The following is a 72089-nucleotide window of genomic DNA, read 5'->3' as shown; positions in this document are numbered from 1 at the left end:
AAAACAATGTCATCGTTCTAGTTACTTAGACCTAGGACCCTGGAATGATTTTTTTTTAAGAGGAAAATATTTAGAATGTTTATTACAGAAGATTCATGTTCAGAATATGTACAGATATCTTACAAATTAATAAAAATAAACAAAGCTTCTTAGGAAAAAAAAGTGGCAAAGGAAGTAAACAAAAAATCAAGGCAGAACACAACAGCGTTAATAAACACATGAGATGATTGTCAGTTGCATTAACAGAGAAAACAATTCAACAATACAGCTAAATTTTAGATAGGAAGTAGATCAATAAGAAATAAGAATTATCACTTACTATTAGTGATTAGATAAATAAGTACAAACACTTTGGAGAATTATTTAGTATAGGCATGTTAATTGCAGCCTTATTTGAAATATTTTTTATTTTTTATTTATTTATTTTTAGATTGTATTAGTGATATTTTATTTATTTTTTTTTTATTTCTTTTCAGTGTAACAGAATTCATTGTTTTTGTACCACACCCAGAGATTATGCTGAGTGAAATAAATCAAGCAGAGAGAGTCAATTATCATATGGTTTCACTTATTTGCGGAGCATAACAAATAACACGGAGGACATGAGGAGATGGAGAGGAGAAGGGAGTTGAGGAAAATTAGAGGGGGAGATGAACCATGAGAGACTATGGACTCTGAAAAACAACCTGAGGGTTTTGAAGGGGCAGGGATTGGGAGGTTGGGGGAGCCAAGTGGCTGGAATGATTTTTGAGTTTGCTCTTCTTTCCCTTCTAGGTAGAAGGAGTTGTCAAATCCTCTTGGTTCACCTTTAGCAATGAAAGCAAGCATGAATAATGCCTGATATTGGAATATAGCTTGGAAGTTTACATTGCCTCCTCCCACACATTTCTCAACAAATGGAGAGGAAATGGAATATGTAAGGAAATAACAGTATTACTTTACATAATCCTGTGGGCTTGACATAATTGTCCCATTTCCCGTATGGTAAGTTGAGGCTGGGTTAAGTGACCCATAATTTAAGATTTACACTAACCCTAATATGCCATACTACACTCCTTCAGAATATACAAATTTGTTTTTTCCTTCCCATATTTACTAATTGTATATAGTTTTGGTCTTTTTATCACCAGCTGAAACTAGTAGATGAGTTTATTTTGTGTCACTACACTTTTACTATGGATACAATTAATTCTGCTCATTGTTATCATTCTTTGTTGTATTCACATTCCATTTAAAATAGTTTTTTTCTGATTACAAAATGAATGAAGAGATTTCAAAAACCCTTAAAGATGTTTTATTTGTTGTCTTTTGGCATTTATTATTGTGGAGTAAAATTTTGAGTTCCTTTTAAATTCTGTTTCTTTGAAGCATCTTTCATTGGTTTATTTTTTCCTAATTATTATGCTTGTATAGATTCATCTACATTTGCACACACCTATGTCTAATCATTGGACTGTTTTTGTCTATGTTTTCAGTTACACGTTGTGTTTGTTTATATTATATTTATCTTCTCTCCTTCCCAAACTCATGTAACAAATATATTTGAACTCCTGCATTTGTTTCAATTTTGCTATTTTTTTATTTTAATTTGTGAAAAGGGGGAAAAAAAAGAAACAAGGCAAAATAATTTGAAAATTAATCGATAAAAATTTCACCTTAAAAAGTCAGAAAAAAATCACAAAAACCATAAAGTGAAAGAAATGACATAGTATGATTTTGAACAGAACTTAATGAAATAGAAAGAAAAAATGGAACAAAGAGCTTCAACAAAGCCAAAAGTTGGTTCACTGAAAATATGAATAAGATCAACAAACCTCTGGCAAGACTAATAAAGGCAAAGTCACCCTAAATTTTAGGAAACCGATAAATCTCTTGGGAGTGACTTAAATACTCCACTGTTTTTACTAGCTAATGCTTATATTATTTCAATTCTCAAGATGGTATCATTTAACACCTGTTTCTGTTTAATAAAATGTAAATTATTGTGGGATCTAAATTTTTTTTGTGGGATCTAAATTTTTTTTAATTTAAAGATAAATTTGAGACTAACAATATGGAAGCTAAATATTATAGAATAAAATTTGCCAAATAAAGAAAGAAAAGTTATCTTTCAGTTTCTGCTTCTAAGACCTTTTAAGTTTAAAGTTGTCTGGAGGAAAATACAGTAATTTGATTTATCTAGGAGATACAAAATTACAGCTCAACAAACCTTTGTTGAGTGTATCAGAATACAAAGAAACACTTGAAAGCCTTCTCTCTCAAGTTCCTGAAGAGAGAGGTTCCTGGTCTAGCTTCACGAAAGATGTGAAAACATAAGATCTGTATGCAAAGGAAGATCCATATGAGAATTCTATGAGTCAAAAAATCTAAGAACTATATCAAGAAAAAACTTTATAGTTGAAGACTTTATAGTATGTATGCATGTGTGTGTATCTGTGTAGATTAGCAGGACAGTAAAAAGACTAATCTGTGCCATGTATTGGTTCATACAAAGGATGCAGGTATTTGTAAATTCTCAATTCTTAGATTAAAAATGTATATATTTTGGGCGCCTGGGTGGCTCAGTGGGTTAAGCCGCTGCCTTCGGCTCAGGTCATGATCTCAGGGTCCTGGGATCGAGTCCCACATCGGGCTCTCTGCTCAGCAGGGAGCCTGCTTCCCTTCGTCTCTCTCTGCCTGCCTCTGCCTACTTGTGATCTCTGTCAAATAAATAAATAAAATCTTTAAAATATATATATATATTTTTATATAAATTATACATTTTATATAAAATATAAATATGTAAATATAAATTTTATATTATAAGTTATATATTTTATATAATATATATATATTCCAGTATGTGTATATGTGTGTGTGAGTATATATATATATAAATATATATATATATATATATATAATATTAGTGGTTATTTCTTCATCTCATCAACTACATATATAATGCTATCAACCATATATATATGTCATTAGTTGTTCCTTTCTTCTGTGATGTCTTTGGAACACTCCCTAATGGATTTCATTTAATTAAACTTGGACTTTTTATGGGGAAAACTTTCTAGTAAATCTCTTATTTTCACCATCGACAGTGGCAAACATAGTTGTTGGTATGCTTACTATACATCACAACACAAGAAGCAGTATTCATGTGCATCATTAAAGAAGGGAGATGAAAAATGTCTCACATTTATGAGCACCAAGGTCACAGTTTTCAGTTGTCCTAGCACTAATGAAATTAGTGGCTTTTGAGCAGTACCACCTTCTGTACTGGAGGAAAATCCTGCCCATATATACGTAGACTCCAACTCTACAAAAACAACACTGCACATTTATTTTACTGAGAGTTTATTACAATTTGTGTGTACTAACAAAAGATAAGAGCATATTAGATACTATGCAAGTAGACCAACTTTTGCTAAAGCCGAGATCCTTATTGCGTGACTGTGCATGTGTGAATGTGTGCGTAACAGAGAAACAGGCAGAGAAAGGTTGAAAGAGACATGGTTGTAAAATGTGTTACCCCTAGCTTATTAACATTCCAGAGTGTGGGTGGTAAATTTAAATGATATTTCAATGCTATTGAAGCATTATCTTGTTTACTGCTAATTTTCTTTAAAGATTATACTTCTGCCATATCAAGTCAGAAATAGCTAACTCCATGAAGGAGGGGAAAGGAAAATAACAGATGTTTGGGGATGGCATATTCAAGGAGTCCTAGAAATATGATGGTCCACCATTCCCTTTATTTCATGAACCATATGTTCTGCTTCCTATTTAGGGTTAGCTATAACACAGATGACATCTGGAAGGCTTTTACTGACCTTATTTTGTTTGTTTGTTTGTTTTTTTAAATCTCTGTCCTAAATAAAGCTGAGGTATTAGAAGTGGTATAGAAATGTATAAGCTACAGGCATGCTTTGTGACTGGCAGCAGTACTAAAATTTCAATGTAAAAGACATTGGTTTTATATTTCATATCCAATTTACTCAACATAGATGAGTTTTGGAAACTGAGTGTTTTGCTGAGCTCAATTAAATAAGCTAGCAAATATAGACATTCATTTCTTAAACCAAGACATTTCTTATTTGTAAAAAACAAAATAAAGGTAATGCTCATTTTAACTCCCCAAACCAGAAGTGAGGATATAACATAGGAATTCTGAAACAGGAAAATGTGTTTGATAGCTAAATTTGTCATAAATCTGGCTTATATGTTTAATGAACAGTTATTTCAATCAGAAAACACCCTGGATATCATGACATAATCATGACCCAGATATGTAAGATTGACTTTTAAATGTCTCCAGCTGTCTCTAATTAATACACATCCCTCACCTTGGAATTGAAAATAAGTACAGCATCAAGGGGTTTCATTAGTGTGAAGAAGTTTAAACATAGCATCATTAAATGGTATCTGAGGAAAACCGAGCCTGAAAGGCATTTACTTCAAAAAGTTAAGAAAACCAGAGGACTTGGGTGGCTCAGTTGGTTGAGTGTCTGCCTTTGGTTCAGGTCAAGATCCAAGAGTCCTTGGATCAAGCCCCGTGTGGACTCCCTGCTCAGCAGGGGCGAGTCCGCTTGTGTTCTCTCTCTCTCTCTCTCAAATAAATAAATAAATAAATAAACTCTTTTTTAAAAGTTTAGGAAAACCAAATAGTTTTATATATTTCATTTCCTCAAGAAGATATCACCATATATGAAGAACATCATAGAAGTTTTTATAATACATAAATAAAAATTCTTTTTTTTTTTAAAGATTTTATTTATTTATGAGAGAGAGAGAGAGAGAGCGAGCACAGGCAGACAGAATGGCAGGCAGAGGCAGAGGGAGAAGCAGGCTCCCTGCAGAGCAAGGAGCCCGATGTGAGACTTGATCCCAGGACGCTGGGATCATGACCTGAGCCGAAGGCAGCTGCTTATCCAACTGAGCCACCCAGGCGTCCCCATAAATAAAAATTCTTAATTTAGAATCATCATAGAAGTTTTTATAATACATAAATATATAAATACATAAATAAAATACATAAACACATAAATAAAATAGAATCCATAAATACATAAATATACATAAATACAAAAATTCATAAATAAAAATTCTTAATGTCAACTTCCTCCATAAAAGATTTTTATATACCTAATTAATGTTCTAGTATCAATTTTATAATTAAAGTCAAGTTTAAGACAATCTAAATTCAAAATTTGCTTTAAATAATGTGTTGGAACATGTTTCCTCCCAAAACTTAAAAATAGTATCTTATTTCATATTTAATAGGGGTCAATAACTAATAAGTAAAATGTGTTTCTGCCCTCAGAGTATATAGAATATTCCACAATTTCCAAAAGAACTGTCTTAATTCAGTGACCACTAACTACATGTAGATATTTAAATTTCAATTAATTAAAATTAAATAAAATTTTAAAATTCAGCCACTGCTTCTTGTTACACACGTATGACTAGGGGTTGCTGTATTGGACAGCACAGATATAGAACATTTTCTTAAGGTAAAATGTTCAATCGGCTAAGGCTGCAAATAGAGTACAGAAAAATTTCAAGGGTAGGCATACAGAACTTTATGAAGTGTTAAAAATGGCAGGATTTTTTTTTTTAAATGGCAGAATTATTTAGTTTGGAAAGAAGGAAGAGGTTTAACTTTATGATGGTTTTTGAATGACAAAAGCAGGCAGCAGTTCCTCATATACTGGCTTGAGATAGGAGAAACTGATTTAAAATATAGTGAAAGGATTTAAGTGAAACTGAAAAAGTGAGGGTTATTTCAAAGGGGAATGACTTACAGGAATCTTCCCATTCATGCCTTTCTATGAGAAAGCCATATATCTAGTGAAATCTGTGGATATATATCAAATCAAATGCCTGGGTCTCTTGTCTAAACTCAGAGAGGTGGACTTATTTAATCTATCAGTATTTAGTGCGTAGATACCGTGTATCAAGTACTGCACAAGAGAGAAGGTATACAACAGGAGCACTGAACACAATTTATCTCCTCCCCTGATAATATTACATTCCAGAAATAAGGAAGATAAGGAACGCATAAACAACTAAATAAAATAGTTTCAGGGAATAAAAGGGTCATGAAAAAGAGGAAGTGATGGTGGGTAGTATTTGAATTGGAGAAGTCAAGGAAGGTCCCTCTGAAGAGTTGATATTTGTGTTGAGATTTCCATAAAGAGAAAGAAGAAATCAGATAATCTAGAGGAAGACTACTACTCCAAGTAGAAGAAATGGGAAGTGCCAAATCCTCAAACCCCAATACGTGCAGGTGGGAGTGGGGGAAGCTACCATGTCTGAAGAATAATGAAGGAGGGGAAGAGTAACGAGATGAATTGGAGAAATATGCAGAGGCCGGCTCATGTAGGGCCCGTAGAGCTTATGATAAGGAGTTTATGTAATTCTGGTTGGAATAGGAAGCCAAAAGAGGATTTAAGGAGATCATCCTGCTCTTTTTGACAACTGGGATGGGAAGCCATGAGCAGAGGGACAGTGCAGTGAGAGCAGTCAGTGAAAGATACCATGGTTGGACTGCAGATTTATCAGCAGCGATATCTATAAAATGTCAGATTTCATGTTTGGGGTAGAATGGAATCCATTAATGGATTGAAAGTAGTGTGTAAGATTTAAAAAAAGAGAGGGAGAGAGACAAAAAGAAATAAAAGATTATTCTTAGTGTTTGACCTGAGCAAAGGACAAAGGGATGAATGGTGGGGGAACTTATTGAATTAGTGGAGACTTGGTGGGGGGACATATTTGGGCAAAAGTTTCCTTTGTGAAGTCTGAAATACCTTTTAGACATTAAAGCTGGCATGTGTAACAGACATTTAGATATAGGAACCTGTTAATCCAGGGAGGGTCTACAAGAAAAAAAATAAGAAAGGATTAAGAAAATTTGAACACCTTTGTTAAACAACTTGATCTAATTGACATTATTTGAATATGACTGCAACAAGTACAAAATGTGTAAACTTTGCACATGTTCCCCAAGGTAAACTTCTGCTTGGCTATAAAATGAACCTAACTCAAGATTAAAATCTTATAAATTCTGGGGTGCCTGGGTGGCTCAGTTGGTTGAGCGACCGGCTCTTGGTTTTGGCTCATGTCATGATCTCAGGGTCATGAGATCCAGCCCCAGGTAGGGCTCTGCACTCAGCACAGAAGTCGGCTCAGGATTCTGTCTCTCCTCCTCCTCCTCTCCTTCTGCCCCTCCCCCAGTTTGTGCATGCACACAAACTCTTTCTCTCTCAAATAAATAATAAAATCTTTAAAAGAAAAATATTACAAATTCTGAACTAAAACTATCATAGAATTAAATTAGTAACCAATGACAGTAAAATATCTAGAATTAAACTAGTAACCAATGACAGTAAAATATCTAGAATTAAACTAGTAACCAATGACAGTAAAATATCTAGAAAATATGAAAATATTTGGAAATTAAGTACACTTTTCTAACTAAACTATGAATATTCTAAAAAACCACCAAGAAGTAGGAAAATACTTTCACTGAATAATGATGAAAACATAGCACATTACATTTAGTGGATATAGTAAAAGCATTTCTTAGAAACTTATACTTTTAAATCCCTATGTGAAGAAAAAAATAACTAAAGCAATAATTCTACGTTTTTAAGAAGAAAGGAAAGGAAAAACAAATTAATCCCAGAGTAAAAGTTATTTAAAAATAGTATAAGAGCAGAGAAGCAATGAAATTAAAAAAAAGAAAAAGAAAAACAGTAGATAAAAATTTTAAAAGACAAAACTTAGTTCTCTCTAAAAGTTAAAAAACTTGCCAGATTTACCTACAAAAGAAAAAAAAAAGGAAGACACAAATTACCAAATTGAAGTAGAGATTGAATTAAATAAATTTAAACTGTCTTTATTCATAGTTAATATAATTATTTCCAAAGAAACTCCTAGGAAATCTATAAAAAATATTACTAGAAACTAATAAGAAATTTTAGAAATTTCATTTAATACAAGGTAATATATAGAAATTAATTGCATTTCTATACGTTAATCAAAAACAATTAATAAAATTAAAATATAAATATTTATTTGCAATAACATCAAGAATAAGATAATCAGGAAGAAATTTAACAAATTTAACAGATAAAATGCAAGACCTCTATACTGAACACTGTAACATATTGCAAAGATAAACTGATAATAGAATTTCACTTATCCTCAAACTGATGTATAAACTCCAGGCACCCTTGATCCAAATTTCATCTGTCTTTGTTGTAAATATTAACAAACTGATCCTAAAACTTATATGGGCATGCAAAGGATCTCCAACAAACAAAACAATAATATAAGGTAACAAATTTGGAGGAATTGCACTTCCTGATTTTAAGCCTTACTTTAATATATGGTTATTAAAATAGAATAGCTAAAGCTAGAAATATAGATAAGTGGACCAGAATGGAGAGTTCAAAGATATACCGATACTTATACAGTCAACTGATTTTCAACCAAAGCAGCAAACAAGAAAATAAATCCTTTGAACAAATGGTGCACAAACTGTCTTTTGAGATAAAACAAAATATACTTAAACTCATACCTCATAGCATACCCTACCATTAACTGAAGATGGCTCAAAGATCTCAACATAACTTTTAAATCTACAAAAATTCTAGAAGAAATCATAGGAGAAAACTTTCACAAACTTCACAAGCTTAAGATAGACAAATATTCTTTGGAAAGAATCATAAAGCACTAGCCAAAAAAAAAAAAAAGAAAGAAAATTTGAACTAGACTTAAATTTAAAACATCTTATGAAAAGATTACATTAAAGACATAAGCGGACAAATTACATACAGGGAGGGGAAAAATATATATATATTTATATTTATATATATTTATATATGTTCTCTCTTTATATAAATATATATAAAGATTGACAAAAGATTTCTCATAGAAGATGTAAAATAACTGCTATATAAAATAATTGAAAAGATTAATTAAATATGTGCCACCTTGAACAGGCATTTATTAGAGAAATGAAAAACATATGTCCACAAAGACTTATTAGAGAATATTAATAGTATCTTTACTCACAATAGCCAAACACTAGAAACAATCCAAATGTCTAACAATAGGAAAATGTATATACAAATTGTAGTGTATTCAGAACATGTACTACCTCTCAATATAAAAGGAATAAACTATTGATACAACATAGTATTAGATTTCAAACTTCTTTTGTCTGGCAAAAGGAAAGAAACCAGACATGAGAATATACACTCTTTGAGTCCATTTACATGTAGTTCATTAACAAGTACTGCTAATTTACTTATTATAGCAACAGAGGGAATGCTGCTGACCAAGTTTTGGGATTGACTAGAAAGGGGCACAGGTATAAGTTTCTGTTGGTGACTGAGGCTAATAGAGCTATAAGGCATGATAGGACTCATTGTAGACATCATGTCACTTGGTGATTACATACACGGGGACAGCTGCTATGGCCTATAATGGAGAGACTGACACTTGAGCAAGCAGCAGTTGAAGAGTGCAGTGGGCCGGTCCTAAAGATTCAGGCATTGGAATAGCTACGGTAGCCAGGAGCGAGTAGGGATGAAAGACTGATGCTGGAGATCCTGAGAATGAATGGACGAATTTTAATATTTCATTACTTATTCACATAGAAAATGCATTTCTTTATCAAGCACATGGTGTTGAATTCCACGTTCTTACATAAGGCATTCTAATTCTCACTTTACAAAAGATTCGTTGATAATTTTTTTTAAAGATTTTATTTATTTATTGACCAAGAGATCACAAGTAGGCAGAGAGGCAGACAGAGAGAGAGGGAAGCAGACTCCCTGCTGAGCAGAGAACCCGATGCAGGGCTCCATCCCAGGACCCTGAGATCATGACCCTAGCTAAAGGCAGAGGCTTAACCCACTGAGCCACCGAGGTGCCCCATTGATAATTTTTGAGCAACTGGTTTCCTTTTTAATATTGTTGTTAGCACATACTTCCATTATCAGGATCTGTATGCAATTAATCACCTAGAACCATACAAAAGGGGGTTACTATAAATTTAAGCTGATGTGGTTTAGATTCAAATGATGGCTTGTTCAATGACATTCTTCTGAAACTTTTCTATAAAACTGTACAACATGTCTTAATAATTATGTCTTACTTGTTCTTATAGCTGCATAAAAGAAATACATTGAATCACTTAACTATTTTTTCCCAAATATCACTAGAGAAGTATTTTATTCATTCATTTATTCATCCCACGAATGTTTCTGGGTAATATGTGTCAAGCACTGTGCTAAATATTGGTCCAATCTGGTCCAGTTTGGTTTCACAATGAAAGCTGTGTTATGTTAAAAACAATTCAGGATAATAAAAATTCAAATTAATATAATGTATTACTGTGTAGCTATAAAACAGGAAATGCTTTCTGGGTTACTTATAGTCTGTGGATTTCATCTTTAGAGCTTCAGGGATCCTGTTAGTCCTTAAATAGTCAATGCAATACCTTATCTCCAAATAACTGTAGAACCTGGAGCTTAATAATGGACAGGACATGTTCTCTCAAGGAATGTGGGAGTCACTTGTCAAAGGATAATTTAATTTCTGTCTTTTGTAGGGAATGAGGGGAATGAAACATTATATGCAAGTTTCTTATATATGCTAACAATTGTCCTAGACAATTTAACAGAATTACGTAACAAAAAAATCTTCACAATTCCTGATTCTTTATCTCTGTTTTCATAGGAAATGGAGATTCAGACATACTGAGAGTTGTCTAATTCCATCTAGCTACTGCAAAGTCTAATCTCTTTAGTAAAAGGCCATATACTTTCATCTCATCTCATTCAGAAGCATTCTGAAGACTTTGTTAGAGTGATTCAAACAGAAATGATCACAGCATCTTTATGGGTACTTTTTGCTTTAGAGTTTGTAAAATGATTATATATATATCTATATAATCTCATGTGTACCATAAAATGACCCTTGTTCTTGGCATACACATTGATAAAAGCATTTGGAAAGAATGATGCGTGAGAAAGATCTTTTTGATGCCTTCTTGGTGGGAGCTAGTTTAATGCAATTAGGTTTATTTCAGAGGCAGAAAAATGAAACATGAATTTCAGAGGTTCCTTAAGGAAACACCATTGTGCTACACTACCCAAAGTATTTTAGTAAGATATTCTGGACCTGATTATTTTTGAGAGCTAAACACAATAAGGGAATACTCTAGTTTTCTAGGTATGTCATTTCTCTCCTACATCCAACACGGTTAATTACAGTATTGACAGGGAGGATTGGTAACAGAGAGCCATGTGCTGGAAATGATGAATATGACAGTTGCTGCATGACTTCATTTCCTAACATGTGGACTAAATGATGCTAGGAGTAAAATATTCTAGTATCAAAATTTTCTACCATATTTGGATTGAAAACAAAACCTTTTTATTCCAAAATAATGTTAAAGTCTACCTGGAAGTTGTAAAAATAATACAGAGGTCCATGTGCCCTTTGCCTATCTTCCCTCAATGATAACATCTTACAAGACTATAATGCAATCATCAAAATCAGGTGGTTGGTACAATACTATTAACTAAATTACAGTCTATATTTATATTTCAACTGTTTAATTTTTAATTTTATTTATCTTAGTGTATTATTTATCTACTGATACTTTCTTAGGAAAAGTTTTGACTTATGTTTCTGTTGAGTTATCAAAAGGTGTCAATTTTTATATTTACAGTCACAAGTTAGAAATGGAACAGAAAACTTCTTTCTAGGGGATAGAAGAAAATTCTATAAGTTATCTCAGAGGAAAAAAAAAGACATCTTGTCTACCTTTTTATGAGAATAGCTAATACAGAAAATTCTTCCTTTAGGGTTTGACTCACCATATTGAAAAGAATAGAAAGAAGGATAAAAATACAATCTATGCTGAATATAATCTAGTTTACAAAATAATACAATATGTTAAAGTATAAACTATGTATCTTATATTGTTATTAACAAATCAATTAAAGCCTAGCAAGAATTTTTTTATGGAAATTAGGTTACCTATAAGTTGCTGATAAAGGCTCAGCTTAGGCATTGAGACCCAGGTTATTCCTTTATTTTATGGGAACTTCATGAAAGGGCTTTTGGGAAGGTAAATATCTCTTGGTGATTTTCTTGTTGGAACATTTGGAGCAGAAAGCTCTTGATTGGCGCCAGAAGCTTGTGTCACTGCAATTTAAATGTCCAGAATTAACTGTAAAGTCACTGTTTTATCATGATTTCCTGCTAAAATTCCCTTTCCTGTATTTTAAACTTTTGTTTGATTTTAGTTTTGATTATTTTACTTTTGTATTTTTCAATAACGTAAATTATTTCACTTGCAATATTTAAAGTACTCTATTATAAAACAACCATTCTAATCATTTCTATTGAAGCTTTTCCGTTCACAACAATATAACCAATAAAAAATAAAACTTTTTGTATATTAAGACATTTCCTTAGTTCTGGTACATAGCAAAGCAATGGTTCATTTCTGGAAAGATAAGATCCATAAAATCCATATTTGGCCTCATAGGCCTTGGGCCAAATTGTAGTAATTTTCATTAGAAAATCACTTAAATGGGGGTGCCTGGGTGGCTCAGTCGTTAAGTGTCTACCTTCCACTCAGGTCATGATCCCAGGGTCCTGGGATCAAGGCCCACATCGGGTTCCCTGCTCAGCAGGAAGTCTGCTTCTCTCTCTCCCTCTTCTGCTCCCCTGCTTGTGTTCCCTCTCTCGCTGTGTCTCTCTCTATCAAATAAATAAATAAAATCTTTAAAAAAAAAAAAAAAAGAAAGAAAAAGAAAATCACTTAAAAGCATTGAGAGTGGTAAACTTAGATCTTTACAACTTGTTTGGTCATCAAAGAAATTACTTTTTAATCAATCAATTAATTAATTAACTTATTTTAGAGAGGGACAGAGAGGGGAAAAAGGGGCAGAGGAAGATGGAGAGAATCCTAAACAGGCTCCATGCTTAGAGCCTGATGTGGGGCTCGAACTCACAATCCTGAGATCAAGACCTGAGCTAAAATCAAGAGATGGATGCTTAACCGAGTCACCCAGACATCCCCCAAATATTACTTTTAAATTTTATTTAGTCTGCATTATTTTAAATTTTATCCCAACTCAGAGAAAGCTGTTTATATTTCTAAATTAGAGAAAAATAACCATTATAAAGAGTAGACTACATAATAAGAATTACTCTACGCATTTTACATAAATAATCATTCTAAAATTAAGTATTATTATATCCTTATTTTTTCAAATGACTGAACTAAGACAAAAAGAGAATGAAGAGAGGATTTGCACATTGTTTGAAAGAACTACCCAAAATCATCTATAGATTTAATACAATTCTTATCAAAATTCCAGTGGACACTTTTCACATAAATAGAAAACAGAGTTCTAAAATTCATATGGAGTCACAAAGACATTGGCTAGAAAAGCAATCCTGAGAAAGAACAAAGCTGGAAGCATCGCAATTCTTCATTTCAAACTATACTACAAAGATATAGTAAGCAAAGCAATATGGTACTGACATAAAAACAGGCAAAAGAAATAAACAAAAGAATCAAAAGCTCAGAAAGAGATCTCCATGTATATAGTCAACTGATATTTCACAAGAGAGCCAAGAATCCGCAGAGTGAAAGAGACAGTCTCTTTGATAGATGGTGTGGGGAGGACTGGGAAGCATATGCAGAAAAATGAAAGTGGACCCCTATTTTACACTCCCAAAAATTAACTCAAAATGATTAAAGACTTAAACATAAGACCTGAAACTATAAAACTCTTACAAGAAAACATAGAAAGCTCCTGGACATTGGTCTTGACAACAACTTTTTAGATGTGAAAACAAAAGGACAAGCAACAAAAGCAAAAAGCAATAAGGGGACTACATCAAGTTAAAAACATTCTGCATAGCAAAGGAAACAATCAATAATATGAAAAAGCAATATTTGCAAACAATAGTTCTGTTAAGGGGTTAATGTCCAAATGTACAAAGAACTCTACTGTTCAAAGAATTTAAAGATGGACAGATGGGGCACCTGGCTGGCTCAGTCAGTGGAGCATGCAACTCTTATTCTCTGGGTTATAGGTTCATGCACTACATCGGGTGTAGAGATTACTTAAATAAACAAAGAAACTAACTAACTAACTAACTTTAAAAAATGGGCAGATGAATTAAATAAACAATTTTTTCCCAAAAGATACACAAATGGTCAACAGCTACATGAAAAACTGTTCAACATAATTAATCACCAGGTAAATGAATATCAAAACCATGATGCTCATACCTGTGACAATGCCTATCATCAAGAAGATAAGAGATTGGGGCACCTGGGTGGCTCAGGGGGTTAAGCCTCTGTCTTCTGCTCAGGTCATGATCTCAGGGTCCTGGGATCGAGCCCTGCATCGGGCTCTCTGCTAAGTGGGGAGCCTGGCCTCCCCCTCTCTCCCTGCATGCTGCTCTGCTTACTTGTGATCTCTCTCTGTCAAGTAAATAAATAAAATCTTAAAAAAAAAAAAAAAAGAAGATAAGAGATAAGTGTTTGCCAGGATGTAGAGAAAAGGGAACACTTGTGCATGGCTGGTGGGAATGTAAACTGGTGCAGCCACTTTGGAAAACAGTAGGAAGATTCCTCAAAAACTTAAAGCAAGAACAAAAACAAAAACACAACGCTAGCATACGACCCAGTAATCCCACTTCTGGGCATATTTTCAAATGAAACAAAGAAAAGATCTTGAAGAGATATCTGCATTCTCATGTTCTTTGCAGCATTATTCACTATAGTCAAGATTTGGAGACAAGCTAACAGTTCACCAATGGATGAATGGATAAAGGCATGTTGTTACATACACAATAGAACATTATTCAGACATGAAAAGGAAGGTGAGATGGATGGACTTTGAGGTCACTACGCTAAGTGAAATAAGAAGGAAAAAGACAAATACCATATGACCTCAGTTATATGTGGAATCTAAAAAAACTGAACTCACGGAAACAGAAACTAGAATGGTGGTTACCAGGAACGAGGGATGGGGGAAATGCAAGATACTGAACAAATTGTACAAACTTCCAGTGAGAGGATGGATAAGTTCTGGGGATCTAGTAATACAGAACTGTGAATATAAGTAACAGGACTATGTTACATACTTGAAAGTCACTAATGGAGTAGATCTTAAATGTCTTCACCTCAAAAAAGAAATGGAATTATGTGACATTATGTCACTGTTAGCCAAAGCTATGATGGTAACCAATAGTATAAGACATAAATGTATCATATCAACACAAACTTATACAATGTTTTATGCCAATTATATCTCAGTAAAAATGGGGAAAAACACATATATAAATACTAGATAATTTGCTTTGCAACTTTACTGAAAATAGTTAAAATACTTAAATGAAAATTTGTTAGTTTAATATGTGATATGAATTAAATTATATAATTTAATAATTTAACACATACACAAAAAAACCAAAATGACAGACCTAGGTGTCATCCCAACTCTGTTATATCTGCAAGTAATTCACTTACCACTAAGATTTGACTTCCTCCTTTACATAATATAAATAATGATACAAACCTCAAGGGACTTGCTTTGAGGATGAAAATTAGATGAATGTAAAAAACATGCCAGACAATTAGTAGAGGGTCATCTTATAATCATTACTTTCTTAAAATAATTTTACTACAGTGGAAACACATTAATGTTGGATTAAACAGACATTTCCAAAATCACGTGTGGAGAGGAAACACTTGTACAAAGTAACATGAAAAATGAATATAAATGATCCACCCACCTGAGCTTCAATTTATAATTCCAACTATTAGATCTCAAAGTTTAAAAATTTCCACTGTCTTTTAAGGATTATTTATTGTATTTATTCCCACTTCTCAATAAGACTAAGAATTTTCATCTAGAACAGAATACATATTTCTAATCATGCCAATGCTAGCCGATTAAAATTTGCATTTAATCACCATAAAAAGTGCACTTATTTTGAATTCAGCATCAAATCCAGAAGTGTAAAAAAATGGAAAGCATCCTGTTTTCTAAGACATTCTTCAAATATTCTTCCCTTTTATAATGGATTCTCTATTATCCCTTTTATATCTTAAATATTTTCCCTTAGTTCGTGATTTATACTCAACAGAAATATGGAGAGAGCGACATTTCAAGAAAATTATGTCCTGCTTAAGGAGGGGAGTTCTGGGGGTGCCTGGGTGGCTCAGTGGGTTAAAGCCTCTGCCTTCGGCTCAGGTCATGATCCCAGGGTCCTGGAATTGAGCCCCATATTGGGCTCTCCGCTCATCAAGGAGCCTGCTTCCTCCTCTCTCGCTCTCTGCCTGCTTCTCTGCCTACTTGTAATCTCTGCCTGTCAAATAAATAAATAAAATATTTTTTTTTTAAAAAAGGAGGGGAGTTCTGTATAAGGAAAACTGAGGCAGTTTTGTGCACAGGGATACCTCATGGGACCTTTTCTCTGTGTTATAAACTGTAGAAAGACTGATTTTTTTTTTTTAAATTTAGGGAAAGGTTTTATCTAGTAGGCTCTACAAATCAGCCTGAAAAGAATTTAATTTACCTCTAAGTGGGATGAAAAATAAAAAGACTGCCTTCTCTATCCTCCCACATAATATTCAATATTCTAATAAGTAGTTCTAGAGCAGTATTTCAAACCTGGATTTTCTGCAACAAGAGCTTATCTCAGTGTGCTGTCAATGTCTTTGGGTTTTTTTTTTTTTAAGTTTGTAGGTTGGTTGCATAATATTTCATATTTTACTTTGTGCTCTCTCATCTAAAAGAATTTCCTTAATGTGTCCTTCTTTAGTTCATTGATATTTTGTAATTTCAATCTTCAAGATCATTTATTATTTTCTCATTTTTTGTCAGTCATTACCATGTGTGGGTGCACGCAGTGCATAGCTCTAGAATCCAAATATTTATGAACCTTTATAATAGTGAGCATTTTTATTTCTGTATTAGAGAAGAAGAAATGGTCATAAATAGTTTTGACTGAACTTGGTTGCTCAGTAAGCCAAGGAGAGGACTGGACATAAAAATTTGAACATTTCCAAGACAGTGGGGTTTGGTAGAATCATTGCTTAAATAAGAAGCTACATACAAGAATTTTATAAAGGCAGTACAACCTCTGAAGAAGGTGTAATTGGGAACCCCACTGGACTATAAGTTTAGAGAACAAGTTTTATCTCTGGTTGGTACTACTTATGACTTTGGCCAAGTTACCTAAATTTCCTGGGTCTGCTTTATGTCATATAGGAAAGGATGGAATTGAATTCATAGAACTTTAAGAACATTTCCAAAACTGAAATTTATAATATTCTTTGGTTTAATGCTACAATAATGGACACTTAAATCACATAGTGCTTTTGCACAGGGAAGGGAAGAGAGAAAGAAAATAGAATGTTGACTTCTGCTATATATTGGTTTTGTTTTATTTTCATTGTCAGATAGATATTTAGAGAAACGTACCTTATAACTTGCTCAAGCTCACACAGTTGGTAAATGCAGACACTCTTTTTAAGAGTGTAAATCATGAACCAGGTGAAAATCAGGAGTTCCAAATCAAAACTTGGTTCCCAGTCCCATTCTCCTGCTAGACAGCAGTTACTCTCAATAGTTAATATCTATGTTTGTTTTACAGTAGAAATTCAAATATACTTCAGCATGTTCACCTGTGTTACAGAGATGTGTCTGAGTAGTCAGGAGTTAAAAATTAGTATCTCATCTTTACATATTACATTTCTTAAAGATTAGGAAAATATATGCTTATTAGTTAGTAAATTTACTTTGTCTTAAATAGCTTAAACTAGGTCAGCATTAAGACTTTTACTACATATCTCACTTAGAATAATAATCTTTACATTTTAAGAAAGCTTAATAATAGAAATTGCATTAGGTTCTTGTTATGCGCAGTTGCACAGCAGAATTTCCTAGTATTACTTCTTAGCAAGTTCCTCTATGTTCAGATAATATGGACAGCTCCATATCGAGAACTACTTTACAGGATTACAAGGTTTGTTTCTCAAATTATGGCAAACCAAAATTTGGTTTCTAAAAAAAGGTGGTTGAGAGTCTGCCTTGGGCTCAGGTCATGATTTCCAGGTCCTGGGATTGAGCCCTGCTTATGGCTTCCAGCTCAGCAGGGAGTCTGCTTCTCTCTTGGCCTCTCCCCTTGTTTGTTCTCTTTCTGTCTCCCTCCCAGGTGAATAAATTAAACAACAACAACAAAAATATTTAAAAAGAACATCATTAGGGCACCTGAGTGACTTGGTCAGTTAGGCATCCAATCCTTGGTTCCAGCTCAGGTCATGATTTCAGAGTCCTGAGATCAAGCCCTGTGTTGGGCTTCCTGTTCTGAGCCAGTCAATTCCCAGCCTCCTCTCCCTCCCCATCTGCCCCTTCCTCTGCTCAGAGGTATATGTGCATGCGCTCTGGCTCTCTCTCAAATAAATAAATACACAAACACATAAATAAAATCTTTAAAAATTTAAAAAATAAAAGGAACATTATTTTTCTGTATTTTGTCCTCAGGGGAAAAAAAGAATGTATTGTAGTTCTAGATGTGAGGTTTTTACATGATGTAAAGATAGTTTCCTTCAGGTTGTTTCTGATGAAGGTTACTTTGGGTTGTGCCATCCCTTGTTTCTGTATTCCAAACCCTGTTAGGAAATCCCTTTAGGGCATGCCTGATGACCTGAAGCATTTAACATTCATAACCTATTTTCTTAGAACTTGCTTTTTATTTTCTGTCCTGAGCAAGCCTGTGAGTTTGAACTTTGATATATAAAAAATGCACTTCAAGAAGGTGGAACAAGGAGAATTATGGTACCTTGTCATCTTTTATGACATCTTCTTTTTTTGAAAAAAGATTTTTAAGAACAGTGTGAGTACGCGTACAACTGAACAAAATACATATTTACTTTCCATAGCACATTTTCTTCCCCCAGATATATTTATGGATTAGTTTATACTCAATACCTTATGAATTTTTGTTTTTACTACAAAGACAGATAGTATTACTTTGCCTTCTTATTGTCTTTATATATTCTTCTAGTCATTACTTAGAAGGCAAGAACAATTAAGTAACTTTGTACTATGTACTTCCAATATATTTGGTTTACTTTTCAGGCTGAATATATAAGAGTATGCATTTAAATTTCCTAGGTGAAAATAACTCATGTCATTTTTAATAGTAAACATGTTTTGTTCATTCAAAATATCCTAAGAAAGCATTCACTCGATCTGCCCAATGTAACAAAATTTCTGGTCACTCATCATCTTCTTTCACATAAAAGTAATAACAACAATAACAAAAATTGAAGGGAAGTATAATTAAGTAGCCATATTTCCTAGTCTTCCTTTCCTCCCTTTTTTCATCCTAGTTTTATTTTTCTGTATAAAGGTACTATTCAAATTTTTCATTTGCATTTGGTGCAGTTACTCACTTTACTTGGACTGTACTTAGTACTTCTAAGGCAGAACTTGTAAAAACTACTTTTATGAATACAGACTTTAATATTTCACTCATTTAACATATTTATTGTGCATGTGTTAATGCAGAACATTATCCTAGATGTTGGAGATACAAGGTGTATGAGACTTGGCACTCTCTTTAAGAAAATAGGCAATTAATTCTGTGGTCTATAATTTATTTGATGGGCGTAAGTACAGGGTGCTGTAGGAGAACATAGGAAGCCCACCAATCTCATTTAGAAGTAATGGAGGAGGCAAAGGGGGAGAAATTATATTTTAGCTACGACCTGGAGGGTGAGAAGGAATTAGCCAGATAAAGAAGAATTATATTAGGAGGAAAAAGGACTCGAAGGCTTTAAGAGTTTATTCAGATACACCTCAATTCCTCTTTCACACCTCGGTTGATAAATATCAAACTAGAATGTACCTTGGAGAGCATAGTCAACTCCTCATTTTATGGTTGCGACTCATGGTCTTAATATGACTCCCCTCAAGTGATACAATAAATTAATCACATAATCAGAGCTTTGACCCAAGGCTCTTACAAACATCTATTCCCCTGAAGTTTCCCAGTAAATTCTGTCTGCATGAGTCTTCCAGCAATTTCTATAGAAACAGTTAGCAATTTAGATCTAGAGTAAGATTACCTACAAATTTATTTAAAACACGTGGTATTTAAAGTTGTAATTAAAAAAATATATTATAGGCCTTAATCAGTTTTCTAGATTGCTTGAAAAAATTTAACTAATTTTGTGAATTATTTTTCCCATCTTAATAACTAGGTTGCATTGAACAAACCAAACGATTATATGAGGATGAAGGAATGTTATTGCCATATTATAAAAAGAAATGTTCAATTATTCACAGTTTAATTTGGTCATGTCATAATGACAGCCATGAAATGGAAATCAGTTTCAAAATTAAAGAAAGATGCAAAGTATGTTTTGGTTTAATTGCTTAAATTAAATTTCAGTGAGGAACATATATGGAGGAATCCATGCTGTGGAAATGAGAGTATTAAGCAATGATTATCTGAAAATGTGAAAATTATCTTACTATATTTTGTAGAGTTGTCTATTTTGGGAATTAGGCTTTTTCTTTTTCCAGAGAGCAATATGATATAGGACTATGATTTTTAAAACTTATAACATTTTAAAATACTAAAGGGGTGATTTCCAGGGATCCCAAATCATAATCATTTATTACCAGTGTCAGGATAAAAGTTTTATTACAAATAAGATTGTTGAAGTCACAGGGAGAAAAATCATAACTGATGATTTAGTCATTCTCTTAGAAGACAATGACTTCTGCTACATTTTTACTTACTATGCACACATCCAGATTAAGTAAGATGTCAACAGGTGGTTTGTCATACTGACTCCTCCATTCACAAGTACTACGGATACATTCAGGGTATTATACTGTAGAATTTCCCTAGATAACATATGTCTGTGAAATTGGACACCAAGTATCATGTCAGTAGAAAAGCTACCAGCTCCAAATGGAGACCAAAGAATCATTGAGTTATCACCCATAAACCAACAGAATGAACTATGTATCAAATAGTGAGTTATACTAATTTGCTGCCAATCTTAATCAAATAAAGCAAGATGGCATCTATTAACCAATGGAAGAAAAAGACGGTAAGTTTACTGGACTTCCAATTACCCCACCACCCACTTAGAATTGTTGGTCAACCTGAAAATTGTTCTCCTTATATTTCTTTATGGACTGCTTTTTCTTATTTTTTTCTTTTTAAAGTGCCTTTTATTTTCTTTCACTTCTATATTTTAAAACATTTTATTATTTACTTATTTTAGAGAGTGAGAGAGACAGAGAGAGTATGAGCAGGGAGAGAAGCAAAGGCGGAGGGAGAGAGAACCTGAAGCAGACTCAGTGCTGAGCTGAATGCAGAGCCCAACATGGGGCTCTATCCCAACCTCAAGATCATGACCTGAGCTGAACCCAGGAATCGGTTGTTTAACTGACTGAGCTACCCAGGCGCCTCTCTTTCACTTCCATATTGAGTAGAAGTGTGAAAAAGTAATGATTTACTACAATAGATAAAAAAGAGATTGATAGGGACTAATGCGAATCATTTTGGTCTGTAAAAGTTCTTATCAGGAAAGCCTCCTTCTTTGAGAACTGATTACAAGAATTGCAACATAAAAACTTGAAAGAATTTTAAAGTTAAGCAACTTAACTTGCCATCTAGTGCCGCAGAAACCCATGGGCTTTAGCATTTGTCCCAGAGTTTTTAGTTTTCAAGGAAATATACTATTAGTTGTTGTATTGAAATAAGATGGGATGTATCATGTAGACAATTTGTACCTCCAGCTTTGGTCATGATCTGATCTAGTGGTATGACATACATGTACAGAAAACAGAGTTCTTATTATAACTGTGTAAATCTGAAAGATTTACTTCTATTTACTTCTTTACTAAAGAAACTTTTCTAAGATAGAGGAAAGTGAGGTAACTAACATCTCTTTTTCAAGGACAGTGTTCAGGGTGTTAGCTGATAAGTGAAGTGCTCTCAGAATTAGGTGGCCAGATACAGCTCTTTTCAGTCTAGGTAGGATTAGGAATTCTTTGTCCTATTGACCCAGCCCTGTACCAACCAGTTTAGTTGTGGCCTCTCTTACACCCTAGGAGACACACTAACGTAACTTGGCCACCAGTCAGTGGAGCTAATGAAATGGGGAAACGTACACTTTTGAATTTTAGACAAAATATATGTGGGGATCAGAGGTTGAGCAGTCCTGCCCTATAATAGAGAAAAATCTTGATGCCTTTGCTACAGTGATTTTCTCCAGTCTTCTCGATTTACAAATATTCATTTTTTTTGGTTTGGTAACACATTTCTTTATTTTATGATAAACTCTTAAGGCAACAATGAATGTAAAGTAAACAAAAGTCAATGTCCAGTGAAATGCCTCTGGCATTTTAATTTCTCTAGAAAGTTGATGATAAGCATGTACCTTCCACAAGATGTTTGCTGATAGTTACCACTTACTATGGGAGCCACAGTGATATACTTGAGCACACAAAGACCACAAACTGCCGCAAAGTCTCGGCATCTACTTCAAAAATTAAGAGTTATTTTAAGAACCCGGTAAGTATGATTACAATTTACTCTGTAAAGTTTGATTTTGCGTTTAGATCGAATTTCTTGCTTTTTAATTCCAGGCTTTCTTGCGCACATAAAGAATGTGAAGTGATAGCTGTGATACTAGTTCCCATCCACAGAAGAAGAATTTCAAGAGCACTTAAATACAAATTTTACATGCTATCAGATACTCTAAGTAGAATAACAAAAAAAGTAATTCTGATAACTGTGATATTATTTCATCCAATTCATGTAATCTAAAAAAAAGTTTTAGGAAATTTCTTAGCTGAAAGGTGAAATATGTGATGTCTTGAATGCTATAATGTTAAAAATTAAATATGATTTTTTTGAGGTGACAGTGTGAATCCAATTTTTGCTAGAGCACATTATGGAGGAAAAACCAGTTCTTACTAATTAGGAAAATTTAAGAAATTGAAATGTTCTTGGAATTGGTTATGATAAACACCTAATTTGTAATAGTGCAGAAACTGCCTGCATTATTATATCAATCCAAAAAGAATTTGCAGTGTCAAAATGCATAACTACTTTTATACAGACATAGGGGAATTAACTTTTCTGAAACGATACAGATGTTGAATACAAAAGATTACTTCAGCCTCGCAGTGTTTGCTTTCTGACTTAGATTCATTTCATCGATTTGATTGTAAAACATATATGAGCTTTTGAAGTCTACTTTGTGAATCAACTGCATATACTACGATATTTTTAAAATTTTTTGGTATATCAGCACTTTAAATTTTGTTTACATTTTGTTTAAAATTCCTTTGAAATCTTTCATCAAAGTATTAAATAAATAGAGCCCCAATTAACTTTGGCTTTTGAAGCTTTTATTGAATCAAAGTTTTATTTAAAATAGAATGAGAAAACAGGAAAACATTAAAATTTATCCCCATGAAAGCAAGGGAGGAACTGAGCAAATTGGATGATGAGAGTTTACACAGTGTTTAAGATTTAATTTCATAATTGTGCTTTAGAATAGTTCCTCTTGTACAAGTCTATTTTGATTGCGTTCCTATTTTTAATTTGATAAACTTACATTCTATAAAGGAATGGAAATTAAGCCTTACGATTTCACAGCACCTAAGTTTGGCAAACCCATCGAAATTTACAAAGATATTATTTGATGAATTTTATCTTGCAAAAACATTTGTCTGAGAAAGGTATTCAATGAGTCAAAAATACAGTACTTGTGAAAACTCATGGGTTAAAATGTTCGCACCTTCAGTTGAGAAAAAACAATTAAGAATTGAGAACTTCCACTTCACAGAACTTAATTCTGATCTTGCTAGATGGTTCAGCACCTGTGAAGTATTTTCATCCATTAAAATGGTGGAATTTTTAGAGAGGAGTCAATTGAAGATGCCAGTTTTATTTCAGCTCTCAACTAGTCATAGTGTAGATGGTATGGCCCCCCTACCTAGAATGGGCTGTCTATTCAGAAGTCCAGAACACTCCAGCTTTTCCATGGGCAGTTAATGCATATTACACTAGTGGATGTTACAGTGAGAGGCATTAAAAAAATCTACACTGACACTTTTTATTTTCAAGCATTTTTTTAATTGTACACAGAAAAGTACACAAATTATAAGTGTACAGCTAAGTGAATTTTCACAGAGTGAATATGTCTGTGTAAGCAGTGCTCATCGTAAACAGAACACAACCAACATCCTGGACACCCCCCACACTCCCAGGTCACCTCTCGCCTACTATACCCTCACCCTTAGGGGAACCTATATCGTGACTTCTAAAAACAGGTATTTTTAATGCATGTTATCATGTTCAGGGTTTGGACTTTCTATGAGTGGAATCACACATGCTTTTTACATCTGATTTATTAAATGTTATTTTCATTGAGATTCATTCATATTGTCTTAAATATTGGTAATTTTTAATATTTTCAATTCTGTATATTATCCCACTGTAAAATTCACTATAGATCACTTACCTATATTACTCTTGTTGGATATTTGGACTGTTTTTAGTTGGGTCTATCCTGTATAAATGTTATGAATATTCTTATACATGTCTTCCAGTAACTTATGCATTTTCTTAATGTGAACTTTCCAACCCTCATTTTATTTTTAAAATTTATTTTAAATAAATTAAATCTTTTATTAAAACAATTTCTTTTTTCCCCCAGATGAATGACAGAACAGTTTAATGCTCAGAGTAGATCAGAAAACATTTTATACTTTTTATCATAATCTTCTACCATGAGTTCGTTTTTCCTACAATCATATATTCATTAATTTTATTTTCTGCTCAAACATGGCATCCAGTGTTAGTCACCTTATAGTTGAAAGGCCTTTGAAGGATGCCCTCAATTTTTAATTAATTCTTAAACTTTAACTGACTGTTTTCATAATCTTACAGAAAAGATCTAATAATCAGTATAAATCTCAACTATAGTATGTTGGATTCTACCTAATTATAGACTTTGTACTTTTGGAACAATGGAGTTATAAATTAATAAATTAGTCATATAAATAAACTGTCCTTAAATTTATTGACAAAACCTTTTTTGCAAATGCCAAGAATAGTTCAGGTAGAAAAATTAAATTGTTTCAAAACTTTTCTAGAGAATCTTCAGGAAAAGCAGTTACTCTTACATAAAATATATACCAATATAGATTGGATATTAAACACTTGGAATAGAATTACTTCATGACTGGGAGATTTTTTTTTTCTTTCATCTGAAAAGCAGGATATTTTATTGAAATGGGATCAGTTGTTTTGATGGTACATTTTAGCATTATCTATTTTTGTACATATTAGCTCTGCAAAATTTGAAACTACTTGATTGAAATCATATGAACTCCTTGAAAAAAATCAAGACCTGAGGAAGAAGTCTGTTTTCTCTAGATATTTCTGTGTTTAAGAGGCATGTTAGAAATGGAAATTAGCAGGGAACTACTAGTAACTGATTAAGTGTAGGGGAAATTCAGCCAATTTAATATCACTTAACTATCAATTTATATGCCTGAATCACTGTATACTTAGTGATATTATGTTTCTGTTTCTAAATATTTAGTAAAATAATTTCAACCTCCATATTGCTGAATAAATTTCAGTAAATTCAGACCTATGTAACCAATGTAAATATAAGTTATGAAATAAAATGGTGTTAGATAGAATATTAGTTTCTTGATACTGGAACAAAAAATGATGGCATTCCTCCAAACATTTTTTTAGAAAGAACTGAAAAAAAAAAAAAACTAACAAATCAAATCAAACAGATTTGGATTTGACTCAGGATAATAATAAGAACAACACCAGCGGCAGCAAAAAATAATAATAATAACAATAGTAATCTGCAGTGCTCATTGGGTTTGAGTGTGAGCTGGGCCTCGTGCAAGCCCTGCTTTTGCAATGACTCATTTTATCCCAGCAAAACCTGAGACGTAGGGAAGTTCGGTGGTTGCACAATGTTGCAGAGCTGGTAAATGGGAGACCTGGAGCCTGAGCCAAGACTATCTAATTTTAATGTCTGTTCTTTCAGCCACTCCAATGGTTTTCACTGGAATCAAGAGGGATGGATCTTTAGTCGGAAATAATAGAGGGATTCGAGGTTGTCATAGCATAATTTTTGTCTTTCTTAAGTACTCCTTCCTTTCATAAAGAGTTCATCATGCCAGGAGAGCTCCGTGATCGGATTGTCCTACATGATGGAGCAAATTCCTCATATCCACTACAAGGTGACGGGGTGTGCAGCACCTCTAAGCGAGAGGTGAACACAGTCTAGTGTTGTTTCACTGTGCTTTTGGCTTTCCTGGCCCTACAGTAAATGATCTTTTAAAACTCAGGGTTTTCGTGTCCCTCCCCCCAAGCTCCTCTCATTTTTATTCCTAAAGCACATTTTTTGCTGCCTTCTCACCACCCACATCAAGGTCAAATACCTCTCTTTCCCACTGCTGTGCTTTTGCTCCTGCCTACACCATTTCACTCATTCCTCCTACCTGCTTCCCTAATGTCTCCTTTCATTTTAAACAAGTGTGTCTTCCACCTACCTGCATGAAGATCTGAAGATTCCTTTAGCGAATTCTAGAGGCTGGTATATAAATAGGTACATTTTTCTCAGGCAAACTTACTCCAAAGAATGGTACATTTGTTTTTCCAGTAAAGTATATGCCCAATACTCTATACATACTCTTCCAAATGCAGGTAATGAAATGAATACACTTCCTTACTTACTGAGTCTTACAATGAATTATGGAATTTTTTTTTCATATGAATTGATAGGAACATGACTTAAGTTTATTATCCTTTATATTTTTTAAAAAAAGATTTTATTTATTTGAAAGGGAGTGCCCACAAGTAAGAGAGCACAATCAGGGCAAGGTGAAGAGGGAAAGGGAGAAGGAGACTCCCCACTGAGCAGGGACCCCCCCTCCCCCCCCCGGGGCAGGGAGGGCCCTAAAATCAGGACCTGAGCTGAAGGCTGCCATTTAACTGACTGAGCCACCCAGGTGCCCCTGAAAATGTATTATCCTTTATATTAAGAAAAATAATTCTGGGATGCCTGGGTGGCTCTGTCAGTTGAGTGTCTGCCTTTGACTCAGGTCCCCATCCCAGGGTCTTAGGATCAAGTCTTGTGTAGGGCTGCTTGCTCAAGCAGGGAGCCTGGTTCTCCCTCTGCCTGCTGCTCCGCGCCCCCACCCCCCCGCCACTTGTGTTCTCTCTCTCTCTTTCCCTCTCACAAATAAATAAATAAAATCTTTTTAAAAAAAGACTTCTAGTACTATATTTTTATATTAGTACGTCTCGTGTTTATGATTTTTGCATTACCTTCTTGTTAGCCAGCAATTATGAAATCTTGACTAAGCCATTTTATATTATTTTTGAATTCTAGAAAAATGTTTAATACAAATAAAGATTTTCTATGCAATAGATTTTATAACTTTGGTTAATTCATTCAACAATGTTATTTGGTACCTACTATGGGCCAGGCAATACTGTTCCCACAAGGAATACAGTGGTATGAAAGACACTGAAAGTCCCTGTTCTTAGGAAGCCTACACTCTCTCTAATAGGGTAGATAACAAAAGAGTTAACAAAAAACAAAGTAAGATATTTAATATCTTAGAAATATTACTTTTTTCAGTTAATGATCAGTGGTCCAAGGAGATAAATAAATTGAGGGGAGTGGAGTCTAACAGTACTAGGGTTAGATACAAGTAATTTCATACTTCCATATGCAATACTTGCAAATGTAGATTTTCAAGGACCTTACAAAACATTGCTATACATGATGTTATCTTCTAGTATTTCAATGTGATCCATCCTGGGTTGCTTTCTTTGGAGACTGTGTGTGGCCTTTCAGCACTGGAATGGGAGTGGGGAGAACAGGCTTTCATTCTCATGCACAAAACCTTAGGATGTAAAAAAAGTTTCTTATTCATAAAATGAGGGATTTGTACAAGTCAGGGATTTTTTTTTTTTTTTTACTAAGGAACCATAGACTCTTAAAGAGTCTTTGGTGTAAAATGGAACTATGAAATAAAAATGAGAAAAATTATCTTTATTTATAAAACCTCTAAGTGAAATATTTAGCATTTCCTTCAATAAACTGATAACTGTATCATTACTACCTGAGAACTTTTCACCAGCATAAATCAGATCTTTTTGTATTATATTACAGTTGTTATGGGTATCCCAAGTTATCATTTATTACCATCACTACTGAGAAATTATAATTACTAGATACAAAGTATGATCATGTCATTAAATGCAATAAAGAAGCACAAACCTCACTACATTAAAATTTGCCTTATATACCATAATAAAATCATTTTAATATAATTTGTGTTCTTTCCAATCCTATTTTTTTGTGAAATAAAAGAACAGGATGTTATTCGATGATTTAATGAAATGAAAATATATCAATATAAAAGAGAACATAAATACATCTATAAATTCTACTTTAAAATATAAGTCAGGAAGGGACTTTGTAGGAAGTGATATTTGAACTGAGAGCTACAGAATGAGGAGCGGTGACTGATATGAAAAGGAAAGGAGGAGACTCCAGGACAAAGGAGCAGCACAAACAAAAGTGTCCAACAGGAAAGAAGTTGGTGAATGCTGTGAAAGGTAGGAAAAGACAATGAGTGTGGTGAAATCTAGAGTTGTGTGTTTTCTCTAGCCATGCTCAGCTGCATGGGAGCATGAGCAAAATTGGTGGGTAAATGAATTTGAACCAGGGTTGTGATTGAATCAAGAATTTGATGCATGAGGAGTGGTGAGGATATATGCCAGGTGTTGATAACAATGGTCACTAGGGAAATTAAGTAAAATAAGACCTATGAACACGTATAGAGGTAAGGAGATGGAGGAGGGTAGTGAGGATGAGGATAGTAGGACTAAGTATAGGTTCTAGTGATGTCTGAGGATTATTGGATTTGGATATTAGAAGGAACGAGTAAGAAGTCTACTTTAGTAAGAGATGACAATCACTGTTGTCTCAATCAGTTTGCACAACTATAACAAATACCATAGACTGGGTGACTTAAACGATAGAAATTTATTTCTGAAAGTTCTGGAGGCTGGACGTCCAAGATCAGAGTGCCAGCAGCATGGTGTTCTGGTGGCAGTCCTCTTCCTGGATTGTAGATGGATGTCTTCTTGCTTTACCTTCACATAACAATGAAAGACATCCTGCATGTTTCTTCTTCTAAAGGTACTAATGCCATTTGTGATCTCCCCACCTTCATTACCTAATTACACTACAAAGGTCCTCACCTCTAAACACCATCAAACTGGGGATTAGGCTACAACATATGAATGGGGAGGATGTGGCAACTATGGAGATGCAAAAAAAAAGTATATAATTCAAGACACTTTAGTGCTGTCATTGCTAGGACACTGAAAAGGAAGCTCAGAGCACTTAGGTTTTTCCTTTGCATGGAATGGATGAAATGTTATAGGAAGAGCAGGTGAGGGAAAGGTTTGCGCTTATTTCTTAAATGTGAATATAAAATCATTCATGTTATCATCATCATCTTATCAATAACAGTCTTTCTGAGTACCTGTTCTAGTAGAAATACCACTAGAGGCACAATAAGAAAAAAATATATGAGATACATGATACCTTCTTTTCTAGGGGTAAGAGCGTGTGGGGGATTTAGTTGAAATTTAGACAGGTATGGTAGAAAAGGGCAACAGATTTCTCCCCAGAAAAACCCAAACATTTAAAGAAAATGCAGAAATGCTTCCTAATGTCTCCACTAAAAACTGCTTTGAAATTTGAATCCCATTCCCAGCTAAACTATCAATCAAGTGTGAACAAAATAATAACAGTTTTAGAATCCAAAGATGAAGAAAGTCTCCACTTTCTAAAAGGTATTATTTGAAGGAATACTTTAGCAAAGCCAAATATAATTCAAGTAATCAGTTAATTATTGAAAAGTCCTTGAGTGCACTTAAAGAAAGTTTCTGGATTATAGAATTACTGAAGTCTAAGAAGTCTGCCCAATATTGTCCTTTTAACAAATATATTATTAAGCCATGGGTCAACTTAATGATTTGTTGAAGATAATTACTTCTTACTCTATACACAATTGAGAAACAGAAGAAAAGCAAAGGAAATTAGAAATACCAGGGAAAAGAGATAGTGGTGCTAGAAAGATAATAATCCAAATAAGAAGTAAACAAAATGTGACATTACTTTGAGCAAATTAATTAAATAAGGAAAAGATAATGCATTTGGTTTGATAAAGTTTTCCTTTTAAGTGATACAAATGTATTCATGTAGATTTCTTTTCCTCTTCAAATCCATTCCCACTAGTTAGGCAGTTATGCAGGATTTCAATATTTTATATACTTAATATTGAAAAATCCATTTATTTTAATATTAAATAATCAACTTATCCTTAAGCATAAAAGACTCATCCCCCTAAATTGGAGGTTCTGTCTTACTTACTTCTGTATGAGTATCACCAAGAACAATGCCTGCTCTCATACCCAGTAGCAGTCAATAAATATATCTTGTAATAATCATGGGACAGAACATATCTGTCATTCACTTTGATAGAAGTTCAAGGCAAGGGGGTGAAGGGAAATGTGAAGAAATAATTTGTTGCAGGTATTCCTTAATAAAATAATAGCAACCATAACAATTATATCTTAAAGAAAATGAAGGAACAGGACACATTCCCTGTCCTCGTGGACTTCAAAGTCCAATTAAATGTAAATATTTGAAAAATAAAATATGGCAGTTACTACAATGTCATTAACAAAATATAATAGCAAAAAAAAAAAGCTAGTTTATTTAAGAGAGGCTGAGGGGTCTGAGAAAGGAAGACGCATGTGCTAAACCTTAAAAATGAGTAAGAATTCTCAAGGGGGCAGGGTATGGAAAGTGGCAATGAAAACAGCATGTCAGGAGGAACAGCACAGGAAAACAGCGGTCTCAGTGTAGGGGAGGGCTGGACACAAGACAGGAGAGGTAAATGAAGACCGCGTAAGCAACTAGAAGGAGTTTAAATCTACGCTTTGTCCCTTCACACAGATACAGTTAAAACGTAACAAAAAAACAAAACCTGTGAACTTCATCATTAAAAAAAATGTTTTCTTGGAAGAAAGGCAACTTGGCAGATGAAGTGAAAGCTTATTTGGAACAAGAGTAAGAATATAAGAAAGCTATTTGACAGAGGATCATGAAAAGAGGGACCATCTTCAAAATGGTGACTCTAGATGATTTCTCATAGAGTTAAGAGTTTTACTATAAAGAGTAGCTTTTCTCCTTCTAGCAAAACACACACTAAACACCCACACATGTATGAAAAATACAAATTTATTTAAGAAGGTTGTTTATGGACTCCGGTGGTTCTCGAAACTCAATTTTATTTCATGTGTTTTTCCTAAATTTCTCTATAAATAAGGGGTTGTAGTGCATCCATGCCTGCTAGCTGGCCTTGTATTACAAACATAGAAGCTATCACTAAAGTAAAAGAAAGAAGGAAGAAAGGAAGGGCAGAAATAAAGAACAAAAGACCCAACAAAAGAAGAAAAAAAAATAAAATTGATGAATGTACCAGGAATTCCTGCACATTGCTATACTTAAGCATTTATTGGCAGAAAAGCAAATATGCATTTTGCTTGCTTTCATTTTCCCAAAGCACAACTTAATTAATGCTGTCATATAACTTTTGGTAACAGATTCATACTGTAACAGTCCTCCCACACCACAAGATCAATGGAACCCTAGAAGCTACAACAGAAAGAAATTAGAATGTGCATCAAATTTGTGAAGCTCATAAAGAAAACACATTTGCCCTTCATGTATTTTTAAAGAGATTCTGGCTTCATTATATCTTGTAAATGGTCTCTCTGTTCAGAATAGCAGATAGAATTGAACTTTGGTAGTATTCCATTTTTCAGAAGAAGAGAATACCATTCAGTTTTAATAAAGATTTTAGTGCTGATATTATTAGGTTTAGGTGCCCAGTTAGTATAAAGGGGCTTTGTAGTATCTGAGAAAGAACCTGGCATATACAATCACTAAATGTCTTATTTTCTTCTTTCCTTATCCTTCAGCATTCAAGAATCAAGTCTTATTTCTGACCCTGAAAGATTAACTTTTTGATTAGTCGTAGCTCATACTTTGTTTTCAGTAACATATTGAATTACATAGTAGAAAAAAATAAAAACAATAATTTAGAACAGTATTTAGGAATATATATTCATTTAAATCAGTTTGCCTTTAAATCATATAATTTTTAGATGAAAATACTAGTCTTAGAGTCATAACACGTAAGTAATTAATTTAACCCCAGGACCAAACTCCCAATATTGATAGAACCGAACTGTATTTAGAAGAAATACATTCTCCTAGAAGGAAACATAGGCAGTAATTTCTTTTATATCAGCCATAGAAACATTTCCTAAGTATGTCTCCTCAGGCAAGGGAAACAAAAGCAATAAATAAACCATTGGGACTACACCAAAATGAAAAGCTTTTTGTACTACAAAGGAAACTATCAGCAAAATGACAATGCAACCTATTGAATGGGAGAAGATATTTGCAAACGATATATCCAATTAGGGGTTAACATTCAAAACATATAAATAATTCACACAATTCAACACCAAGAACCCCCAAATAATCTGGTTTAAAAATTGGCAGAGGACCTGAGTAGACAACTTCCCAGAGACGATATACAAATGGTCAACAAATGAAAAGATGCTCAACATAACTAATCATTGGGGAAGTGCCAATCAAATCAAAACCACGAGGAGATATCACCTACTACCTGTCAGAATGGCTAGACTAGAAAGACAAGAAATAATGGGTGTTAGCAAGGTAGTGGAGAAAAAGCAACCCTCTTGCACTGCTAATGAGCATGCAAATTGGTGGGAAACAATATGGAAATTCCTAAAAAAATTACAAGTAAAATGACCATATGACCCAGTAATTCTACTACTGGATATTTACCCAAAGAAAATGTGAGGGCTAAATTGAAAAGATATAGGCACCCCTATGTTTATTGCAACATTATTTATAATGGTCAAGATATGAAAGCCACCCAAGTGACCATCAATAAATGGATAAAGAAAATATGGTATATATACACAATGGAATATACGCAGCCATAAAAAAGAATGAGTTCTTGCCACTTGCGACAACATGGATGGACTTAGAGGGCATTATGCTAAAGGAAATAAGTCAGAAAGACAAATATCACATGATTTTCCTCATGCGGAATTTAAGGAACAACACAAGGAAAAAGAGAGATAAGTGAAAAAGCTGACTGTTAAATACAGAGGACAAACTGGTGGTTGCCAGAGGGAAGGTGAATGGGGGGATGGGTGAAATAGATACAGGGGATTAAGAGGTTAAAAATTTTTTGTTACAAAATAAATAAGTCTCAGAGATGAAAAGTACAGCATAGGGAATAAAGTCAATAACATGGTAATAACTTTGGTGACAGATGGTGACTGCACTTGTGATGAGCACTAAATACAGTTTAAAATTATTGAATTGTTATAGTTTCACCTGAAACTAATATGAACTGTATGTTCCCTATGCTTAAATTAAAAAATACTGTTTCATGCAAATTTTAAAAGAATGAATCTCTCTCATTCCATATGTAGTTACTTATTGTACAACATATTCCTTCTGATTTTCTACATTAGGTATTTATTATTTGCTTTTCCAACACTAAGTCATTTCAAAATGAAATAATTAGTTGAAAACTGAATAATTAATTGTAAAAATCTATTTGTTCAATGTTGATTTTAATATTTTATAATATTGATGCAAGCACTATGTAAAAAACAAATTTAACTTATGGTTTATATTTTTGGAATCTTTGAAAAAATGTTGGGCCCAGGGGCACTTGGGTAGTTCAGTCTGTTGCTTGATGCACACTAGGTTTCAGCTCAGGTCATGATTTCATGGGTCATGGGATGAAGCCCAGGCTCTGCACTCACAGGGAGCCTGCTTATGACTCTGTCTCTCCCTTTCCTCCTCCTCCTCTCCCCATGCACACAATCGCACTCTCTAAGATAAATAAACATTTAAAGAAATGTTGGGCCCAATATTCTTCGACATACTGAAAAAGTTTTTGATTTAAAAACATGTTTGAGAAAGTATATAATTTTTTTATAAAGTATATAATTTTTTTATAATTATTGATATTTCAGCAATTGTTCTGAAAAGTATGATATGCTTTTATATCCATTGTTGTAAGATTTCTTAGATGGGTCAGATAACATAGCATACATAAATGTTCCTCCAAACATAGTTCAATATTTTGGAGTCACAAGAACAATTGCATTATATGCTCTTTTTTTTTTTTTTTACTGTTGTGATCACACCCAGATTTGTAAACCCTCATTTCCTTATTCAATGACTAATTTTAGCAAGCTATAGGATTTTCAATAATAGATTTTATGACTTTGTATCTACATATTCTGCACAGACTATTAAACTAGTTTTAATTCATGCTGGCAGTATAATTTAGAAAGGAAAAGAGGTTCATTAACTTTTTTACTACCAATTTAAGACTTAGCTTCTTTATTTCCCTTCTGTTCTAAGTAATGATGCACAACTTCAAGATAGTGTGCAAAAGTGATTTTGGTTACTTTGAAACAACATTTTAAGAATTTAATATCATCAATGCATTTGTAATATTTCTAGGATCTCTGCAACATGGATGAAAATATTGACTTTTTTTCTGTAGGAAGTTATAGAAGAATCACTATTAAAAATGATCACAAAATTATCTGATCTTGATTAATACTAGTTACAATTAATTTAATATATGAAAATATTTTGTCAGAGCAATGGAATTCAACTTTTTATAGTTGAGTGTGAATAGGAAAAATGATATCAATAATATAATGAAAAATTATATTGGGTTAAGGCATTGTACAATTGCCTTATTGTATTACTTCATTATTGCATGCAATGAAAAAATGATACTCAAATATCCCAATGGCTAAATTCCTCTTTTTTCTGAAATTGTGTGAATACAATAGATAAAATCCTGATTTTTCTGAGCACAGTAAAGCACATGAAGAAAACAATTTTTCAGCTAAGTCTTTTCTCCACAATCATGATTTTTATTTATATATATATATATATATGTATATATGCATACACACACACACACACACATGGCATATACTATATATAATTAGAAAACACAGCTCTTAATGATCTGGAATTATTTAATAGATCTATTAAGAAATATAATATATATATAATATATATATATCAAAATTTAATAAAAAATTTAATGACTATAAGTGCCCATTTTAGATTTTCCTATGTTGTTCCCCAAATCTCTTCATATGATATGCTAACATTTCACTCAAAGACTATCAGGGATAGTCTAAAGGAACTAGTTGCATAGCTGTGAAGTAGAGATTGAATTACTTTTGGCAGGATTAGTAGGCTACCCAAAATCTTAGCAATAGATTGAAATTTTATCTGACAAACTCTTTACCTCTTTAATGAATGCAATTTAGGTGGAGTGCAATTATAGTATTGCTAGCATAGTCCCTTTTGACTGCATATGAAGCCTCTACTATCATTTTTTGTCAATTTAATTTATGTTTTGCTAAAGTGCTTCCAAGCACATGCTTGTTTGTGTACGTGTCACCTGCACATGTCAAGGATTTAGGTTAGGGATTAACTATTCCCAAGTATTTCATATATACCAAAGAATGTTGCTATAACCTGGACTTTTGCTGCCGTATAGTTAACACAGAAGTTGCATAAAATAGAGGGTAGTTTGTAATAACACATAAGTTACATTTAATGGATGTCTGAATCTTGTTTGTGCCCAGTTTCAACGGGAAATTGAGAGCGAAGTCTTTCCTGGGAAACCTTGGAATAAATAAAGAAGAAAAGGCTGGAGATGGTATAGACCTAAATTGAGGTGTATTCAACCTGATGATCTATGTTTATTTTACTAATGGAGTCAGCAAGTCCTAATGGCATTTCTTACGTAAACACGTACCGTATTCCAGGCACTTGAATCAACTCCTCACATGCATTACCTCTTTTAATCCTCAAGGCAAACTCACAAGGTAATTTTTATGATTATACCCATTTTATTGAGAATATTGAGACAGAGCAGGTAAGTACCAGTCATTTATAATGCCTGGAAGTGCCATTTACATTCTTAAGAATAAATATTCCATAGAATGTGAATTTTACCTGTTGGTATTTCACAAAGTGCACTCTACCAAGGTGACAGATGATAAATTAAAGGAACTGGAGCTGAATCTGTGTAAATGACGGGTTGAGCCTGTGTTCCTAAATATTTCACCCACCCATCCTAGGAAACAGTGCTATTCTAGGAATACAATTTTATTTTTTCACTTTTTTCTTTTTTATTAACAAGGAATATATTGTTTCACTTAATTGTTTTTGCCTGGCGGTGGGTATTATGGATGGCATGTATTGCATGGAGCACTGGGTGTGGTGTATAAACAATGAATTTTGGAAGCCTCAAAAAAAATAAAATCTAAACAAAATTTTATTGATCATATGCAGCCCATCAATGTCGGTATAAATTTGCCAGTGTTAGTAAAAATTACTACAGTTGTTTCTTTCCTAGTACAACCACTGCGATATTGCTAAAGGATCTCAGGGTCTGTCCATTTGAGCACCAGTCCATTAGATTTATTCTGGTAAATTATAGTTCTTCCTCCATACTATGTTGGGCATCAATTTCATGAAAAAAATTAAATATTGGAAAAAAATACTGATTATGTTTCCCATATTTTAGAAAGCTTCTTATAAAACACTGTAGAGATCCATAATTTATAGCTCAATGTATGTGATTTTCATAACCAGTCTTATAATTTGTGCAGCAGACCTTGACCAGGAACGGTGATATCTTTAAAAAATACTATTTCTTGAGGCAACTGGGTGGCTCAGTTGGTTATGTGTCCAACTCTTGATTTCTGCTCAGTTCATGATCTCAGCATCATAAGACTGAGCCCTGCTTTGGGCTCATTTCTCATTACCCCTCATTTCTGTTTGTCCCTTCCCCACCTAACCCTACCCCCACCCCTCATACATGCGCACTCTCTCTCTCTCTCAAATAAATCATTTTTAAAAATCTGTTTCTTATGGAAAAGAAATTTAAGTGTAATTATTTTTACTTAGGCCTTCTTAAGTAACTCTATTTGCTAAGTTTTTGGGAGTTGATAAGATAGATGATGTCATAAGGACAAAATAAACAGAACTCTTAATGAAAAAAGGTTCTAAACAGTGTTCTAGAAATCTGTTCCTGGAGATCTCTGTTAACCATTTTTTTTTCTGTTAATGTATTAAAAAAAAACTTTTTTTGAGAGAGAGAACATTGACTAGTGGATAATTTCACCTCACTTTTCCATGTATTCAGCCATAAATTCTCACTAGACACTTCAAATTCCACAATAAAATCTTTCATTAAGACATAAATATACACTTACTTGAAAAACAAAGAATTTACATACTTTCCAGAAAACATGTCACTATTTTGTTGAAACTCAACTTCTATCAATCACTGGAGGAAAAAAAATATTATAGGAGGATAACTTAAAGACAAGTTCTTTTCAAAAGCTGTGAAACATCATAATGTTGTTGTAATATTCTTGCTGGAAAGAACGTCATTTGAAAAATACATTAGTAGCTTACAATATCATTAAAGTTCACTCTGATGTTCATGAGATTTTAATGAATAAACATTAGCATGAGTTGGTTGATTCAGATGTGCCACTCAGTTGACCTAGAAGAACACGACCTATTTATAAGACTGAAAAAAATCCCCGTCATTTTAGAGTATTATTTATCCACCAGTGAAATTTGAAAAGAGAACAATATTGGTTATTGATAAAGACTTGAATCTAAAAAGAAAATATCATAAGTACTAGAAGACCTATAAAGAGGCCAGATAAAAATTTAGGAAAGCCATTTTATTACTTGAAGCTGACATAAATAACATAGCTCATTAATTTAGCTACTCTTGACAATCACTACAAATATCCATTCATATCAACAACAACACAAGTGTATATGGAACAGATACTTCCAATTGCTCAGTATTTATTGGATACTGGATATTCAGTAATGGATTGAATTTTGCTTGAGATGTCAATGTCTTGCTTAAAAAAATTAATTCTTGACCCTTTTGAAATAAGGATGGTCATATGTTATATTTCTGGATTAATAAGGCATACGGTGATTTCTTTTTAAAATTTTTAAAAATATTTTATTTATTTATTTGACAGACAGAGATCACAAGTAGGCAGAGAAGCAGGCAGAGAGAGAAGAGGAAGCAGGCTCCCTGCTGAGCAGAGAGCCCCATGCGGGACTCGATCCCAGGATTCTGGGATAATGGCCTGAGCCGAAGGCAGAGGCTTAACCCACAGAGCCACCCAGGCATCATAGGGTGATTTATTCTAAGAAAGCACCCCTTCTTCCTGCCTCCTGTATGCCTGTGGTTAAGTGGCAAGGTTAGAATTGGAAAACTGTTTTGTGCTCCAAAGGATGAAAGTTAGAAGATACAGGGAGCAGAGCAGCTCAAAACAGTCCTAACTGACCTAGTGCTCAAAGGAAAATCCGAAAACAGTAGAGACCTGAGCATATTATATCAACCTGGGGGGTGGTATCAGTGGAGTCTGTCTTGCTGGACTGTGTGATACTATGGAAATGCTGATTCAGCATCTTCAGTTCTTCCATATACAAGTAGTACAACACTTGACAAGATACTGAACTTCTCCACGACTTTTACTACGTCTAAAATCAACAAGGTGACCTCAATGATTTGTTTTCAACTGAGGAGATGGAAGGTCAAAATTTCGAGGTTGTACTTTTATATTGCATATGTATTACTATGTTTTTATAGCTGCAAAGGTAAATTACGCACACTAAAGCCTGACAGCCTCCATACCAGTTTGAATAGGAAAACATACTCAGTTGCATGGTGATCAGCAATGAAAAGCCACAAATATCCTATGGAAAATTTATCAAATTCTTTAAGGGGACATCACATTTGTAAATGTATCAAAAAGAAAATGTAGCTTATAATAAGACATTGAAACATCATTCTGATTGATTTTTAAGAGGATTTTAAAGTTCTGACATTTTGTGATTAATGATCAATATCACACTGCAGTTGGTAATGGAGCTGGAAAATCTTTGATTTCAAGACCAAAGTTATTCATTTGTCTAGTGTATTTATGGATTTGTTTATAATAAACATAAAAATATAGGCCTTTATTTATAATTGGGTTCAGAAAATAATGTGAACTTGTATGTGCAAATTTGGAAATATTCCTTGCAAATTTAAATAAAGATTTTCTCTGGTTCTCATTGCCCCTTAAATTTTACAGACCTGGAATGGTATATTTTTGTTTAAGAACTCAGAAGTAGACTAATATAAAAGATGAGACCCTGCATTCTTTATTGCTATGACCTTGCATTTCTACATGAAAGTGCTTCTTTATATGTTTTTCAATATACTCTCAAAATTTTATAGCCCAATCTAATAACTGTCACAGAAGTCTTAGAGGAAATATGAGTATATATAACCAGCAATCTGGAATAGCGGCTTTGATTTCAGATGAGATTCAAAACCCTTTAGTTCACATGTAGACATTCTGTAGTGCATGATGGGACTTCTCTCAACTTCACAGTAAGTATCTATGAACACATGCAAAAAGACTAAAATGCCAAAAACAGAAAATAACAGAGTAAGCTGAATGTAAGCAAAAACTATTTGATAAAGTCAAGAGGTCATTCCTACTTAATGCATTGTCCATGGTCATGTGTTGAAATACACAACCTCAGAATACTCACCATGCTTCCATACTCTGAATTAGAACAGTGCAGGGAACCATCTTTCTCCTTACCTCCCAAGAAAGAAAGAAAGAAAATGGAAAGCATCCTAACTTCAGCACTATCTTGTTGCCCTCCTCTCTAACTCCATGACATACAAAATTGTCACTCATATTCCTAAATGCTCAGGGATTATTTTTGGAGACAGGCTTTGTCCCTCTTCTCCACTCCCATTAGCTTTTTTCTGCCTCCGTTCCTTCAATGATACAACACCCAGTAAGGGACATGGCAGGAAGTGGGATATGATATGTAGAAACACACTGTAATGTGTGATGCTAAATTGCTGAAGAAAAAAACTATTGTTAGGAAAGATAGGCAGAGCACCAGAAGTGCTGTGTGCTTTCCAAGATGCCCTTCAACAGACGGATGGATAAAGAAGATGTGGTCCATATATACAATGGAATATTATGCCTCCATCAGAAAGGATGAATACCCAACTTTTGCATCAACAGGGATGGGACTGGAGGAGATTACGCCAAGTGAAATAAGTCAAGCAGAGAGAGTCAAATATCATATGGTTTCACTTACTTGTGGAGCATAAGGAATAAGATGGAGGACATTAGGAGAAGGAAAGGAAAAGTGAACTGAGGGAAATCAAAGGGGGAGACGAAACATGAGAGACTGGACCCTGAGAAACAAACTGAGGGTTTTGGAGGGGAGGGGGTGGGGGTTGGGTGAGCCCAGTGGTGGGTATTCAGGAGAGCACATATTGCATGGAGCACTGGGTGTGGTGCATAAACAATGAATCTTGGAACACTGAAGAAATAAAATTAAATTAAAGAAAAAAAAAAAAAAGAAGGAGCTGTGCTTTGGGGTAGAGTGTTTCCTATCTTTATTCTTGCAGTGTAAGCCTTGTGTAAGTTGTTTTTCTTTTTTGTAATCTAAGTGCCTGACTTAAGCTTTATTGCTGAGACATCACTTTAATAAAGGCATTGCCAGTCACACAACTACATTGAAAAAGGACCATCAGCACTTGCCTCCCAGGACCCTTTGTTTTAGAGATCTTGGTTGATTTTGATAACTGACCATTTGGCCTTTTCTTTCTTTTTTTTTTTTTTCTCCCTCTTCTGTGCTTTAAATTCCCTCTCTTATGTTTAAAATTTACCAATAAAGATAGATCCTGCAAAACCCTAGGACCCCACCCTTGACACCGATAAAAGCAGAACCACAGACTTATGCACTGGTCTCTATTTGAGACCTCAGTATGTTGTCCCAGCTGTGCTGAGTAATTTCCAGGACTTGTAAGTAATAAACCATGTCTCTTTTAAAGTTTCTGGCAGTAACTGTTAAGGGCATCTTGCAACCATCATTAAGAAACACAAAAGCCAGTCCAGCCACAAAACTGGTTATTGAGAGGCTGGGACTATCAGAAAACAATTCTATTGTAAAGGACACAGAATTTCCCAGGTCAGAGAACCTGCATGATACTGAACCTCCATTCAGCAGCCCCACTTCAATAAATCACTATTGGATACAACAAAATGAATTAGGATTCTTGTGCATCAACCTGGCTTCTTGGTCTAGATCTGAGTAGGGACATGTATGATAACCTAGAGCAAAACAAATACACAGTGAAGGGGATGCGAGTCTCAGATCGATCAAGTTTTCTCAAAAAATTAAAAATAGAAATACCATACGATCCAGTAATTTCTACTACTGGGTATTGAAAATGAAAACACTAATCCAAAAAGATAGATGCACCTCTACGTTTATTGAAGCCTTATTTATAATAGCCAAGAAATGGAAACAACTGAAGATTGATAGATGGATGGATAAAGAAGATAAAGAAGATATGTATATTATAATATGCAGAATAGAATATTATTCATCCATAAAAAGAATGAGATCTTATTTGTGATAATATGGATAGACCTAGAGGGTATTATATTAAGTGAAATAAATCAGGGAGAGAAAGAAAAATACTGTATGATTTCACTTATCATATGGAAACTGAAAAAATAAAAAAAGAAAAAAACAAAAACAGACTCTTAAATATGGAGAACAAACTGGTGGTTGCCAGAGGGGAAGCAGGTGGGAAGGTGGGTGAAATAGATAAAGGGTAGTACAAGGTACAAAATTCTAGTTACATAATAAGTAAGTCGTGTAGATGAGAAGTGTACCACAGGGCATAGAGTGTATAATATTGTAATAATGTTGTATGGTGATAGATGGTAACTCTATGTATTGTGGTGACTACTGAATAGAATTGTCCAGTCAATATGTTGTATACCTGAAACTAAATAAGACATTGTATACTAACTGTATTTTAATATTGCTTTTTAAGAAGAAGGAGAAGGGAGGAAGGGAGAAAAGAAAATCTCCATTCCACCAAATTCTAGGCTCAGACTCGTCATCTGCCATTCAAGGGTAGCTGAATTGTCAACAGACAAAGCAAACAAGTGAAATGAAATGAGGTCTTAGAAAAGGCAAGAACTATCATGACAAATAAGAGTAAGAACTGAAGTTTGAAAATTATTTTCTGAAAGAAATAGACATTCAGAACATCAGTTTAGAACATCAGGTGCATGTTCTTGGCAAGATATGGAAAAGATTGGCATCTATAGAAAGGAAACATGAACAATAGCAGAGACAAGGCTGAAAGTTGGTCACTCAACAGTGAGAACAGAGGGCATAAGGACATAAAAGACAAGATTAAACAGTCAGCCTCAGAGCTGAGATGACGAGCTCGATTTAGAATACCGGTTTAGCAATCTTTTCAAACATGCAATCCTTTCTTACTTGTTTACTACAAGTCTGTTCAGCAAGCACTTTTGCACATGGAATCTACTTCAATTTGGCTGACTTTTTGAAAGATAAAAAGTATAAATGAAGAAGAAGGAAAGTAGCATTTAATAGGCAGTGGAGGAAGAAAAAAAGACTTAACTCTGCCCACCTCTGTTATGTTTTTATTCAGTGACAGTTTCCCATACAGGCAGCTTGAACGTTGTTGTTATACTCAGAAAATTTCAAGTGTCACGTCTAATTTGTTTTAGCCCTTGGCTCATAAGAACTATTGGTTGAAAAAGTGTGCTTGGCAGTGTACTTACTTCTGATAATAAAGTCCTTAATCTATGCACCATGATTTCTGTTATTCAATTTGAAAGAATTACTTCTAAAGAAATATTTCCCTACACTCTATTATGACACCAGTGAATGATCTGAAACACAATAAAAACTACAAACGGCCTACCATGGTTTCTTGTGTGTAGTTCATGTTTAATAATCATGTATTTGATTTTCATTTTTATTTTATTTTATTTAGATGTAATGTCTTGTGACATACCCAATTCACTGTTTAAAAAGTGGCATCTTGGGGTGCCTGGGTGACTCAGTGGGTTAAAGCCTCTGCCTTCGGCTCAGGTCATGATCCTAAGGTCCTGGGATTGAGCCCCACATCGAGCCCCACATCGGGCTCTCTGCTCGGCAGGGAGCCTGCTTCTCCCTCTCTCTCTCTGCCTACTTATGATCTCTGTCTGTCAAATAAATAAATAAAATCTTAAAAAAAAAAGTGACATCTTCTGGGGGAAACCTAAGGGAAACTAAGAAGAACCTTTAAGGGATATTTTCTCCATAACCTAAAAAGATGCCTTCAACTCATTCACAGTTTTCTAGATGCAGTGAAAAAATGGACCATATTTTTTCTGTCTTAAATGTGGGAATAGTAACATATTGTAATTGTTGATAATTTATTTATTTTTCATCTCTTCCACCTAATGAAAATCATGGAGTTCTCACATAGGTGATTTGCCATACAGTTTGTCTCTGCGAAAACAATAGATGTTAGAATCTTAGAGAAAAAAAAAAGCACTCTTGTCTCTGGTAAGAATGAGAAGAAATTGTCCTTTGTTTCATGATTTTTTTCATAAAAATTTCTGCTCTATACTTGCTCATTCTAATAAAAGAGAATCAGCATGCATTGAAATGTATTAAAAGCAATAGTAAAATTGATATTTTTCTGTTTGGTTCCTATTTCCTTATTCCTTACTTTGTTTTTTCTTTTTCTTTGTTTTTTTCTATTTACAAAGAGGATTTTTGCTAAATAAATAGAAAAGAACAAGTGTTTAATAATTATAGCCAATATTTTCACTGTATTGTGTTTTTTTAAGCTTATAATAATACTTCGTTTTAATAATCCTGGACAACCAAACACTTGAAAATAAAACATCTTTACTCTTAAGAGTGAAGATGATACAAAAATTTCTTTCATGATGAATTAATTTTTTTTTAAAGATTTTATTTATTTGACAGAGAAATCACAAGTAGGCAGAGAGGCAGGCAGAGAGAGAGCAGGGGAAGCAGGCTCCCTGCTGAGCAGAGAGCCCGATGTGGGGCTCTATCCCAGGACCCTGGGATCATGACCTGAGCCGAAGGCAGAGGCTTTAACCCACTGAGCCACACAGGCACCCCTGATGAATTAATTAAAAATCTGTGAAAAATTCATTTTAGATGACTAGTTATAGCATGATCCCATTTTATAAAATAAAAACTGCTCCCCACATAAACAAGCAAGCATATGCATTCATTTGTATACAAAGACATTTGATTATGCATTTATGATCTATATAACACAGGGCAAATTCCATGAATCACTTTTTACTGTTATCTTAAAAGCCAACATATTCACCTAGCTTTCCTCTTACCTGGTTCCTCATTTTGGTTTTTGTTTGCTTCTTTCTCTATTCCTTCCAGTCCTCTAATCTTCAAGTTCGGCCAAAGATTCATTCTTAAATCTATCCGCATTTCATCTACAATCACTTCCTTGGTGATTTCATCCATTCTTTGTCCTTTAATAGACCTATATGGTGATGACCCTTAGACTTGTATCTGTATTCTGGATCTCTTTCCTGACTCCAAATTCATATCCAACTGCTTACCTACATCTCCACTTAAATGATATATAATCCCCTCTAAATTGACATGTCTAAAATTGGACTTCTTGTTCTTACATCATCCCAAACTTGTTCCTACAATCCCCCATCTCACTTTACGACAACTTTGTCTTTCCTCTTCTTTAAGGTTAACAGTTCGGAGGCATCCTTGAATCTATTCTTTGTTCCATACCCCGCATCTAAACCATCATCAAATCCTGCTGACTTTACCTTCAAATCATACTGAAAATCCAATCACAGTAGTCCCTTGTCATTATCTGTGATTTCCCTCTCCCACAGTTTCCCTGACCAGCAGTCAATCATAGGTTGGAAGCAGATGGTCCTCCTGATGAATCATCAGAAGGTCAAGAGTGGCCTAAAGCTATGTCACAGTGCCTGCATCATTTACCCCACTTCATCTCATCATGGAGGCATTTTATCAACTTATATCACCCCAAGAAGGCTGAGTACAGTGCAATAAGATTCTCAGAGAGAGAGAGAGAAAGACCACATTCATAAAATTTTTATTATACTATATTATTAATTATCTTATTTCATTACCAGTTATTGTTGTTCATCTTTTACTGTGCCCAATTTAGAGATTAAACCTCATCATAGGTGTTTTGTGTATAATAGGAGAAAAACAGTATATATAGGATTCAGTACTGTCTGGGGTTTCAGGCATCCTTGAGGGTCTTGGAACACATCCCTCCATAGATATAGGGGGAGGGGACTACTGTCTTGGGATTTCTAGGACTATGCTAGTACAAACCTATTTCTGAATTATGGCAAGTCTTTATTGTCTTCCTGAGTCCTGCTTTACCCCTTCAGTCTGTTTTCAACAACGACAGCATGACCCTTTAAAGCCAGACTGAGATTGTTTCAGTCTTTACAAAAAAAAAAAAAAAAAAAAAAAAAAATACTCCAGTATTTTTTTTATCTGCCTCAGAGCAAAAATCAAAGTACTTACTAAGACATACATCCTTGACCCTTCCCCATACCCACCTGGTAATAACATCATTTCCTTTTTATCTTTCCTTCTATTTCATTCACAGGAATCTTCTGTCTTCAAACCTTCTAGTCATACTCTTAGTTCAGAGCCTTTGCTCTTATTCCTTCTGCCTGGAATGTTCTTTTCCAGAGGTCTGCATGGTTTGACTTACCAATTCCTCTGTAAAGTTTTTGCAGCCATCCAACTAAAAATTTCTGTAGGGACTCCTCCAACACTTCCTATCCCCATCCTACTATCAGTTTTCTCCTTACCATTTATCATTGTATTTTTTTCCACTTAAATTTTTTTGCATGCTTTCCAGTCAAAATGTAAGCTTCATGAAGGAAGATAGATTTGTTGCTTTTCTCTTATGGATTCTGGGTGCCTACAACAGTTCCTGGCACATGGTAGGTGTTCGATGAATAATAATTATTCTCTCCAGGCAATAGATTGGAAAAAGTGAAAGGAGAGACCTTTAGTTCTTTTTTTTCATCATCTTAAAAAACATGATCATGGGTAAATTTTACTTTCCTTTCCATATAGACTTCAAAAATAGTATGATGCAAAACTTCTTTGTGATAAAATTGGAAGTTCTAACAACATTTTTCTCACTGGTTGATAATTTCAAAATTTAGGGTTTAAATAATTATTATTCTTGTCAGGTCATATTCTCATTAATCCTAAAATAGGAAGCATTGCTAATTGCTTTCATAGCTAAAACCAGTGCTTATTGTTATACCTCAAGACATCTTGGCAACTTGGCAATTGTGATGATTTATTTATATCAGGCTAAGGAAGTTTCAGGCTGGCTTTCACATCAGGCCACTCCATAAGTGGAGATTCCATTTAAGGAGCAAAGCAGTTAAAGGCTGTATAAGAAGGAGCTCCAAAAAGACCCATGGATAGAAGATCCAGGGGTACAATATTCGGAATTGTAGTGAAGTAAGATAAATATTAGATGGAGGAGAATGATGACTATGGATAACAGGGTTTTGCTTAAATTGGGATTTCAATGAAGGGCTTCTAGATGTTACAGGGATCTTAAAAAGCTATTTGGATCCTCAACTACAACTAGAACATGGTAGAAGCGGCAACTTACAAAAATCAAAATGTAAAACAGTGACCAAGTCAGAAACCGAAATCTGAGTGGCGCTCCTAAGAGTGGGGAGAGAGAAGACTCAGGCTATGAAATAAGGCATTAAGGCTATTGTCAGCAAAGGGCGATAAGCTTTTGCTCATGCAGAAACCTAGTAGTCAGCACCGGGATAAACATCTGTACTCCATGACCAGAAATTCAATGTAATAATGCAGCAATCACTTATGGGGCACAGAACCTGCCTAGATTCTGAGTCAGGGATTGCCTTGGTTCATTTGTCCCACCTCATGTCTACATTGTCCTGTGCCTTTGCGGGTGGAGAAGACATGGGATCAAAGAGAGCTAGTAGTGGTTTATCTTTTTTTTTTTTTTTTTTTAAGATTTTTTCCACTGTCACACATCATTTTCATTCATTCATTCATTCATTCATTCATTCGACCAATAGTTATTTGATCATTGTGTCAGGCACTGACATAGAACAACAAATAAGACAGATTCAGTCCTTGACCTCATGGAATTCTGCTTTAGTTATAACTTTTTCTTTAATGTATTGTCCTATATGGGAGAAACATTTAAATACTCCTTTTAGTTTTATGTCTTGTTTTATCTTGTAACATTTTTACATTTCAGTCTGAAATTCAATGGCCTTTAGAGAAATATCACAGTGGACTACAGAACTGCCAAATGGTCAGTGGGCTCTTTTCTTTGGTTAATAATAGTCTGGTCTGATTCTTAGCCCCAAGCTGTCATAGATGCTCATACTTGGAAGGGATGCTAGATGTTTTCTAGACCAGTCTCCTCTTTTTTTTTTTTTTCTTAAGATTTTATTTATTTATTTAACACAGAGAGAGAGATCACAAGTAGGCAGAGCAGCAGGTAGAGAGAGAGGGGGAAAGCAGGCTCCCTGCTGAGCAGAGACCCAGATGCAGGGCTCGATCCCAGGACCCTGAGATCATGACCTGAGCTGAAGGCAGAGGCTTAACCCACTGAGCGACCCAGGAACCAATCTCCTTTTTATATAAATCTGCAGCCCAGGGAAGACATAATGCATGCCAAAATATGTGTAAAAAATATCAGCTCAGCAGGTACTAGATTGGAAATCTCCTAATACCACAGATGAGTGAATTTCTTCCATCATTCTACCTACTAAGTATCAAATGAAAGCCAAATTTTAGCATAGATTTTATGTTTGCCAATCAGTACATACCTTGCCATTCCCTTCATATTAGAGGATTCATGTTGTTTCTCTGGGGGAAAAAATGGCTTTCATTTATCTGTCTGTATTTCTCTTCTTTGTAACACATAAAAGGGATTGCTGGGAAAAAAAAAGTGAAACCTCTGAAAACCATTAAAAATAATGAAAAAAGTTATACTCTAAATTTCAACCTGTTAAATCAAAGTTGGTAAGTTAGTCTTTGAATATTTTAAAAAATGTTAACACTGTAAAAAAGAGGGTTTTTTTTTTTATTTGAAAGGCTTTGGATAAAAAAAAAAAAACTGAGTAAAAATATCAACTGTGTTCACAGGTGCATCCCCTATCATCTTTTCTTCTTTGTCTTTACTAATTAGAAACCTTTATATATACGAGTAAGTTTTGAGAAAAAAATTGGTATTGGGAAAGGGGAAGGGAGAGGCAGCTCCTCTTCGCTTAACTGGTCATTAGTACAGTCCTCTGTTGGTTGTTGGTCTTCCTACTGATAACTAGCAACTTGCCATGGGGTAGTTCTACACAGCAGCTTAACTGTCTCTTATTAGGGGACATGAGGGTTCTTCTGATGCCACACACCTCTGAGGTGACCATCAGTGTCTCTCACTCTCTCATCCACCTGCCTATATCTCCTTTTCCTTCACATTTCCACCCAGGAGAAATCAGTTCAACTGGAAGCTCAAGGGCAGTCGGAAAGGTAAAGGAGGAATCAAAATTATAACATATGCATATTAATACCCTGCATGTCTTTTGAGATTTATGTTTTATACAACATCTTAATTGGTTGTTCCTCAAAATATTCCACTGCCAACCATTCTATGGAGGGAGATCCTTGGTATGACAAAACTCTGCCTCTAACCACCTGAGCAGAGCTGTCTTCCAGACTTATTTGGGCCCCACCACAACCTAGTTTCAGCATTGAAGCCTACGGCCTCCAAATCAGCAGAGGCTACTGTGGATTCCATCAGAGGGAAGCATCCTTGGCGGCAGTCGATTGTCTAAGTATTTATGTTTAGAACTCTTGAGGCTCCCAAGAGAATTTCTCAGCAAGCATCTTTTAGGACTTTTCAATGATGTGCTGACCATGGGCATAGATGAATCACATTATCACCTAAATGTTTGGGTTTCAAATTGATTATGCCTAGAGCATCAAAACTACTTCTCCCCATTCTTTCCTTTTTATTTTTCCTCAACTACCAACCAAATGCAAACTCAGCTAGCCATCTGTATACACTCTATCATGTGCAGACACACTTTTAGGTGTTGTGGTTATAGAGGTAACACAAGAGTACATGGAGCATACCTATCATACGAATAAGATGTAGTTACTGTATTAAGGAATTTCAAATCTTCTATCTGTAGGTGATTGTTAGGAACATCAAGGAGTGAAAGGTAAAGAGACAACTGCCTCATTTTGCAACTTGTGTTTGTTTATTGTCACTTTCTTTGCAAATGCTATGTTGTGGCTGGTACCTTCTATAAGGCAACCATCCAAATTCTGCCTCTCATATAAGACCATGGTATGAGATTTTCACACAATCTTCTGAGGTCTTTGACCATCGTATCCCGTAACATGGGAGATAATTCTAATGCTACTTCTTTTGTTGCCTCAGCTCACAGTGCCAGTGGTGCACCTCATGGCCTCTCCTGGCTGCTGTCTTGAAAAACAGCAAAAGTCCACCAAACTTATGGAGTGTCCACTCATGGGAAACATCCACGTACCTGCCTCAACTATCAGTAAGATTGCAGATGGGCCCAATGCTGTCTCTTTTTTCCTCTTGTGAAGTCTTTGTCATCCTTAGGTAGGCCCACTGACATAACAGCCTGAGTAGATATACAATGGGGAATGGAATATTGATGCTTCTTTCTTGCAGACACCCCCAATTTCAACTCTTTGTCATACTTAGGTTTGGGGGAGGGATCAATATGAGCACCCTTTTTTCTGTTCCCCAATCATCTGTATAGGTTCTTTATGGGATGATTATGTGTTATGGTACTGAGGATAGAGCCAGTTTTGTTTCCTCTGAATAAACCTTGAAGAGAATTTGCTTCCTCTAGTTGTAGATTTCTTTATAGTTATAGTCCTTTATCAAGGAAAAAATACACAGGAATATTTGATATCTCCTATTTTCAACTGCAAACAAGTTGCCAACTCTATCATGGCAATAAATGCCAATCAACATTCTTTATCAACCCAGTAATAAACAGGCAAATACCAGATAATAATACATATATGAAAATAAAATAAGGTTATATGTCAGGGCATTTAGCCTGAGAGGTTATAAAAGCTTTCATTAGGAAGACATTTAACTGAGACCTCAATGACCAGAGGGGTCAATGTTATAGTGATCTGGCGGCAGGAAGGCACAGATAATTATAAGCAGAAGAAATAACCAGTGAGAAAGCAAAACTTCCAAGATTGAGAATGAATCTAGAATATATGAAGAAGGAAAATAATAAATCAGTGTGAATGTAGTTTCAAAGTAAGATGATAGGAAATTGGTTGAAAAAGTAGACAAAGAGAGGTAAAGGTGGCTTACAAGACAGTGTAGAGTTTACTTCATTGAATTGTGACATATTTTAAAGTAGAAGTAAAAAAAAAATCACTGATGGATTACATGTGGGTATAGACAGCAAGAGAAAAAGGAAAATTAAAAAAAAAATCAGTCCTTGGTTATTGACTTCAACAGCTTTAAGGATGATGGTACCACTTACCTAAATGACTAGAGGAGGAATAGATTGTTTTTGCTGTTTGTATCAGTTTGTTAGGGCTGCCATGACAAAGTATCACAGACTGAGTGGCTTAAACAAAAGAAATGTATGTCTCACAGTTCTGGAGGATGGTGGTCTGGGACCAAGGTGTTAGCAAAGTTTGTTTCTTCTGAGGCTTCTCTCCTTGGCGCATAGATGGTCATCTCCCTGTGTCTTCAGTTTTCCAACTGTACCTGTCTGTGACCAAGTTTCTTCTTTTCTTATAAAAACATCAGTCATAAGGGACCAGGGCCCACCCTAATGATGATTTTAATTATCTCTTTAAAGACCATATTTCCCAATGTAATTACATTTTGAAGTACTGGGGGTTAGGACTTCAACATACAAATTTTTAGGGGATATAATTCAGTCCTTAACATAGTTGTTATTAATATGTATGTATGTAGTAGGAGGAAATGAAAGAAATCAAGAACTCCATTTTAAAAATTACTTTAGGATGTTTAAGAAAAGATAAGGCAGTCAACGTACATGGTTACTCCATACATCATGTACTGTAAGTAGCATTGGCTTTTCTCTCTTTCCCAAGTGCTACCTCACAATATAACCTCCTTTTCATGGAAAATTCTTCATATGTGATTTGTGTCCACAGTCAAATCTCATCTCCATGTCAATGCCTTCTTATGTTTTTGGTTCATAGTTTTTTTCTCTTCTGAGACCTGTGACACCTGTCTCAATAATGCCTCTCTCCACTTTAATGACTTCCATCACTTTGGGTGTGACTTCAATACTGATGGAGAGAAGTCTACCGATATGATAGTCTCCATACTCCTAAACATCTTAGACTATTATACCCTTAAACTCAACTTCACTTTACCCCTCTCTCTATTTACCACAGCTCTCATCCACTCAGCAGACAGTCATTGACACATACACTGTACCATCTTCCTGGCAAGTGTTGCAGATCCACAAAGATGAGTAATACCTACTCTCTGCTCTCAAAGAGTTTGGGTCTTGAGAAGGAAGGAAAGAAGTAAAAAAAAAAAAAAAATTATTACACAATAAATTTGTTATTTTTTATTTATTCACTTACTCATTAAAGATTAAACTATAATAGCTTAGTACTTTTTAAAAAAAATTATTTATTGGGCACCTGGGTGGCTCAGTGGGTTAAGCCGCTGCCTTCGGCTCAGGTCATGATCTCAGGGTCCTGGGATCGAGTCCCGCATCGGGCTCTCTGCTCAGCAGGGAGCCTGCTTCTCTCTCTCTCTCTCTCTCTGCCTGCCTCTGTGTCTACTTGTGATCTCTCTCTGTCAAATAAATAAATAAAATCTTTAAAAAAAATTATTTATTTATTTGAGAGAGAGTGCAAAAGATGGTAGAATGCACACAGTAAGAGAAGTAACCTACCCACTGAGCAGGGAGCCCAATGGGGGGCTCAATCCCAGAGCCCTTGGGTCATGATCCAAGTGGAAGGCAGACACTTAACCAATTGAGCCACCCAGGTGCCCCAACAGCTAATACTCCTGAGTGTTATCATTGCTTTACATGCTTAACAAATATTAACTCATTTTAAGCCTCCCAAACATGAGCTAGGACCTTTCATAATCCCTCTGTTACAACTGAAAATAAGTGAGTATTAAGAAGTCAAATGAGTCATCCAAGGTTACACAGCATGTAAGTATCAAAGCTGGGACTTGACCCTAAGTAGCTTGGCTTCAGAGTCCATTCAATCCATCATGCTGCCTTTTCTGTAAATACAATTAAGCAATAACTCTAAATTGACCTCCTTGAAATGATTACTGATGTTGCATAGCATAAAGAAACAGAAACCATGCTACCTAGTCATGGCAGAGTAGGGTCCAGAGCAACACCCTCATTAGCCTGAAAATTTGGCAGTCATTCATATTCTGCCAATAACACAACAGAGAGACAAAAAGGAGTTCAGGCATCACAAGGGTAAGATTTTGCTTAAGATGTCAGAATAACATGCAATAAACTTGACTAGAGCTTTAGTGAATCCACCATCTTCTCAAGAAGAGCCATCTTTTATTATCATGGCCATGCCAGGACTTGCCCCAGAAGCGTTAATGCACCTGAGTCTGGTGATAAAGGGGACAGGATTACTAGGAAGAAAAAGCCAGAAGAGAAATGGAGTCTGCCATTTCTGGTAACATAACAGGTGCAACTTCAACACAGTTCCCTCTTTTGCCTCCCAATTAAAATGGATCCCATTTCTCTTCAAGGAAAATCCCTGCTCTGTCTCTATACTCCTGTTTTCAGCAGCACTACTTGAAGTTAAAACTAAATTTGGAAACTCTTAAGGAAAAAAAAAAATTGGACACAGGCCAAGGACAGTCAGAAAGTGAATGAAAATCTTTTTGTAAATTTTGTTGATGATGGAAAATCTGGCACAGGAAATATGTCTGGCAGCAAACCTATCTTTTGTAACAAGGAATCAAATGTGCATGACAACATTCTTTGCTTTATAACAGATTATGTATGTCTTTACTATTAATGCTTTCAGGAAATACATTTATTGAGAGATAATCAACTTTGTATCTCTACAGTAGGCACTATGGGAAAAGGAATGGATTTAGATCTGAGGTATGCATTTGGGGTAGAATAGCTGTGGAGGAGAAGGCATGTGACTCAACGCCTCGAAAGAGGAAGAATATTTAGCTAAGTGACAATGTGATACTTTAAAAGAGGAAACAACATGAACTAAGGCACTGAGAAAAGAATAAGTCAGTACTAAGTACATGGAAGAGTCTGGTCTGATTCATTTAGAGAAAGTTCAGAGGAAGCTTGAGGAGTGTTGGGATACTCTGAGGTTTGTAGCATACAGTGGATGGTTAACAACACTGTTTGTGAATCACATAACCTTGGATTTGGCTCAGCTTTGCAATGAAAAAGCAAGACTGAAGCCAAGTTAAGTTGCCTCTCACAATCTGTTCCACAATTTTTTTTTTAATTCTTTACCTTTTTTATAAAAAAGATTTTATTTATTTATTTATTTATTTATTTGAGAGAGAGAGAGAGGGCAAACACATGTGACTGGTGGGAGGGATAGAGGGAAGGGAGAGAGAGAATCTTAAGTGAGCTCCACTTGAACCTGGGGCTCCACCTCACAAGCCTGAGATCATGACATGAGCCAAAATCAAGAGTCAGAAGCCTAACCAACTGAGCCACTCAGGGCACCCTGCAGTTTCCAACCCCCCCTTTTTTTTACTTCAAACAATTAAATGAGGTAATGTAACTCATTTAGCAGAATATCTAGCAAAATGTTAGCTTTTATTGTTTTCATCCTCATTATTATTATTTTAAAATTAGTAAGAGCATTTAAAATTAGTAAGAGCATTAATAAGGATTTGAGTAATGTATGGGGCTGGATTTGATACTGTAGACAGTGCTAGATTTTTGAGTATAATAAAGTGATACATTCTGAATAAAGTGATAAGATTTCATCTGATAGCACATTAAAGCTAAATTAGAAAAGAATAATAAGAATATATGACTTTGACCTCTTACCAGGCATAGGCATCTTCATAAAGATAGACTCCCTAATTAAAGATTGAAAAAAACACCTCTTTTTTTTTCTTTTTTTTAAGAAATACCTTATATAAAAGTATTATGGATGTGAGGTTCAACATGATAACTACAGTTAACACTGCTACATGATAGGAAAGTTGTTAAGAGTTTAGATTCTAAGAGTTCTCATCACCAGGAGATCATTTTTTCCCTTTATTATTTACTTCTTTCTTTTCTTTTTACTGTATTGAAATGAGAAAATGTATGTAGGCTGAACTTTTTGTGGTAACCATGTCATAATACTTGTAAATCAAAGCATGATGCTGTATGCTTTAAACTCATAAGTGATGTGATATATGTCAATTATTTCTCAATAAAACTGGAAAAAATTTCTAGTTTTTCAATAATTTAGACACTTCAATTGCTCCCCTTTTCCTTTTCTGACTGTTTGGGGCCTTCTTACTCATTACACCATATTCAAAGGCACAATGAAGGGGCTTGGGAAGGAGGTAGAACACAAATTAGATTTTTCTACTTGACTGGAGACGTGTAACACGATTGACCACTCAGGACTTCTTTGTAGTTCTCATTGTATCTTAATACTCCCTTTTCCCTAAAAGTATTTTATGGATTCCTCCCCCATGCTTTGGAGGAAGGGTCAAGGAAGGAAATAACCACACAATGGATAATTGTGCAATTTCAGAGCACAACTCTCTGGTACATATTAAATATTTTCTATTTAATTAGTAGTTTAATAGATCAAATTGCATATTACTCTAATTATGCAAAGCTGTATTGAAAATAAATGATGCATGTATCTCATTCTTTTTATAAGAACACAGCTAATTACTAAATGATGGTTTAATGATTTGCAACTGAGTTAACCATATACATGGCATATTTTAGTATACCAGTTTTATATCAATCCCAAGCAGTAAACAATCAAGCAATCTTAAAATGCATATATTTAATACAGAACCATAATGTACACTAGTTGGAAAATTAGATTGTCTGATTACATTCACTTTTAGTTAAAAAAAAAAATTACTACCAGAGTAACTAAATTCTGCTTTAGGCAATTCAAATTTTCTTTGAATTTTTTTCTTGTCTTAAATGTTGATTCCTTATTTGCAAAATGTGAAAAACAATCATATCATGAAATTATTTGAGAGTAGGAACTTAATACATGTTTTCTCTAGTTGTGAAAAAAATAATCAAACCTCTAGCCTAATTTAAATGAATCTATTTGTCTTTGCATTGCTATACTGACATATCAATCTAGCAGGATAGCATTTTTTTCTTAGTAGTTCATTTATTTCTTCAAGATTTATATTCATATCCATGCTGTTGGAGTCAGAGTCATTGTCAGGCTTATTGAAGACTTCCTTCAGGATTCCTTGCAATCTTATTGGTGTCACATTTTGAGTACACATACCAGTTCTATCATTCAAAAATTTTATTGCATTTTAGTTTGCACAGATGGAACAAAAAAAAAAAGTAACTAAGACAGTGGTTGAAAAATAAAACATTTCTGTTTCTTCAAAGGATTTTTAAAAGATTAGAGGAATACAAAGACCAGTAACAATTTTTCTTACCTTTCTCCACTCTGCCGCGTGACATTGGGCATTTACACTCCCAGATGGGATCAGTACAGATTGCGAGCATCTCTTTGAAATCAGATATTTCTGTGGCCTGTCAGATTCTAGGGAGGGTGGAAAAAAAGAGCTGGCTGGGTGAAATGAACGTAGTGAAGAATTATGGGAAATGTAGTAAGAAACAGTAACTCAATAGCAGTGATAAAAGTAAAGGGGAGATAACCAATAATGTTTGAAATGTAGAGATCCTGACATTTGAGCTGACTTTGCTGTACCATTGAAATGCTCACCCAGGAGAGTCTAATACAAGAAACACAGTAGAAGATTATAAAATTATTACGTGGAAGCCACTGTCATTATGCCTCTAGACACAGCACCTGGGGAATTGGAGTTGAATAGGCTTATGCATCAGTATGGAATATTTAAACAGCCTGGTATGAAATGAAGACTTCCAAAAGTACTGTTTCATCTCTGTCAGTCTTGCAAAGAGCATTCAGAGGACAGTAAAATTCTGATGGAAACTCTGTTTCAAACTCAAAATGTGTTATGTTTGGTTCATATATATATTTAAAGCCAACATGTTAAAACTGTGATATGTCATGTAAATATCTGATTTCTCTCTTTTCTTAGAAATTAGTATCATCTTAAAACACACAACCAGATTTCCTTGTTGCCACACTAGATTGAAAGAGAAGCAGAGATCTGAGCCAGGGAATGCATTCCCCACAGTACATATTGTTCTCTCTTGTCTCCCTGATACTATGACCAACTATTGATTGGGGTTTTTTATCAACCTTATAGCTTATCTTATAGCTTATTTTTAATACTAGAATTTTTTTTTCTTTTCTTCGTGTTATATGTTGTCACTTTCTTAGGAATCTACTAGGAATTTCAATTTGTGACACAGGTTTTTTTGGCTCCCCATTGCCCACAGTCCACGATTAAGCCACTCAGCCTGACATACATTTAATGTTCTTGAATTTTGTCACACACATTCATACCTGTCATGGTGTTACATGCTAAAACAGTGGTGATGCCACTACTGGGGGGCATATAAGAGTGCAAAAGGTACACTCCCTGCTCTTAAGGGTCCCAGAATATATGAAGACAGAGAGATTTCATGGAATTTTGTGACAAGTGCTCTAACAGAGCATGTTCATCAAATGTTATCATAGAAATACAGGGGACAGAAATATCAATTCAGCCTCAGCTGGGACTTCTGGGAAGCTCTTGACAGAGAATATAATGCCTTCTTTGTAGATAAGCATTTAATGTTTGTGAAAATAATAATAATACTCACCATTCTTTGATACTCCCTTTAAAAAAATATTCTTCTTCCTTGTTACAGAAGAACTGGACATTTTCGCGTCTCCCTATGCCCTCTGCATCCTCATCTTCAGGATAAAATGTCTGGAAGTTCAGCACTCATCCCACCTTCCCACTGCTTCCCAAGAATCCTCAGAGCTCAAAGAGGCTCTATGGTCCTCCACTAATTTTAGTGCATTTATCACGTGAGTAAAACGTTCTTGTGTTGGGCAATCTGGAACAATTTATAATTTGCATGAGTATATGTTTTCTGAGTTCTGAGCAAATATCTTGAATAATTTGTTGTATGTGTGTGCTCTAAGCAAGGATACAGAAATAAATAATGATGGGACATTCTCTGAACTCTTAGGATAATTTTAGATTTAAGAACACAGACATAGTAATATCATTTCCTAACATGCAGAGTAATCATTAATAAGTTCTACTGTAGAAACAAACAGTATGCTTTCTCTTATATTTTATTTTTCTGAGCCAACTCAAGAATGATTATTTATCTTTAGTATAAAGTACAGGACAGAATTAATGCTTTTTCGTTTATTTTGGTTTTAAGTGATCTATTTACAAATCCCAAAAAACTAGGATTTATAAAAACAATTGACAGAAGATGAATTGCCAGCATTAGAATCAAAGTATAATGCATTGCCTGAGAAATAGACTGTTTCTTTTTAAGTTGAAGCAAACACTGTTTGTCAAAGTGTAGAGCTATTTATTACCTTTAACCAAATATCAAATTACTTTTAAAAAATATTTATTTATTTTTAGAGATAGAGAAAGAGAGAAGTTGGTTGGGGTGAGGTGTGGGCAGAGGAAGAGAGAAAACCTCAAGCAAATTCCCAGGAAAGCACAGATTCCCAATGAGGGGCTTGATCCCATGACCCTGAGATCATGATCTGAGCTGAAATCAAGAGTCAGATGCTTAACCAACTGAGTCACCCAGGTGCCCCCCAAATATTGAATTATTAAATTCATTATCTGAAAAAGAGTAGTATAATCTTTATAATATATTTATTCTTAAGTAACCAAATAGGATTAAATAAATATATTTTTCAAGTCTCGAAAGACATATGTGAAGTCATGTATATGTGTATGTGTGTGAATAAATATATATATGTGTGTATGTATATATATACACATGTATATAAAATTTTGTGGATTTTATAAAAGATTTATGTATTTATTTGAGAGAGAGAGAGAGAATGTATATGCAAGCAGGGAGAGGGGCAGAGGAAGAGAGAGAATTTCAAGCAGACTCCACACCATGCATAGAGCCAACGTGGGGCTTGATCTCACTATCCTGAAACTAAGAGTGGGATGCTCAGCCACCTGAGCCACATTGGCATCCCTGGGTTTTTTTGGATATTAGAAAAGAAAACCCTCAAATAAACTGCATGAATGTCTTCTTAAAAGCAAACCACAAAATAAATAATCGTTTCCCAAAATAGCCTTAAATTTAGATATCTTAATACTTTTTATTCTCCCTTTACACATTAGGAAAAGATATCAAGTTATATTCTGATATAAATTCAAAAATTCTGGATACTTAATCTTTAAACAATACTTATTTGAACATCCAGACATTTTAAGCTATGCATTTATGTCTAATTTTCCCCATAATTTAACTTAATTTGATGGCACTAATTAATGAAAATTGATGTACTCTTTGTGAGGCACAAGTAAAACTAATGTACTTAGTCCAGAATCATCATTTGAAAGCTATCAATCAACATATTGGAAGAAGCAGCCTTGGCTCTACTATTTTAAAGTGGGACCAAAACTTAATGCAGGAAGATTGAGTGCACTTTCCACTCAATGTTGGGCTGCTTTTTAAAATACAGTTCACAATTGGCATCAGTGATTTTAGAATTCAGAGAAAAACGGGAAATTCCATTTAGACTGCCTCTTACATTCTTCTGCTGTTCCAATTGAGTTTCTTTGTATTGTTTTGTACTATTATCATGGTTACACTCAATCCCACTCTGTGGTAGAAATGTACAACTTTTAAGTGTCTATTGTTAGAATATGGAACAACCTTGGTTGTGAGACATTATTAGTCACTTGAATGAACAGAGTTGTAACTGAGGTTACAAGCAGGAATCTATTGTACAAAACAGTTATGGACCATGAGAAACTGACTGGGTGTAAGAGACTGATTCCAAAAAACTTAGATGGGCTTCTCTGGGCTTATAACATAGTGCCTGAAGTGTCATACAAAGCTCCTGTGGTTCCAGGGTATTCAAAGACATGGGCAGGGTACAGAAGGGGACAATTTAATAGAGCAATGACTATCATTTTGTTATCTGTCTATCCAAACCTAAACTCCAGCTGATAGACTAGGAAAAGGTCATGCAAGTGAATGGCAAGACATAAATAGGGTACAGGAGAAACAGGTGAAGGAAGGAGTTTCAAGGCATGTTTTTGATTAGAAGCAGTTTATTCATTTGACACATATTGATAGATGATTGCTAGGTACCAAGTATCTGTGAGAACTGGGATTGGAAGTGAATAAGGTGCAGCCCGTTTTCAAGGATCTCATCGTTCAATGAATTATTTAGACAGTTGCACAGATTGTTGTGCACAATGAAGTAAGTCACCAGTTAATGAAGGTACCAGAGATTCTGGACATTTTGATGAGAGGCAGCTCATTCATTCTGAGGGGTTGTGGAGTAGGGAAATGAAAGGTGTTCCTGATTAGGAAACGGAATGAGCAACCACTGAATGGATTATATTTGGGGTGGCAGAAGTGAAAAACAGCACAAAGTGAAAATGTTTATCCAGAATTGAGACTGGTGAAACATGCAGATGTCAAGTCAGGAGGATTATTTTTCCATTTCTGATGTTTCTATTTCTACCTTGTACATGATAGGAAGTCACTGAAAAGATTTAATCAGGGGAATTTTATAGGTAAAATTTTCATTTCGCTTTGATTATGCCTGCAGCTGTGTGGATGATAGATAGGAGGGGTTAAACCAGACTCAGTTTGGAGATTATTATATTGGTTCTCTTAAGAGATGATGAGACCTGACCCATGAGAATGGATTTAGTTGAGTTGGAAATAGAGGAGGTAACAGATTTGAAATTTACTTAGGAAATAAAGGAGGAAGAAACAGTTTGGCATGCAGAAATAATGCCGTGTGCTCAGTATATCCTATTGCTTTTTTTCCCCCAGGCTTGTGGATAGACTACATTTTCCAACCTCGTTGCAGTTAAGGAGGCCTTATGACTTCACACTGACCAGGGGAATATAGTTAGAATTATTATTTGTTATCTCTGGTTTTAGGTCATAAAAATCTCTTCAATCTTGCAGTTATTCCTCTCACTCCTTTGGTTGCCTGGAGTTCTAAGGAGTACTCCAAGAGCCCAGGGGAGGGCATATCACAGAAGGAGTCTGTATCCCTAAGTGACTCTAGGAAAAAAACCCTCATGACTGACCCATGTTGCACTTTATTGTATCTACTCAGGTCTTTGTTTGTTGTAACAATGACTTGCCTTACATAAGTGAAAAAAATGAACCAGAATGAATATGTTTAAATGGGAATGTACCATTTTAGTTTTGACAGGATGAATTTGAGGTACTTATGAAGTGATTACCAAGAAGGTGAAACCCTAAGTAGATAATGTCATTCAGGAGAATGGTTGACTAAAGAAAATAGTAAATAAAGAAAGAAATTCTGGGAGCACCAAAAGTTAGGAGTCATAACAATAAGAAGAACAAGGAACTGAAGCTGGACAGAGAGTCAAGTTAAAATCAGGAGGGACGTGACTTACCCTTTTAAGGTGGTAAAAATTTACTTTTGAGATGATGGAAAGTATCCAACTGATTTAATCAAGGGAGTGCTATGATAAGATTCTCATTTCAGTTAGATGACTCTTACAGTTCAGGAGATGACATGTGTGGGCCTAAAGTGTTAGGGAGGAGGTGAGAGGCTACCACAGGAGCCTCATGGCTAACGTGAAGCTGTCTTAGAAACAAGTGAAGTTCCAAGGGAAGAAAATACGTCTAACGCAGAGAATGATCAAAAATGTCAAGTACAAGAGAATGTTTCGTTTTTATAACATTGTGTTCGGCAATATGGCAGTCAACAGTCATTATTAGCCATCTTGTGGTGAGAGTGAAGCATAACCAGAGTGGGGAGAGACTGCCAAGGTAGACAGGCTTTGATGGAAGGCAATGAAAGACACTGCATTGTAGCCAGAGCTATGTATTTAGGGTTGAGTGATTTTTATTGTTGATTTTTGTTAAGAAGGAAAAGATGCAAACATGTTTACATTCCAAATGGAAAAAGTCAGAAGAGAAACAGAGAGAGCCTGAAGATTACACAAGTAGAAGAGAAAAGTGAGATAGTGAAGTCTCAGGGTAGGAGTGGCACCAAAGTCCAAATTGGTGGTGGAATGCACTTGAATAGAACATGAGAAGAACATCATCAGAAACTAGAGGAAAAGAAGTGAGAGCTCCCGCATTAATGTCTATAGATGTGGATGGCTGAAAGATGGGATGGTTCATACTCTACTTCCTCTACCTTCTCTAGAAGAGATGAGCAAGAATATTGAACAAGGTGGTAGGAAATACATTAGATGATCACTGAGAGCACCGAAACATTAAAACCAAAGACAAATAAAAATATCTATGCATGGTAGTAGAAGTTATTTATTTTTACCAAAAAATTTTGAGGCCAAGGATAACGATTGCTGTGAAGTTGCAAGTTTTCATTATCATGAGTAATTCAAGTATTAGATTTCAGTTTCTGAAACCAATTATTTGCAGTGATTTGGGGCTTTAAAATGCAGTGATATTTTATGAACACTGTCATTGTTGAGCTACCTTTTTTATTGGCCATGAATATAACCATATTTACCATATAATTAAAAAATGATGGGACACCTAGGTGGCTCAGTCAGTTAAGTGTCTGCCTTTGGCTCAGGTCCTGATCCCAGGGTCCTGGGATTGAGCCCCACATGAGGCTCCCTGCTTCTCTCTCTCCTGTTCCCCTGCTTGTGCTCTCTCTTTACCTCTCTGTCAAAAAAATAAATAAAATCTTTAAAATAAAAATAAAATAACATTAACCGTCTAGTTACATGGGGCCCTTCACCCCTCTTCATTGGGGCTTTCCAGATGAAGCCCATCTGGGAACACAGGTAGACAGGAGTTCACTACATCAGTGATTCTACTCACTTATCATCCTAAAGCATGAGCATAGACAAGAAAAAAAAAATCCACCTGAAGTGGAAATCAAAGGGTATCACCTCTTTTTTCATGGGAGAATTTTATGATATGAACATTTCCTATGAAATAAGCCACATGTGGTATTGATGACAAAATCATTACCATTATGGAAATGTCAAACACCACTACTTCTGAGAAACTTTTCCTTAAACACTCCAGTTAAGTTGGAAGCTTCTTCTTGTCACTCTCTTTTCAAACCAAACATGCCTCTGACATAGCACTCTACACAGGAGAATTAGTTTCCCTTATCTGCTGCCCACAAAAAATTTAGTCCCTTGAGAACTGTGACTATAGTTCATTCGATTATATTTCTAGAACTTTGTAGATTGCTTAGTACATTGTAGGCAACCACTAACTCTTAATTGAATAATTGAATAAAAAAATAAGTGAATCACTGATTACATTAAGTGGGTGAATACCCTTGTATTCAGAAAAGATAGAGATTTCTCTGGTTTAGTCTCTGGTTTAGTTCTAGACCTCACAGGTAAAGAAAGCTACTGTTTATTTCCTCAAAACAAAAATGAAATGAAAGAAAAACATGAACTTTTCCATTATTCGTAGCAAGAGTATGCAGAACATACATCTCATTTTTGCTTACAATTGCTGTTGTGATATTGTTTCTTACTTGTTTAGAAATGCTACAGAAAAATTGAGAGAAATAACAAAAAAGCAAAATGTGTGTTATTACAAAAGACTGCTTTTTGGCCTAGTATTCTATAGCTCAGGAAGAGAAAGTTCAATTAATACTTAAAGTCCTGATACATTGCAGCAGAGATATAAATCACAGAATAAAAAATGCTCTTCTATTGGCTTTTTGGGTTTGCTAAGCAAACCCTCAACAAGGAAACCTTTCTGCATATTCTTAAGGGTTACCAAATCTTTACTTTGCATTCATTTCTTTAGTTTTTATTTTGAATTCATTTTGGTTTTGTGAGAATATCTGAGAAAGGCAATTCAATAGTCATTTTATAGCAAAACCATTATGCCTACAAATAAAATCATTTGATAAAAAGCATTGCTTGTGGTATTAATAAAGAAAATACTACTTCCACTAATTGTTACTATTTTACACACTTGAAATCTTATCAAAATGAGTTCATATTGAATACATTCTTACAAGATCAAATATTCAGAGGCCATGTTCAAATTTGAAAGTTACGATTTTTCCAAAAACAGTAGTCTTCGCCCAATGGAAAAATGACTAATAATCTTAACACACTATTTAATGCACGGGGACTAATTTTGAATTGTTTTGGAATTATTTCTCCCTTCTCAAGTGAATTCATAGTATTCGTCCTTCTAAATTTAACGTGCCACAAAAATACGATTTAAGTGCAAAGAACATTAGACACGTAGATATTACAGGAGCTGCAGCGCTCTGTGATCTGAAGCAAGTCACCTAAACACTCTGAGCTTCATTTTCTTTTCCATCTTTGAAATTACAATATTATTAACTGTTTTATCAATTTTGGAGAGCTTTTGTGATGACCAAAGGATAACTTCAAATACTACTTACATGGAAAGTATTTTTAAATGCTAGATGATTACATTTTCCCATGTATTAGAAGTAATTTGGAACTACTGACGAATGGCTTGCGGGTTCGACAGATTTTGTTTCCTTCCATTATGTTTTTGGGATTTTCTTCACAATTGAAAACATCAATCAATAAACATAATATATGAACACCCTCTGCTTTTGCTCCAAATTTGCTTATTCTCTTTTCCTTAAGCACTAATGATATTACAAGAAAATCAAAGAAAGAAAAGAGGCAGTTACGTACTTTGAATGAAGGCAGTTAGTACTTCTAACTGGCACTTCTAACTCTTTTAAAAGGCTCTTCTGGAGCAAGATTAGAAGATGCCAGATTTCCAATTGGTTCTAAGAGTGGGGACTAAAATTTTTCTTTGAGATATCCTCTTTAACCTCATGAAGGTGATTAATTAAATCTAAAACTATATCACCTCATTACTCATTTACTTGAAGAAGACCTGAGTTAGTAAAATAATTCAACTATAGGTGTTTCAGATCAGTAAATTTGTCATTTTACATGATGACGTTGATAGCTCGTTTCACTGGTTGAAAGGGGACTCTCTGAAGAGATTACTCTCATGCAAACTTACTTTGTTTTATTTTGCCTGTGCCTTATAATTACTTTTATTTTTGATTTATCAGTAAAGGTTGATACTGAGACAGACCTCTGATCCACGTGAGGTGATTGAACAATCTGATCATTTGTATTATCTAAGGGCCTCCTGGTAGGCTACTATAAAGATTTTGGCTCTTTCTCAAATGAAATGTGGTCATCAGAAAGTTTTGAAAAGCAGAGTAACATCATATGACTTGAATTTAGATGGGAGAATACATTGTAGAGGAACAAATTCAGAAGCAGGGAAAGAATATTGGCAAAGCGGGGAGAGGTCTAGGACACAACTCTCCATATCCTTTCTCCCTGCATCAGGATTTGCTCTGGTGCAGAGTAACATATGAAATCTTCAAGTAATATATGCACCTTATTACTTACTCAAAGGTTTCTGTTTGGTTAGTGAAAATATCTCTATTTTATCCTCAGGTTTGTGACATTCTTCTTAGAATGAGGTCCTATGAACTCATCAATTCTAAGTTTGTTTATCACATGCAGTCCCAGATAGATCATGTGTATCCAGCTGACAGCACTCCAGAAACAAGTATTCTCTGGCTAGCAAATGCAGAGTGTTTGTTTGCAGAAAGCTTGTTATGGGTATATTGACAATCATACATGATTTGCTCATCTTTTTTTCTTTCCCTCAGGTGTGTTCCCTTATAAGGATTGCAGGCCTGCTCCTTACCCATTTTTCCACCCAGGCCCTCACCAGATTTGGCTTTCATTTTCATGATGGGTTCATCTCTCACTTATCTTACCCTACTTCATTCCAGCTTGGTCATTCCAGTCTCCTTTCTTGTCCTCAAAGATACCATACATCTGTTCCAGGACTGTCACATTTGTTAATCTTTCCACCTGGTAGGTGTCCCCAGATATTTGTACAGCTATCTTTCTCTTTTTGGTTCAAATTTACTCACAAGTCTTTTTGCTCCAAACTTCCTATGCATATTAGAATCACCTTTTCCCTCCAACACTCCCTATACCCTTCTGCTTTATTTCTCTCCATATCAACTATCATGATTTAATGTACAGATATTTTACTTATACATGGTTGTATTATACATTTCTCACCATTAGAATTAAGACCTGAGATTGATTGATTGATGGTTAATTTATATATATCCATATAATATTCTTCATATATATTTATATTTATTTATATATCTGTGTGATCTTGAGCAGGTAGTTCAGTTTCTCTGTGCCTAGATCTCTTCATATATTTATATTATTTATATTTATATTTATTTATATATTTTTAATATTTATTTTATTTTTGCTACTTCATCCACTGTTATACACTCAGTATTTTGAGTGATGTCTGGGACTAAGCAGTCCCTCAGTTAAATGTTTGCTAGATGAATGAATGAATGAAATAAAATAAACATCACTTCACATTATATCATGAGCCACATCAGCCATAACTTTTATCTAATTCTCCTCTCACATCTATGAATGAGGGAATGTCAAATCCATTTCACAAGAGTATTTATATTATACAACAATATGTGCTCTGGTATTCATTCACTTGGACTTTTTTCTCCCAAATGCCTCTTTCCTCTAGTTAACAGACTGTTTCTTTTTTTTTTTTAAATCATGAAAATTGCGTATTTTCTTTCTACCCACTTTCCCTCCTTTAGAGTCCATTCACGATGAGGCAAGACAACCCTTGTTATAATTTCTATGACCTAAGATATACCCAGGTTGTCCCTCCACCTAACTGGAACACCTTGCAATCACTAAAACCTGAATTAGGTGTCTCTAGCTTATCTATTCCTAGCTTTTGATAATATGACATAAAAACTTTATATGCCCAATGGAGACATCATGGAAAATGTCAGTTTCTTTCTCTAATTTTGTTTCTCAAAGCTGTATTGGTCCCAAGGGTCATGATTCATTAAGTTATTAGCCAATTATATAACCAAGACTACTGTGAAGTACCTTACATCTACCAGGCATTTAATGATATTCTGGAATTCACAGCTGGAAAAAGTATGATTATCTGCATCACCTTATACAGATACTATACTCATTCAGTTTAATGATACTTACACCAAGTTTCAGACATTTACACCATTCAGCTTAAGTGTTACATTTGCAATATGTACAGAATTGCTATGGAGCTCAAAGGAAGAAGAAACTGTTTTGCTTCAACTGATTATTTCTCTGTTTTGTTTTTAGAGCAAATTAGAAATAGTAGGTGGAGTTCTTCTTACAAGTTGTTTCATTTATATTTTTCTAATTTCCATGTGGGCACAGAATGATGGATGTATCTCTCATGGTTATTCTGTGAGAACACGGTGTTTGTAGCCTATCTAGCATGCTTTCTAACATGAAAAAGGGGGCCCATATTCATTTTTTTCATCTATAAAATAATGATAGCAATGTGCAATTAGTAGCATTGTGAGCATTACATAAAAGTGTATGATAGGAATATGAAACATAATGTCTGGCTAAGAAGGGTGGCTTTAGAAACCCATGCAGCACTGTGAATAACTGTTTAGGCTTTGGGGTCAGATATTCCTAGTTCAAATTCATGCTCTACCGCGTATTATCTGTGTGATCTTGAGCAGGTGGTTCAATCTCTCTGTGCCTAGACTTCTTCATGTATAAAATTAGGATGATAACCATACCTAGTTCATAAAAATGCTTGAAGAGTAAATATGATCATTACATGTAAATCACCAAGAAAAGTGTTTGACATAATAGCAACAATGTTCAACATTACCCTTTACTATTCTTCTCTTTCTTTGCTACACTTATTTTAAGGGGCATTATGAAAATAATGATCAAAGACAATACTGCCTAACAGTACAGTGTGAATAGGTTGCTACTATGTACAGATACTCTGTTTTTGTTCTGCTTTTGGCTTATAAACACCTTTACTGACTAATGCTTAATCTTCCCACCTCATCCATATGTGTTTGCCTTTTTATTTTCATCTCACCTCCTGCCATATAATTTAACTCAACATTACATTCATTCTGTAATTTTTGTGTGTGTGCTTTCCTGTCTGCTTATTGGGTTGTCTTGAACAAATATCAATTAGCACTTCCAAATATAAATGTAAGCATTGAAATTATTTAAAAAGGTGAAAAATGCCCCAAACAAAGAGCATAATACTGCCACATATTTTCATTAAAACAAATATATTCTATTTGAAATTTTATTTATAGCATTAAATCATTATTGTTTAGTACTGTGTTCTATTTCCACTTTTTGAAGGACTGTATAAGCATAGGCTTAATGTGTGTCCAACATTACCTAATCCTGTCTCCTTCCTAATATAACTGATATAGCTTCATAAGATGTCAGAAAAAAAACAAGGACATCCTAACAAATACTCCTTAGGTAAATAAAGGTGGCCTTTGACCAAGGACATCCTAACAAATATTCCTTAGATAAATAGAACATGGCCTTTGGGATGTTTAAATAATTTCACATTTTTATTGAGGTGAGACATCAAATAATGATGGAAATAGTTTTATGGGCAGCACTAAATGTTCAATCTGGCTAGAATACATTAGTGTCAAACTTACTGAGAATTATCTCCCAGGAAAATTCTTGTCTTCCCAGAGTATATGCTAAGCGCCTTCCATCCACTGTATTTTCTGGTTTGCCCTGGTTATCAAGAATCTCAAAAGCAAACATACAGTTTAGTCTCAGCAAGCGTGTTGATTTTGAAAAATTGTGTTCACATTTATTTATTACCTGTGATTTTTAAATTGTTTTAATTTAAATTCAATTAGCTAACATATGGTACATCATTAGTTTTTGATGTAATGTTCAATGATTCATTAGTTGTGTGTAACAAACAGTGCTCATCACATCACATGCCCTCCTTTGTGCCCATCACCCAGTTACACCATTCCCTAACCCACCTAGCTTTCCATAGCCCTCAGTTTGTTTCCCAGAGTCAAGAGTCTCTCATGGTTCATCTCCCTCTCTGATTTCTTCTCCTTCAGTTTTCCCTCCCTTCCCCTATTGTCCTCTATACTATTCCTTATATTCCACATATGAGTAAAGCCATATGATAATTGTATTTCTCTGTTTGACTTATTCACTTAACATAATCCCCTCCAGTTCCACCCATGTAAGTGTAAATAGGCTCTCATCCTTTCTAATGGCTGAGTAATATTCCATTGTATATATGAACCACATCTCTATTATCAATTCATCTCTTGAATGATATCTCAGTTCCTTCCACAGTTTGGCTATTGTGGACATTGCTGCTATGAACACTGGGGTGCATTAGCCCCTTCTTTTCACTACATCTGTATCTTTGGGGTAAATACCCAGTAATGCAATTGCTGGGTAATAAGTTAAAGTTATACCTGTGATTTTTTTTTTAGTACAATGTATTTTTTCATTAACCTTATTGTTATACATTGCTATAAAGTAACTCAATTCTTTGGAGAGGGAAAGGATTAGTATATTCAGTACATTAACAGCATCCCCAAGATCTGGAAAATATAGCAAGTAAAGATATTTAAGTCTCTTAATTATCACATCAATAAACTAATAACTCCTGTTGATACCAGTGAAAATTATAGGTGAGATAATGGAACCACATTTGTATACTACAATAATACAAAATTTCTTCATACTCCCACATTAAGCTGTCGATTGTTAATTACATTTTGAAAGGAAAATTTGACTGAGATCTATAGAACAAATTATTCTGGCATGCATGCCAGAAAGAAAGAAAGATATACTGATAATGCTTTCCTCTTGACATATATGAAAATTCCTGTGAATTTCTTTTTCACCTCAATTATTTATTTCAAGAGAAGTCCAACATTATATTTCTAGAAATAAGACTGCCGCATCAATGGAGTATGAATCAGTGCCATTCACTGACATGAAAATTTTATTATATCCAATAATGTAGGCTAGAGCTGTGCTAATCAGGTAAAGATACCTGTAACTAGAATCCAATTGATAACCAAATCCCCCAGAACATTCACACAAGATATCCTTTCTCAATATTCCCCTTTCATTTATCATCAGAAGTAAAGCAGCAAAGCAATAAACTAGAAGACAACATGTGCAACTCTTAAGGCAACCAAGGTATGCTGATATACCTACCTACACATCTGCAAAATTATAAGAAAAAATCCAATTTAAAAATAAAAATAAGACAGAATTTTTACAGAAGAAAACGTGAATGTGGAAGATGAAATGTGAATAACTAATAAACTATGGTCAACATCATCCAAATTATTCTTTCTTTTCTTTTTCATTTAAATTCAATAAATTAACATGTAGTATATTACTGGTTTCAGAGGTAGAGATCAGTGATGCATCAATCTTATATAATATCCAGTGCTCATTGCATCATGTGTCCTCCTTAAAATTTTAAAAATGAGATGTCTATACCTTTTTATTCAGGTTGTCAAAATTGAAAATATCACAAAGAATTAGAATATCCTCATAACATTGTTTATGGCAACATGAATTTCTACATTTGGAGGAAGATACTTTTTAATCTCTTTTGAAACAGAAAGAATATAATTTGACTCCACAATTCCAAATCTGGAGATCAGTGATGCAATATAAGAGTATCAATACATTGTATACATAAACAAGAATGCTTACTGCAACATTATTTATATAATGAAGAATCAAATTCAAAGACTGGATGGCTGATCTGCTTTTTGAAAATCAGTGCCATTCTCCATTCTTCTTACTGGTTTGATGACCTGGGAGCCTGATCTGTGAGAATTGCATCAGGGATTTCTTACATTTTGACAGACACTTCCACTCAGATCTAGATAGGGAGGAGAAGGAAGAGAGGGGTATAAGCCTGGGGTTTTATTCCCCAGCCTCATTCCCTGCTAGGTTTCCATGGATTTGTTAAGTCCCTTGTCCAGAGGCCGCAACTCCTGTCAGGAATTAATCTTCTGGAGGCTGTCTCTGAATTCTAGTATCTACTCCCTTCTCTTGTCCATTCAGGTTTGGGGGTTGGTTGTTGTTGTTTTTGGTGTTAGTGGTTCCCTGGTGTTACCAGCCCTGTTGTTTGTTGTTGCTGTTGTTATCGTTTTTCTCAACTGCTTTTTAAATAGTCACTTAATTAAATTATCTTCAGCTTGAATATGCCATTTGGTTCCAACTGGAATATTGACTGATCCATCTATCAATCAGAGAATGATTCAGTAAATTTACATTGCTATACCCAGAAAATGCATTAAATCTACGTGTTTGGGCTTAGAAGAATATGTGTAAGATAGAGTGAAAAACTCAATTTAATAGCAAAATATGCCATTAACAAAAAGAAAGGACAAGACACTAAGAAAAGATATATGTAACACAAATAACTGAATATATATTAGTATCCAAATTATATAAGAAATCTCATAAATCAATTAGAAAAGGACAATCACCCCAGCTTTAAAAACACGTGGCAAGTAATAAGAATGAATAATTTGCATAAGAAAAACATCAATAAACTAACATGCTAAATACATACATTACAAACATATGTATGAAAATGTTCTATTTTACTTATAATAGAGCAATATAAATGAAAAGAAATGCCATTTCACCGACATTAGATTTTTAATATGAATTTTTTAATATGTTGGAGATGATACAGAGCAAATGTAGTACCAGTAAGTTGAGAACAATATAACATATATTTGATGAGTATATGCATATGCTTTGATGTAGCAATTTCACACCTAGATATAGTCTCTCAAGTAGGAGTCAGCAAATTTAGCTTGCATCAAAATCAGCTGGAGATCATGTTAAAACACAGATTGCTGTCCTACCACCAGAGTTTCTAATTCAGTAGGGCTGGGGTGGGCCCTAAGAATTTCCATTTCTGAAAACTTCTCAAGGGATACTGATGCTGCTGGTCTAAGGCCCACACCCCGAGAATGAATATTGTAGAGAAACTCTTATCCATGCACACAATAATATATGTAAAAGACTGTCCATTGTAGCATTGTTTCCAGTAGTAAAAATTGGGAACAAATTTAAAGTTCACTTACAGAATAGATGTATAATTTGGAGTATATTTATACCATGAAATATATATATATAACTGGGAGGATACTTATACAACTAAACAAAAACTACCTGTATATCAGTTAAACTGATAATATAATATTGAGTAAAAAAAAAAACTATTTGCAGAAGGATAAATTCGCTATGTTATTTATATACATTTTTATAATAGGTAAAACAATAAAATTTGTTATTTGTGGCTAAACATTTATATGTGCAATTATTTTTAAAAATGTGTGGGAATGTAAATTCTAAGTATAAAATAGTGATAAACTCCGAGAAAGGATAAAATAGGATTTGGGAGAAATATACCATGAGATTCAGCTGAAACTGTAAAATACTGTATCGTAAGCTGAGTTGAAGGGTTACATGGGTATTCATTATATTAGTCTCCACAACATTTTA

Source organism: Lontra canadensis, unplaced genomic scaffold (assembly GCF_010015895.1).
Source record: "Lontra canadensis isolate GAN:19392208 unplaced genomic scaffold, GSC_riverotter_1.0 scaffold52, whole genome shotgun sequence".
Taxonomy (NCBI): domain Eukaryota; kingdom Metazoa; phylum Chordata; class Mammalia; order Carnivora; family Mustelidae; genus Lontra; species Lontra canadensis.
The sequence above is the reverse complement of the archived record's forward strand: the minus strand, read 5'-3'. Positions refer to the sequence as shown.